The following is a 72089-nucleotide window of genomic DNA, read 5'->3' as shown; positions in this document are numbered from 1 at the left end:
CAGGGCTCTTGAGCGGTTTTGTCTCTCCTGCTGTCGACCAATGGAGTTGGAGGGGGTGGGGGGACAGCTTTACTACCAAAGGAGCACAATACCCAGGTCAACAACGCCCTTGAGTAAGAATTTATTTGCCTTCAAAAGTATGTTATTTTTTAACGTTTTTTTAAATGGTTTTCCTGTACAAAAATATGTATCAAGCTGTCAGAAAACAGAGGTATCATTGTGTCCATTTAACTCCTGATATGTCTATTTTTTTTGTACTGTCTGCTGTAGAAATGAATGAATGGGTGCATTGCATTTATTTAAAGCGCTTTCCATCAGGCCTCCAAGTGCTTTACATTATGTTTTGGGTAACTCACCTTAGCCACCACCAATGAAATGCATACTGTTTAAAATATATAATAATAATAATAATAATAATAATACTTTGATCCCATCTAGTATGGAGAGTTTTTTATGATCCCATATTTTAGGACACGATCTGCTTTTCTTGCTCAGCTTGCAGTGCTAATATTAAACATGTTGGATTTATTTGTCAGTAGCCCAATGGTGCTGAAATAATTGAATGGACACACCTGTATGGGATACAGGGATGTGGGGAGAGCGGCACAAACATATCTCCAGCACCAACATTAAGCACAGTCCACATACCTATCCCTGTACATTAAAGCACAGTCCACATACCTATCCCTGTACATTAAAGCACAGTTTAAAAAATCATGGTGTCTTGGTGTCCTAAAAAAAAATGCCCCCCAATGTTACAAATATTTTCACATGAAAAAAATGGCACACTCTCCCCCCTCATAGAATTAGCTCAAAATAATGTTTATGACCACAAATAACAATAACTACGGATGCCCTGTGTTTTATAAACGCGGATATCGACTTCACAACTTCAGCGTGATTTTTTAAAAACTATTTTATACATTAAAGAATAATAGTGAAGATATCAAAACTCTGAAATAACACATGGAATAATGTAGTAACCAAAAAAGTGTTAAACAAATCTAAATAGTAGCAACCTTTCGCCTTGATAACAGCTTTGCATACTTGGCGTTCTCTCAACCAGCATTATGAGGTTGTCACCTGGAATGCATTTCAATTAACAGGTGTGCCTTAAGTTAACTTGTGGAATTTTTTTCCTTCTTAATGCGTTTGAGCCAATCAGTTGTGTTGTGACAAGGTAGGAGTGGTATACAGAAGATGGCCCTATTTGAAGACATTAAGGTCAATCAATCTGGAAAATTTCAACAACCTTGAAACTTTCTTCAAATGCTGTTGCAAATACCGTTAATCATTATGATGAAACTGACTCTCATGAGGAAAGGAAGACCCACTGCTGCAGAGGATAAGTTCATTAAGAGTAAACTGCACCTCAGATTGCAGCCCAAATAAATGCTTCACAAAGTTCATGGAACAGACACATTTCAACATCAACTGTTCAGAGGAGACTGCATGACTCAGGCCTTCATGGTCAAATTGCTGCAAAGAAACAACTAAAGTGCATCAATAAGATGAAGAGACTTGCTTGGGCCAAGAAACACAAGCAATGGACATTAGACCGGTGGAAATCTGTCCTTTGGTCTGAGTCCAAATTTTAGACTTTTGGTTCCAACCTCCATTTCTTTTTGAGACTCAGAGGTGTGGGGGTTCTTTGCTGGTGACACTGTTAGTGATTTATTTAGAATACAAGGCACATTTAACCAGCCTGGCTACAGCAGCAATACACCATCCCATCTGGTTTGGGTTTAGTGGGACTATCATGACTATCATCAGTAGGTGAATGGATCATCTCTGCATGAGTGGTTCCCACTGTGAAGCATGGAGGAGGTGGTATGATGGTGTGGGGGTGCTTTGCTGGTCACACTGACTGTGATTTATTTAGAATTCAAGGCACACTTAACCAGTATGGCTACCATGGTATTCTGCAGCGATACGCCATCCCATCTGGTTTGCGCTTAGTGGGCCTATCATTTTGTTTTTTTTAACGGGACAATGACCCAACACACCTCCAGGCTGTGTAAGCATTTGACCAAGGAGAGTGATGGAATGCTGCATCAGATGACCTGGCCTCCACAATCACCTGACCTCGACCCAACTGTAATGTTTTGGGATGAGTTGGACCGAAGAGTGAAGAAAAAGCAACCAACAAGTGATCAGCACATTTGGGAACTCCTTCAAGACTGTTGGAAAAGCATTCCTCATGAAGCTGGTTGAGAGAATGCCAAGAGTGTGCTTAGCTGTCAAAGGCGAAGGGTGGCAACATTTTTGGTTACTGCATGATTCCATATTAGTGATTATTATTTCATTGATTTATTCTACAATGTATAAAATAGTTAAAAAATTACGAAAAACCCCTGAATGAGTAGGTGTGTCCAAACATTTGATAGTATGTATGTTCAACTCATAAACTAGTTTATCCAATTACCACTGCATTTAGAAGGATAGCTATTGCCTGAAATGTAGCTGGCTAGCTAGCATTCTGGCTCACACTGGCCATGTAGTAGCCAACTACCTAGCTAGCTAAGTATTTGTGGATACCAAAAGACAACTATAAAGATTTGGGAGCTCATGGGCACACAAGCTACATTAGCCAACTTGTTAGAAATTATTACACCACGGGCAAGAATATCTTGTGACTAGTTCGTTTTCAGACAAATAATAGTTTATCTGCTGACCACCACGTTAAGGATGATAGCTAATTACTGAAAAATAGCTAGCTAGATCACTGGCCAGGCAGTAGCCACCAACTAACGTTAATCGTGGACGCATTAATTTACTCATATCAAGCAAAGCATACAAGACCGTTTGTGGAAAAGTAAACAAATACTCATTTGTGGGCATTTTTTTTAATGATCAAACATATAAACAGAAGTAGATTGTTGCAAGATGGTGATGCTTTAATTTATTTAGTGAATAAGCTGAAGCTGAGTTTTCCAAGTCGTTTGTTCGGCGCTAACTGCTCATGCTAGCCGCACGATCTAGCTAAACAGACGTCTCTGAAGAGCATCGGTGAATATTCATAATGTTGCCCCTGCCCATCCCACTTTTGCATCCAGGGACAGTCTCTGCTGATCACATCTGCCAATCACATTCTCTGCATCTAAGGTCCTCAACACAGCTGGTGACCGCTCGAGAGAGTTCGCCAACCGACAAAACTTCTATCAGGTAGTCATTTTTTAAATTTTGTAAACTATTTAGTTATAGGAACTACCATCAATGCAAGCTGTAAAATGACTCCCAATTTATTCTGAACAAAAATATAAGTGTTGGTTCCATGTTTCACGAACTGAAATAAAAGATCCCAGAAAGTTCTGTCTAATTTTGTGCACTAATGTTTTACATTCCTGTTGGTGGGCATTTCTCCTTTGCCGAGTTGATCCATCCACCTGATAGGTGTGGCATGTCAAGAAGTTGATTAAACAACATGATCATTACACAGGTGCATCTTGTGCTGGGGACAATAAAAGGCCAGTCAAAAATATGCCGTTTTGTCACAGAAGACAGTGCCACAGATTTCTCAAGTTTTGAGGGAGCCTGCAATTGGCAATGTCCACCAGAGCTGTTGCCAGAGAATTGAATGTTAATTTCTATACCATAAGTCACCTCCAACGTCGTTTTAGAGAATTTGGCAGTATGTCCAACCGCCCTCACAACCACAGCCAACAGGTATGGCGTTGTGTGGGCTAGCGGTTTGCTGATGTCAACGTTGTGAACAGAGTGTCGCATGGTGGTGGTGGGGTTATAGTATGGGCAGGCATAAGCTATGGACAACGAACACAATTGCATTTTTTTCGATGCCAATTTGAATGCACAGAGATAAAGTGACGAGATCCTGAGGCCCAATGTTGTGCCATTCATCTGCTGCCAGCACCTCATGATCTCAGCATGTCGCAAGGATCTGTGCAACAATTCTTGGAAGCTGAAAATGTCCCAGTTCTTCTATGGCCTGCATACTTACCAGACATGTCCCTCATTGAGCTTGTTTGGGATATCATGGATCGACGTGTACGACAGCGTGTTTCAATATCCAGCAACGTCGCACAGCCATTGAAGAGGAGTGGGACAACATTCCACAGGCCTCAACAGCATGATCAACTCTATGTGAAGGAGATGTGTTGCGCTGCATGAGGCAAATGGTGATCACACCAGATACAGACGGGTCTGATCCACCTCCCCTGCCTTTTATTTAAGGTATCTGTGACCATCGGATGCATATCTGTATTTCCATGTCATGTGAAATCAATAGATTAAGGCCTAAATTTATTTATTTAAATTGACTGATATCCTTATGAACTGTAACTCAGTAAAGTCTTTGAAATTGTTGCGCGTTTATATTTTTGTTCAGAATACACTTTTCTTGTAAGGGTGTATGTATAACCATATAGGGTTCTTCAGTTTGTCCCCATAGGGGAAAGGCATCCTGATCTCCTTATGGTATTGGTGTTGCCGGTCGGTCACATGCCGCATTTGCCAGTCACCCACCGTCACCTGCCGGTCACCCACCGTCACCTGCCGGTCACCCACCGTTACCTGCCGGTCACCCACCGTCACCTGGGTCCTTCTGTGGCTCAGTTGGTAGAGCATGGCGTTTGTAACGCCAGGGTAGTGGGTTCGATTCCCGGGACCACCCATACGTAGAATGTATGCACACATGACTGTAAGTCGCTTTGGATAAAAGCGTCAGCTAAATGGCATATATTATTATATTATTTTACCTGCCAGTCACCCACAGTCACCTGCAGGTTACCCACCGTCACCTGCCGGTCACCCACCGTCACCTGCAGGTTACCCACCGTCACCTGCCAATCACCCACCGTCACCAGCCAGTCACCCACCGTCACCTGCCAGTCACCCACCGTCACCTGCAGGTTACCCACCGTCACCTGCCAGTCACCCACCGTCACCTGCAGGTTACCCACCGTCACCTGCCGGTCACCCACCGTCACCTGCCGGTCACCCACCGTCACCTGCAGGTTACCCACCGTTACCTGCAGGTTACCCACCGTTACCTGCCAGTCACCCACAGTCACCTGCAGGTTACCCACCGTCACCTGCCGGTCACCCACCGTCACCTGCAGGTGACCCACCGTCACCTGCCAGTCACCCACCGTCACCAGCCAGTCACCCACCGTCACCTGCCAGTCACCCACCGTCACCTGCAGGTTACCCACCGTCACCTGCCAGTCACCCACCGTCACCTGCCGGTTACCCACCGTCACCTGCCAGTCACCCACCGTCACCTGCCGGTTACCCACCGTCACCTGCCAGTCACCCACCGTCACCTGCCAGTCACCCACCGTCACCTGCAGGTTACCCACCGCCACCTGCCAGTCACCCACCGTCACCTGCAGGTTACCCACCGTCACCTGCAGGTTACCCACCGTCACCTGCCAGTCACCCACAGTCACCTGCAGGTTACCCACCGTCACCTGCCAGTCACCCACCGTCACCTGCAGGTTACCCACCGTCACCTGCAGGTTACCCACCGTCACCTGCCAGTCACCCACCGTCACCTGCCAGTCACCCACCGTCACCTGCCGGTCACCAGCCAGAGAATATCTATCTATCCATCTATCCCTTTCATCTTTGACTGTCTTTTCTCGCTTAATTTCATTTCATATTTTCTTTTCCTATCCAACTCCCCTTTTCTTATTTCCTATCCTATATCTGTTTTCTCACTTACTTTTCTCCTTTCACTTCCTCACTTCCATTTAAAACAGTGAAGTGTTGAAGTGTTTATTTCTATGAATTCACTGCTGGTGACTTACCATTTCACAGGCGTTTTTTTGCCCCGTTTATACTTAGTTGTGTTCTTGTCCACATTCAGATTGTGCCCACATATGTAGACAATCAATACTAATTGTGATCTGATTGTGATTAGAGCTTCCTGACCACCTCTGGAGGTAGTCAAAGGTGCATCTCGTACGAATACTGACAACAAAAGCATATACATTTGGCCGACATTATGCTTGTCCTGGACTCTCAAAAACAAATCACACTGACCAATTGAGGTAGTAAGTAATTATAGACAACAATACTTCTACAATTCCTTCAGAATTAAGATCATGGTTCTTCATTAGAAACCAAGTGCCTATTGGCATTGTGGTCGGATGCCACAGTCCAATACTGCGTCCAGCTCTGAATAAAATGGGCAAATAGAAATAAAGATATTTATGAAGAGTTATCATCTAGAATGAGGACAAGGGATTCTCCTGTCAAATGCCAGCGCAAAATCATAACATTGTAGGCTACAGAAAGGCCACAGACTGTAATAGCAGGATTTTAACTGAACTACAAATGTATTGGGGATACATGGGACAGACAATGATTGAGTCGCAGTATAAGGCTGCGGTGCATGACAAGTGTATGGCAAGGTATAATGTGTCGGCCTAATGTTCCCCCTGGTCCTTTTCAGATCTAGCCAGAATGAACGGTGGGCAGTGGGTGAATTGTCGATTTCAGTTGCTGTATCAGATATAAAAAAGAATACAGTGGTATTATAATGCAGTCTTTTTAAATTGTATCATGTTCTGTGAATCTTCAATCATTTTCCACTCATCAAAGTGCAGAAGATGTCCAAACTGATGCAGAAAGGCACATAGCTTCTGTAAGCATGAGCAAGGCCACTGTCAAATATAATGTAGGCTACAATACGAAGCCATCTTTAGGCTACTTTTTGGTTGACACTTTATTTCTTTACAAAGCCATAGTATTTGCTTAACACGTGTGATCCTTTGCACTTTTTTTTTAATCGATTGCCGCTTTTCTACATTTTCATAATTTGACCACGCGTCTTGCTATAGGTGATCATGTTAAAGGTTCCGTTATGACTGATTAATCATTTGGAGGAAACTAAACCATGGTTGTTCTGCCAGCATGTCACTTTTTCCCCCTTTGGTAGTGGTAGTGGTATACTAAAGGTTATTTACAATACGATATTGCAATAATATTAAGACAATATATGTGACGATCAACCCTGTCCAGACCTGTTTGGATAATAACTGATTAGAAAAGATCTGATGTGATTGGTCAAAAGACCAAATTATAGTGGAGAAAAAAAAAAAAAACACTAAGTCTCAAACTCACTCAGGAAACGAACGCACACGGTAAACAATTCAATCTTCTGCAAAGGACCACAGAAAACAGGGACACAATAATGAAATAATAAGACACACCTGAGACAGTTTTTCCAATATCTTCAATATGCGCCTCGGAATTGGATAAGGACACACGCATTTGTGTCTCCGATGTGTCTGTCTTCACTTGTAGCCTTTGAGAAAGTCCAGATCTTGTGATGGTGAGCCATGTGAGTGAGAGGTGCTTAGGAGCACAGAGAAGGAAATTATAATTATTATATTTAGGTCACAACAGCCACTGGCTGCAAATGGCATGGATTTTGTTAGGGTTAATTACAGCCACACAAAGGGGATGCTGCTAGAAAATGTGAGGCATTATCAAGTGCTTGTCAAACTGTGAATGAGAGACGGATGAAGTGTAGAACAACCAAAGTTACATTAATAAGTCTAAATGAATCATATAGGAGTACCTATTTGTTTGTTAACCGTTCAACACAGAATAGTGCACACTTTTATTCAGCTATGCTCAATTGTGTTCTTCATGTTATAAAATGATATAAAATAATGCCCCGGAATTCTAAGCAAATCTTGTTTGCTAAATGAACTAGAGTAGCCCACAGCCATATGGCATAGCCGGATCAGGGTCTAACATAAGGACAACTCAGAGTATGCTATTCTGTTCTTCTGAAATATTTATTCAACTTTTAAAAATGTAGATGTTCCGAAGGTCTGCATCAGTGGCTTGTAGGCTATGTGTGGAAGCCAGGAGATGCTAAATGTACGTTTATTAATAGTCAATTACTGGGGGATCGGTAGTTATAAACTGGACAATCACTGGCTGACAAAATGTCATGACCACCACAGCCCTAGACACATCCAAAGCAAAAAGAAACAGACATCTAGCTTAAAGTGACAGGTTTTTATGGGGATGTTTGTATTATGCGCATTTGATTTCCGCGAGGGGTGTAGACATCGACCTTAGGGGGTTACCAACCATTCCTGGACCTGACTCCGAAAGAGCCAGCCACTCAAGGACAGTACCAAAAGAGATGATTTTGTTGATTCTGTTTCCGAGTGACAGAATCTGCACTATATATCGAGCATTCATTTGGTGGATAGAATTCTATATAATAGTTTAAATTGAAAAGAACAGATTGTTGCCTCAATTGTTGTTTTGAATATCGGTTCATAAACCTGATGCCATGGTCAAATCTGTTCCCAACTATCTTGAATTTTATACGGCACAGTTGTCAACCCTTAAAAATGTAAGTGAAAGTGATATCTTATACTATTTTTACTAGTCATCCCATTAAGGCATGCTTGGTTTTTCATTGGTGGCAGACAAACCAATTCATTCCTTTCTCTTTTGTGTAATAGCCTCTTCCATTTTTTTGTGACAGAGTTGCAATGAATGGGTTACACTTTTGCATTGAGCATACATCTCCATACAACTTTGGTTAATTGCTTGTGTGTCATCATTTTAACCTCCTTATTTTACAAAGCATGATGGGATGCTTAATTAACTAAGGAATCACACCTGTATGGAAGTGCCTTCCTTCAGTGTGCAGTACTTTGTATCCCTTATTTTCTCAAGGATTTCATTTATTTTGACAGTTACCTGTATCCTATTCAACAAAAAATACCTGTTCATCCAGGTTAGTATTTAATACACATAAATGTGCATTTAATGACTATGAACACACTCCGCACTAATTCCGCTTATAGAATCCGGGAAATCGAGGCAACTCTTTTCCTAAAGCAAATATCTTAATTACAAAACCAAGAAAGCAACTTTAAAGCAGGTTAAATATTTATTTCTTTCTAAATGTAATGTTCAAAACTCATAAGATTGACAAATCAACATTTTTAACATTAACTAGCATCGTCATACTCATGTGATACAACATTTGGGTTAGAGGCATTTACAGAACATTTCCATTGTTATTGTTATGCTCCTATATCATTCTTACCTTGAGCCATTGCACAACTAGATATTGACACCCCTTACTAGCACAAGAGTCATGTCCAAACAGAACAAATGTCAATGTTATGAGGGTCATATTTCAGCTTCAAGTTTCTAGGAATACCATGTCCATAATATACAGCCAAAATACTAAGAAAAAAAATCTAAACAATGTAAGCACTTGCGATACAGTAACGGTAAGGCGCTTCCTCTGAAGGTGGGTACAGAGGGGCCTTTGGCAGCAGCACTTAATATGAAACGATCCAAGGACTACACATAACTACACATAACTTATAAAACGCATATCAAGTTCCTTATAGTTTTTAATCCCTGATCATGACTCCCTGATATATCAGTTTTAGCAATTGTTCCCAAACTGCAAACCCCGGATCTTTACTCCAGGTGCACTAGAGAAAAGCGCTCAAAATATTTGAAAGATTTCAAAATAGTATTTCAACCCCAACCCCCCTACCTGACAGAACATACTTAGCTAAGATCAATGAAAGAATGAGATGCAGAAGAGAAAAGAAAGAAGAAAACAATCTTGCATTGTTTGGTGATAGCTGGAGAGATGGCTGTTTTTGGCTTGGGAAGACCGGGTGAGGTAACAACGGCCCAAGTGGGTCAGTTGTTTTTGATCAGAGCCAAGAACTCCTCCCGCGTCTTGGGATCCTCTTGGAAGAGTCCCAGCATGGCGCTTGTCACGGTCTTGCTGTTCATCTTCTGCACACCCCTCATCACCATGCACATATGACTGAAACACACAATACAATGGTCCAAACTCAGTTGTTATAATGAAAACAGATCAACCGGTGCACTCTTGAGAACAACTCTTTGATTCACTGAATGAATTGATCCAAAACACATAAAACCTAGGCGGGCTTAACAACTTCCTGTCAGCCACGACATAATACCTGGCACAGTTTGTGTAGCATAGGTTTGCAATTCATTCGGGCATCGAAATACATGGAGCACTACAATGTAATTCACATGTAATACAAGACATATAGAGTACATCGTAAAAAGACACTCACGCTGCCTCAATGACAACTGCTACGCCTGCAGGCTCTAATGCCTCTGAGATTGCTGTAGCGATCTGCTTGGTCAGGCGTTCCTGCACTGTAGAGGGAACAACAGACATAAAGGGCAGAGGTTAACACTCTAGACGCACTCAAACCTACAGGCTCCCCTCAGCAAGCTGCTCGGTGATAGTGATACCCAAAATGACCAACGGATACTCGCCTTGAAGCCTCCTGCTGAAGATTTCAACAATCCTGAAATGAATGAATCAACAAAAAGGGGGAAGTTAGTGCAGAACGTGTGTGTGTGTTCATGTGTCCACTTGTGTGTGTGCACGTGCGTGCCTGCATGCATATCTTTGGGAAGATGATAGCAACTGAATATGATCACTGACCTTGCCAGCTTGCTCAGACCAACCACTTTATTGTTCGGAAGATATCCAATGTGAACCTTTGGTGTCGAAACAAAGCACATAGTAGCAAATTCAATGATAAACTCAGAGAACGTCTGAACTATTAGATTTGTTAACCATGTACCATTGACATTGGCAGGATTTCAACGACAACAAAGGAAACAAGGGATGTGCCTGAGTGTCAGAATGCGTTATGCGTATCAAATGATCCCAACTGCTGCTGTGTAAGTTCAAATGATACGCACGTATTGCTTCATGGCTTCATTATACATCATGGGTTTTCACCTTGCCAAAGAAGGGCACGAGATGGTGCTCACAGAGAGAGAACATTTCAATGTCCTTCACGATCACCATCTCGTTGTGGTTCTCGTTGAAGATGGCATTGTTCAGGATGTCTGGGGAAGAAGAGGTAAGAGAGACAAGTGGAACAATTGTTTTACCCAACTCCAGATTGCAGCTTTGTATGCATAATCAGTTTTCCCTACTTGCGATCTCAATTTGCAGAGACACTGGGTGCAATGAGGAAAGTGTAAAGTAATGAACCACGCTCTTTGCAGCAAATAGAATATGACCCGATGAACACAATGAAAACTCAAAATGAACAGCTGGTCAAAATCTGAATGACACTTTGTTGCTTCCAATGATGTATGTGTCTATGGCTGTTTCCAGTGATGTTTAAAATAACAATGGAGGTCTGATATCTCCAAAGCTAAATGAATCGTGCACACATATCAACTTGCACTGTAGCTGTGTGGACAGTTTATCAAGACTATGCAGCCTGAGGAATGAGCAACGCTAAATTAGTTTTAAATAGGCTTGTGTAAATATATAAGAACACACATTAAATGCATAATAAAACTGTAAAGAACAGATTGTTCTCCTTGTCGTTTGAACACCACAATCTACCTCATAATCTATCATATATTTTAGATTTAATGAAACACATTTACAACTATTTATGCAGGACGGTCAATGCTCTCACCCTTTACTGTCTCGTGATAACCTTTGGTGAGGAACTGCATTGCTTTGGCTGCCCGTAATGGTGTACGCAGTAGACCCTCACGTTCCACGTCTTCTCCCAGTTCTCGAAGTACGATGCCGTAGGCTCTTTCAATGGCAGATATCTTGCACACATCCTCTGACTCCTTGTGGGACTTCTCCTCCTTGCCCATCAATTCAGCTTTCTTTGCCTCTATGGATTTTTCACTGAACCCGTTGAGATATTCTGTAACAATTTTTCCATTGCAGACGCCGTTAATCTCTGAGGCTTTTTGGTACTCCATTCTAATAAAACTGAAATAACTTGATTCAATGCCCTGTGTATAAAGTCACCGCTTGTTGACTAAGTTGTGGTAAGAGGTGACACTAGACTATTGCTCGTGGCTTGGGTGGTGACTGCAGGCCCTATTTATGGGTGTGCCTCTAACTGTCATGCCCGTTCCAACATTCGTTACGGAGTAGGCACATGCCTTCTCAGGAGAAAGTGTGACTTTTTGGTCTGCAACCACCAGACACGATCATAACGCTGCACTAATTGAGGAAGGCATCTTATCACCTATGCTAAAAATCGATTTTTGTGGAAATCATGAGAACAATAAACCGTTTTATAACTAACTGTAACCCAGCACAAGTGTTGGAAAAGTGTGAGACCGCGTGAGTGGAAGTCCCAAGTAGTCAGGCGTTACTCTCTGAAATGTGGGATACTACAACGTGTCACTGTATGACTAGTAAGGTACAATGTATACACTCACTGTAGGCCTATATGGTTATGAAAGGACAGAATAAATATAAACTCAGCAAAAAAAGAAATGTCCCTTTTTCAGGACCCTGTCTTTCAAAGATAATTCATAAAAATCTAAAATAACCTCACAGCTCTTCATTGTAAAGAGTTTAAACACTGTTTTCCAAGCTTGTTTAAAGAACCATGAACAATTAATGAACATGCACCTGTGGAACGGTTGTTAAGACACTAACAGCTTACAGATGGTAGGCAATTAAGGTCACAATTATGAAAACTTAGGACACTAAAGAGGCCTTTCTACTGACTGTGAAAAACACCAAAAGAAAGTTGCCCAGGGTCCCTGCTCATCTGCGTGAACGTGGCTTAGGCCAGGGCAATACATTGCAATGTCCGTACAGTGAGATGCCTAAGACAGCGCTACAGGGAGACAGGACGGACAGTTGATCATCCTTGCAGTGGCAGATGTAACAACATGTAACAACACCTCCAGAGGATCGGTACGTCCGAACATCACACCTGCGGGACAGGTACAGGATGGCAACAACAACTGCCCGGCATTAAACCAGGAATGCACAGTCCCTCCATCAATGCTCAGACTGTACGCAATAGGCTGAGAGAGGCTGGACTGAGGACTTGTAGGCCTGTTGTAAGACAGGCCCTCACCAGACAAATCACCGGCAATAAAGTCACCTATGGGCACAAACCCACCGTCGCTGGACCAGACAGGACTGGCCAGCATGACAATGCCACCAGCTAGCTATACAGTTAGTTTTGTGCATGATTTCCTGCAAGACAGGAATGTCAGTGTTCTGCCATGGCCAGCAAAGAGCCCGAATCTCAATCCCACTGAGCACGTCTGGGACCAGTTGGAACAGAGGGTGAAGGCTAGGGCTATTCCCCCCAGAAATGTCCAGGAACTTGCAAGTGTTAAGTTTGCTGAAAATAAACGCAGTTGACGGTTCTTTTTTTGCCTAGTTTATTATGTAAAACAGGAAAGACAGACAGGTGTAAATGATAACGGACAGTGACTGGCAAGGGAATGGTAGTTAGGACCAGACCTGGGCCAAATACATACGTCAAATACTATTTGAACTAGGTCTGTCGGGACGGAAAATCAAATCAATGCTTTGTGAACAAAAGGTGTAGACTAACAGTGAAATGCTTACTTAGGGGTCCTTTTCCAACAATGCAGAGTTAAAGATAAAGAATAGAAATAGTGACGCAAGGAATAAATACACAGTGAATAACAAATAACAATAATGAGTAAAAATAACATGGCTAGATACAGGATGTATACAGCACAGGAGGTTGATGGCACCTTAATTGGGGAGGATGGGCTCGTGGTAATGGCTGGAGTGGAGTTAGTGGAATGGTATCAAATACATCAAACACATGATTTGACGCCATTCCATTCACTCTGTTCCAGCAATTCTTGTGAGCCGTCCTCCCCTCAGCAGCCCCCACTGATATACAGGGAGTACCAGTGCCGTGTCAATGTGCAGGGGTATGAGGTAATTGAGGTAGCTACTGTATGTACATATAGGGGTAAAATGACTAGGCAACAGGACAGATAATAGACAGTAGCGGAAGAGTATGTGCTGAGTGTGTGCACGGCGTCAGTATGCATGTGTAAGTGTATGGGTATAGTCCAGTGTGTGTGCAAAAAGTTAAATGCAAAGAAGGGTCAATGCAGGTAACCATTTGATTAGTTATATAGCAGTCTTGTTTATCAGTCTTATGGCTTGTGTGTAGAAGCTGTTCAGGGTCCTGTTGGTCCCAGACTTGGTGCACTGGTACCACTTGACTTTGAAAAAATGTTGTGCCTTCTGCTGACACGCCTGGTGTAAAGGTCCTGGATGGCAGGGAGCTCTGATGTACTGGGCCGTACTCAACAGCTGCCATACCAAGAGGTAATGCAGCCTGTCAAAATGCTCTCAATGGTGCATCTATATAACTTTTGGAGGACCTGAGGGCAAGTATTTTCAGCCTCCTGAGGGGGAAGAAGCACGTTCGTGCCCTCTCACAACTGTGTGGGTGTGTGTGGACCATGTTAATTCCTTAGTGATGTGGACACCGAGGAACTCGAAGCTCTCAACCCACTCCACTACAGCCCCATCGATGTGGATGGGGGTGTGATCGCCCCTCCATTTCATTTAGACCACGATCAGCTCCTTTGTCTTGCTGACGTTAAGGGGGAGGTTGTTGTCCTGCCACCAGACTGCCAAGTCTCTGACCTCCTCCCTCTAGGCTGCCTCATCGTCGCCGGTGATCAGTCCTACCACCGTCGTGCCGTCGGGAAACTTAATGATGCTGGAGTTGTGTGCGGCAACGCAGTCTTGGTTGAACAGGGAGTACAGGTGGCGACAAAGGACACACCCCTGAGGGGTGCCCGTGTTGATGGTCAGTGTGGCAGATGTGTTGTTGCCTAACTTCACCGTCTGGGGGTGGCCCATCAGTAAGTCCAGGATCCAGACAGAGTGCGATGTCTGGCACCCTTTGATCAGAAAGGGTCTCAAAAACAAGGCCAGGAGATGTGGTTCCAGGTATATGCGACATAAGCCGCCACTTAGGGTCCCCGGATGCTTTTTTAGGAACTCAGTCGAGATTTCAACTTACTATTGAGAGTAAGAATAGTACAATTACAAGTCAGGTGCAATTTTGAAATTTGGTTGTGTATGTCAGTCACTGACAGTCACTAAATTAGTCATGTCAACTAATAATTTTTAGATCGGTAGTTTTTGAAAGGGAGCAACCCACGATTCTGTAATGATTAGTCTATTCAGTTATCTAAACCTAACCTCCCGGGGGCCCCCGTTGATTTTGTTAGTCATTCTCACTCGTATATTAACCCTGGCATAAGTTATTGCAAAATGTGTAGATTCGCAGGATATTCGCTTTTTGCCATTTTAAAGCAAGTTTTCCGCATTTCTACACATTTTGCCATGGGGGGGAGACAGGAAATCAACTTGCAGGTTTATCGTAAATTAACTTTCAAATGTTGATTTCTATCCACCATCAAGAGGGAGGCCACTAAAAATTTTTGCCATGAGGTGGGGGGCCCCCAACCAAATCTTGCAAGGTGGCCCCAAAGAGGATAGAGCCGGTCCTGGGTGCCACAGTTCCTAGAACATCCTACTACTGTACTGTGAAGGGTTGTGATTGAGGACCCATTAGGGATGATCAAACAAAGTCTGTTAGGGCCTGGGAGGCAGGGGTAGGCTGGGGAGGAGGCTGGCAGGGCCCCAGTGGAGCGAGCCATGGTGGCAACCCAACAGGAACTGGTGGGGGCTCCTCAGAGGAGGTAGGATAAATGTGAGTATAACTCCACACTCATACCACTAAAATATGTACAGCTGCAAAACCAAGAAAAATATTGTCACTGTATCTGATGTAATCAGTTCTCACGCAATCTTGGTTACCCAGAAATAAAATTCTCATGAAAGTTGTCTCTTGAATCTGTCCAGAAGAGATTAGTTCTCGGTTTATATTCATCCATTGGATTAAAGGGGCAATCTTGGATTGTTACTTCTATTTTGGGACTTTTAAATCAATGATAAAGCTATTGATTCTTGAAGAGCTTATAAATGCCTCATAAGCTTAGTTTCACTGTTTTACACCCTCAAAATAAACTTTTTTTACTCCATTGTTAGTATACAATGTAATTGTAAACATACAAACATAGCTTTAACCATATGCATTTGAAGCTAACATTTTGATCTCAAGGCTGACTATCCGTGAGATCAAAATGATAGCTTTAACCATGCTTTGAAGCTATACAGTGTCTGTTTACCAAAACATTGGCACGGTGAACATTTTGTTTGTTGTTTTTTTGAATCCCAGAATGCCCCTTTAAGACCGGATCTGCTGTTACCTAACATGGTTTTAGGTTCATCGTCGTTGTTTGGCCTCTGTTCATTCATTGAACTCAAATAAAGACAATTCAAAGAAACCATACACACATGATCCATTTGGCACAGCTTTAACAACCACTAGATTAAATCAATCCTTTCAAGCAAATTGCTTTAAAAGAATTACCCTCATATCTGCCTCATGCAGACTTTTCTGTTCTAATTTACCAGTTCATCTGTCAACGTTGAATTTAAACGATTCTGATTTATTTTGATCCACAACCCAGATTGGACATACAGTGCAGTATGTCGTGATGGTGAACCTAGTGAAACCAATATCCTTCCACAAAGGGCAAAATGATACTAGTTAGGAATAATGATACAATCATAATGACCGTTTAAAACACACTATCTTCTGGGTAAATGACGGGAACATCACTGAATCGGGAGTTGAACTATAGTGCGATTGACTTGAACGCTGTTGTGTAGAATTTGGCGTGTCATGTGTTTGGTAACAAGGTTTGACTACCATCAGACTGACTGACTGTCCCGTGTCTAAGGGGAAGTGAATGGCCACGCAGGTCAGGTCTGATACCACTGATCTTCATCAGAATGTCTCGCCTCGCACTTTGATAATGAATATGGAACACCAAAAGAACTACAATGTTCAGGAGTTATGCACGAGACCAAATATTCCATAGGTCTAAGGTTCTGAAAGGGTATGGATTAATTATTTCAACAGAATTTCGAATTCTCCACTTTGTCCGCCCAAATCACTCTTACAGGCAGGTAGCCTAGTGATTTAGAGCATGGGGCCAGTAACTGAAAGGTTGCTGGTTCAAATCGAAGAGTTGGCTCTGTAAAAAATCTGTTGATGTGCACTTGAGCAAGACACTTAACAGTAATTGGCCCTGTAAGTCGATCTGTATAAGAACATCTGCTAAATGTAAAGTGTACACTTTTACGTTGTTAAAGGTAAGACAGCACACTTGAATGTGAGTCCTTGGTTCAAATCACTGTTTGCTTTTTTCCTTACAAATTATCAGAGTTAAGAGTCAGAGGTTAACAAATCCCTCCTCAAAGGACGTCTCCTCTCTGTGGTGGTGGGGGGTTGCAAATGAAAAGCTTTATCTACGCTGAGTGAGTCACATGAGTGTCAGAAGTTGATAGTATAGGCAGTGATCCACCCCACCCCATTTGCTGTCTGTCTCACGTCTCACCAGTGTCCAATAGAGGAACATGCACGCTGTGCCAGCTAGGTCAAATGATATGCTACTGCATCTTTCCTGTTTTTTAAAATATCATTATTTACTTATGATGAAGTTTTAGAAAGCTTTTCTTCTCACTACTTCACTGTGATAGCCAATGTGTGGTGAGCATTGTGGCAAACAAAATGATGCTCTGTGAGTGTAACAGTATAACTTTAGACCGTCCCCTCGCCCATACCCGGGCGCGAACCAGGGACCCTCTGCACCCATCAACAACAGTCACCCACGAAGCACCGTTACCCATCGCTCCACAAAAAACACTACTTCAAGGTCTCAGAGCAAGTGACGTCACCGATTGAAACGCTATTTAGCGTGCACCACCGCTAACTAGCTAGCCGTTTCACATCCGTTACATGAGCAGTCTGCAAAGTGTTGTCCATAGTCAGTTAAGTCACTGGACGCAATGTGAGACTCACACAAAATGAGAAAGAATATAGTGAAGTGATGTGACATATTTATTCATGAATAATGAATGAATAATAGGGACAAAAGGTAGTGGCCAAATACATTAATTTAACTTAGTTAACTTAACAGCCTTGGAGAGCATAATGTGAAGTAAAAAAATGAGATATTTCTACACTATGAGGTTGAAATAACACTGAAATTGTGAAAATTACGATAATGGCCTTTTTTGTGTAAGAGCTGTTTGAAAAACGAATCTTGAATTTCAGCCTGTTCAGTTGGGAGGAACTTTTGGTCAACATCATGAAGTCACAATGTGATCTGATTATAACAGAGTAGACCAATGACTGTTCATCTGGGTGAGGCGGCGGGCTCTAGACGAACCTATCAGTCAACCAAGGCTCTGTATGTAAATATCTTAAAATGTGTTTCCTGAAGGCCCACACAATCAGACTGAGGGCCAAAGGAGGCTCAGGCAAATAAATGATTACAAATGTATTTAGTTATTTTCATTTTGTATATGTATGTGTGTAATTTATGTAATTCGGGGCTTATCTGTAAACAAAACCATGGTCTCAGTAGGAATCCACTGATAAAGTAAATGTTGAATAAATAAATAGAAAATGTCATAAAGACACAGACATAGAGTGATGATTTCAAAATAAAATGACCAAGACTGCACGGAGGCATTAAGAAATGTAGAGAATGAATTTCTCTCATCTACTATTCGCAACATCTCATGATCCATGCAGAACAACAGTGGTATGCTGTTTGATGAGGAAAATCCCAAGAAACCTTCCCTAATAACATACATGATTAACTATTCAAGGATGGACAGTACTTCTTGCTGTGTCTACATTGGTTCTCAGACCTACGAACAGCCTATAATCAGGTTGCTCTAGTCTATTTGACCGGCAAGCAGGCACAGTATCTGTAAAAACCCAAGTGTATATATCGCAAAGTGAAATAAGTACTATTAGAGATTAAATCCACAAAACAATCTCATCTTCAACCCTTTCTTTAACTTTGTTTATGTGTGACCATGTGAATGACTTGCAGGAGGATCGTCTATGTCACATGCTAGCCTGATGTACAACACATTTTCACATACACAACTTATCTTCACATGCACAACAATTTTTGCACAAGTGAGTTCCAAAGCTGATTCACATGTACTTGGTGTGCCTGCCATCCAGTGGCAAAGGGAAATAATGTGGTCCCACTTTAAACAAACTATAACTTATAAAGGCTTTATATAGTATAAATGCTTCCCAGATCATCTGGAAGCTTATGCCAAAATGTATAATGGTGGTTACGAATAAACAAATAAAAGATAGAGGCACTATTCATGGAACGGCCCACATGTCTCATGTTTGTATCATCTCGTGTGTATTGTGTGTATAATGTGATTTTAACAATTTATGAGCAGACATGGTTAAAATCACATGATACATACCAGATGTCATTTGGATACACTTATCATCCTCTATCTTTTTGACTACAAAACACAGAATCGTGCCATTTCACATACACTCCCCTATGTATTTATTTGGACAGGGAAGCTAAAGCTTTCAATTTGGCTCAATACTTCAGCAATGTGGATTTGAACTAAAATGTTTTATATGAGGTGACAGTAGAGAATGTCACCTTTTATTTGAGGGTATTGTTATCCGTTTTATCATTTAGAAATAAATGCACATGATGTATCTTATGACATATTAGAAGGTGTCATACGTATGTGGACAAATTCACTTGTAGTGTATTACATTGTCAAAAGTTTACCATTTGGCCCATATATAGTATGCAATGACGACATCAAGCTTGTGACAAAAAAATTGTTGGATATATTTGCACTTCGTTTTGGATTATGTTGTGCCCAATAGAAATGAATTGGAGTTTGGAGTTTATTAGGAATTAGGAATTTGGAGTTTATTGTAAATAAGAATAGAATATGTTTCTGAACACTTCTACATTCATCTGAATGCCACAATGATTACTGATAATCATGAATGAATTGTGAATAATGAGCACCAACATGTGAAGTTCATAGGAGCATATGAAATTGGGTGTCAAATGAAAGCAAGAGTCTATATTTTTGGGGAATTAGGCATAGATACATTTTCAACCATTTTCCATATTTAAAATGAGGCATAATTAATGGTTTTGATTTCTGGATATGCAGATGGGAAAGGGGTCTTAGAAAACATCTACCAGAAAAAGTCTTAAAAGGTATCACCTGCCAAGTAATGAAAACACTTAATATTTAGTTTTGGAGAAAATGATTACCTTCTGTAAGTTTAATAAATATTGCCTTTTAATTCCGTTAGCAAAAACCCATATATGATAACCCATATATCATGAGGGAGGATAGTGAAGTAACATGAGGGAGTTCACAGAAGTAACAAATAATGGTATACCTACCAATTAGTTATCATGATTTTACTGATACACTAAAAAGTAATTGCCTTACTCTGGGTAGGGCAACTCGCAATGCCCTCCTTTTGAAGGTCCTCAGATACATTTTTTTGTAGGAACGCAGTTGGTTGAGGGTCTCAATTTACTGTTGCGAGTTAGAATAGTAGAACACACAAGGTGCAATTTCGAAATTTGGTTCTGCATCAGCAGTTTCTCCTGTTAAGTCAGTCACTGATAGTCAGTCATTTAGCCCATATCAACGAACCATTTTTAGATTGCTAAATTATTTTATTTGAACTTGTTTTCATGGTCGAATTACCTGCCGCGGGACCCCATTGATTTTGTTAGTCAGTCTGACTCAGATATCATATTAAAAACTGCAAACATTTGTCTCCACCCTATGGCAAAACATGTAGAATTGCAGGAAATTAGCTGTAAAACAGCACATTTTCCTATGGAGACCCATAGCAAAATGATTAGAATTGCATGAAATTAGCTGTACAATTGCAAACTCTTTTCTCCGTCCCATGGCAAAATGTGTAGATTTCAGAAAACTTGCTGTAAAAATTAAACATTTTCTCACTACCCGATTGCAAAATGTGTAGAATTGCACAAAATTAACTCTAAATCTGTGGCCCCCATCAAAGTTGCTCATCTCTAGCCTTACTCATTGAAACAATTGAGTAGTGGTTACTCAAATTATATACAGTGTCTTCAGAAACCCCTTTACTTTTTCAAATTTTGTTACGTTACATCTTTATTCTAAAATTGATCCTTATCAATCTACACACAATAATGACTAAGAAAAAACAGGTTTTTAGACATTTTTGCTAATTTAGAAAAAATAAAAGGGAAATATCACATTTACATAAGTATTCAGACCCTTTACTCAGTACTTTTTATTTTATTTGTATTTTTAATTTTACCCCTTTTTCTCCCCAATTTCATGGTATCCAATTGTTTTAGTAGCTACTATCTTGTCTCATCGCAACAACTCCCGTACGGGCTCGGGAGAGACGAAGGTTGAAAGTCATGCGTCCTCCGATACACAACCCAACCAAGCTGCACTGCTTCTTAACACAGCGCGCATCCAACCCGGAAGCCAGCCGCACCAATGTGTCGGAGGAAACACCGTGCACCTGGCAACCTTGGTTGCGCGATGAGACAAGGACATCCCTACCGGCCAAGCCCTCCCTAACCCGGACGACGCTAGGCCAATTGTGCGTCGCCCCACGGCCCTCCCGGTCGCGGCCGGTTACGACAGAGCCTGGGCGCGAACCCAGAGTCTCTGATGGCACAGAGGGAGACCTCTTACTCAGTACTTTTTTGAAGCACCTTTGGCAGAGATTACAGCATCGAGTCTTCTTGGGTATGACACTACAAGGTTGGCACACCTGTATTTGGGGACTTACTCCCATTCTTCTTTGCAGATCCTCTCAAGCTCTGCCAGGTTGGATGGGGAGCGTTGATACGCAGCTATTTTCAGGTCTCTCCAGAGAACGGGTTCAAGTCCTGGCTCTGGCTGGGCCACTCAAGGACATTGAAACTTGTCCCGAAGCCACTCCTGCTTGTCTTGGCTGTGTGCTTTGGGTCGTTGTCCTGTTGGAAGGTGAACCTTTGCCCCAGTGAGGTCCTGAGCGCTCTGGAGCAGGTTTTCATCAAGGATCTCTCTATACTTTGCTCCGTTCATCTTTCCCTCGATCCTGATTAGTCTCTGTCCCTGCCGATGAAAAACATCCCCACAGCATGATGCTGCCATCACCATGCTATACTGTAGGGATGGTCGCAGGATTCCTCCAGACGTGACGCTTGGCATTCAGGTTCAATCTTGGTTTTATCAGACCAGAGAATCTTGTTTCTCATGGTCTGAGCGTCTTTAGGTGCCTTTTGGCAATATCCAAGCAGGCTGTCATGTGCCTTTTACTGAGGAGTGGCTTCCGTCTGGCCACTCTACCATAAAGATCTGATTGGTGGAGTAATGCAGAGATGGTTGTCCTTCAGGAAGGTTATCATATCTCCACAGGGGAACTCTAGAGCTCTGTCAGAGTGACCATCGGGTTCTTGGTCACCTCGCTGACCAAGGCCCATCTCCCCCGATTGTTCAGTTTGGCTGGGCGGCCAGCTCCAGGAAGAGTCTTGGTGGTTCCTTCCATTTAAGAATGATGGAGGCCACTGTGTTCTTCGGGACCTTCAATGCTGCAGACATTTTTTGGTACCCTTCATCAGATGTGTGACCGTGATATAATCCTCTCTCGAAGCTCTACGGTCAATTCCTTCGACCAGATTTAGGGTTTTTTGCTCTGACATGCACTGACAACTGTGGGACCTTATATAGATAGACAAGTGTGCCTTTCCAACTCATGTCCAATCAGTTGAATTTACCACAGGTGGACTTCAATCACGTTGTAGAAACGTCTCAAGGACGATCAATGGAAACAGGATGCACCTGAGCTCAATTTCGAGTCTCATAGCCAAGGGCCTGAATACTTACGTAAATAAGGTATTTCAGTCTTTTATTTGTAATACATTTTCGAACATTTCTACAAACCTGTTTTCAACTTGTCATTATTATGGGATATTGTGTGTAGATTGCTGAGGATTTTATGGTATTTAATCCATTTTAAATAAGGCTGTAAAGTCAAGGGGTCTGAATACTTTCCAAAGGCGCTGTAAGTAGTACTCACTCAGATGTCAATTAATGTTCTTATCATTTAATGTTTTTGAGTACTGTAAACAAGTATTGGGTTATTGAGTAAATTTTACTTTATTTATCTGTGTTCTGCTAATCTAAAGTTGTTGAGTTTTTACAAGTTATGATTATTTCAGATTTTTAAGTCAATCTAACATTTCTGAAATAAGTTGTACTTACTTGATTTCATTGTTAGTTTAAGTAAAGACGTAAAACAAAGTAGTAGTCAGACACATCCATGTTTGAGTAAAAACACTTTATCTGTGTTGTGCTAATAGAGAGTTATGTTTTTGGAAGTTATACTTAAAATTGTTAGGTGACTGTTTTTAGAGGATTGTGTGTAATTTAACATTTGTAGACTTTATGATACTTTTGCACAATATTGTATGCAAGTTTGAAGAAAGAAAATTATATTTCTGAAACAGTATTAAGCGGTTTGTTGTGCTATGTCGTCTAATTCATCATGATGAATTGGTATGAAAACCGTCAAAGAAATTGACGTTCAATAATGAAACCAGAAATTCCCACCATCAAAGTAATGTGCACCACTCATTGTGACAGATGCTTACAGTGTACTGGAATGTGCATTATGCGCAACAATGCATGTTACGGTGGGTTCAAATCATAAAACTAAATTACCACTGAAATCTACTCATCAGAACAATTTACACGTGTCACCAATGAATAATGGTTTAAGTTGATTGCAAAATAGTTGGGAAGAGAATTTCGATGTAGCGATTCCATGTCACATTGTTTATGAACAGATCCACAAAACGACGCCGGATCCGACACTTGAAATAGTTTTTTCTATTTAAATGATTATACAAAATCGAGCTAATTGACACGAATCAACCGAGGCACCCAAGGCCCACAGCAGCCTTTTTCAGTCTCCACGTTTCCAAGTAGTTGCCAGGCCACTTGATCGTCTACTCTGCTATCATTGGCGATAGGTAGTGTCTGTCATGCTGGGCCACTGGCATGGACATTCCCTATCCGTATCCACTATCTTGAAGCTCACGGTTCTGCTTTACTCATTGGAGTTCCATGTTGCCATTCTCTACCCGTCTGCAATCTACTGAACGCCTCTTCTTTGCTCGGCTTTAACAGGAATGAATACCACGGCCGAAAAGAAGTGTCGGCCAAGAGACATTTTATCATTTTTAACATGTACATTGTCTTAGATTATTTGATTAGGGAGACCATTCGGAATGAAATTGAAAACCGGCCGCATACATTTTTGTGTTTCATCGACACCGTGGAGCTCAAGGGGGGATATGTGCCTGACTTATAGCCATTTTTTTGCAGACAAAGAGAGCTACTGAGTACTGGTTATAAAAGACAAAAGGGTAAGTTGAGAATACTTATAACCACGACGAATTACGAAATACGTGTTAGCTATTTAGCTAGTTTCTATCGCATGATAACAGTACGTCTGTCTGTGTAATTTCTTGTCAGATTCGTTCATGCAAGCTAACTATTTAACTAACGTTCGCTAGCTAGCTAGCTAGCAGACCAAGTCGATGTTGAAGCTCATGTTAGCATCGTGCTAGCTAAATAGCTAGCCACCGTTATTTGGGAAATCCAGCATTTTTTTTGGGGGGGGGGTCCTCTGTGAAGTTTATTTTTGTATAGTAACGTTACAATTGATCTAGCGATGTATATTATCACAACTCCCACCTGTCTAAAACCAATTCGTTTTAGACAGCTCCTTACATGTCATGATGTAACGTTAAGGATAACTATTGTCAATGTCCAGTGGTGGTAGTAGATGGCTAGCTACAGTAACTAGCTAGTTTAGTTAGCTAGCTAGCCAGTGCTGTCTGACCCGAGAATAGGCCTTGATTTGGCACTACTACACCCTTTTAAATGGCTCTCTCGCATGCAATGCTAAAATATTCGTTTGATTGCCTAAATATTAGCTGGTCCAATGCTAATCGCACAATTTAACTAATGAATATTGTCTTGAAAATATTCATCATGTTGGTAGTTGGTTAGTTGCTACGTTACCTCACCAATGGATGTTCCAATTTATAGTAACGTTATAGCTAATATCGTTCTGTGCATGCACCATACTCTAATGCTATTATGAAGTATTTCACTTCGTCCTTATATAATAACAATGAATGGAATCAATCCAAGAATAACGGCTTTGCTAATTGTTTCCTTATGTGTCCCAGGTATGTCTTCCACCATTGTCATGCAGCACCCTTAAACGTGATTTATTGTAGGGCTAGCCTATCCCAAGGCTATACTGGCATATTATTTAAGATAAGTCAACTTTATTGTCCATTAAGTGTGCACAGAATGGGAATGTCTTTGCCTCTCAGGCCTACAGTTAAACGATAAAACGAACATTAAAAATGTACATGTCAGTTAATCAGTCTTGTATAGGATTGTCACTGCAGAGGGGATAAAATATTTTATATGTCCATTCTTCCTTGCGAGTGGCAACTTTTTAGTCTCCGGCCTGACAGCAGCATTGCAAAGGATGCCTGCAGTAGGTGGGTGGTGGTGTTGAGCACCTGGAGTGCTTTCCTGGCGATGTTCTGTGTGTACACTTATTGGAATTGTGTTTCCTGCCGACTGTTTTACTGACTTGATTGATGACTTGTGCAAGTTTACTCCTCTTCCTGACTGAGAAGTTCCCATACCAGCAGGAGGAGATGTTGAAAGTGAGAACACACTCGATCAGGGATTTGTAAACCATAGTCAGTGTTTGTTTTGCTTTCTTTAACGTTTTAGCTGCCTAAGTAGGAAGACACTGCGTTTTTAAAAATAAATTAGGTAATTGTTTTCCTGGAGGTTGTTCGTGGTCTAAAATTGTTCCCAAGTATTTAAAATGTGTTACCTGTTCCACATCCTACTCCCCAGCTTACCTCCAAGGCACAATTATTTAGTCTTGGTGACATTAAGGTCAATGAAGCTATTGTCAATCCATGTCACAAGATAGTCAAGGAACTGGGAGTAGCTTGAGCTAGACAAGCAACCAGTGCCATATCGTCCGCATATTTGCCACTCTGGTCATTTAAAAAACAAAAAAAACAACATTTTTTGTCAAGCGGGACACAGCCAGTGGTCGGGGATGAGTTGATAGGGAAGTTAGAATGGGAGGTCTCCAGAGATGGTCTGGAGTAGGGGGTGGGGTTGAGTGGCCAGACATCACTAGTTTCAGAATTTAATCTGGAGAAAGGGGTGAAGGCGTAGGGTAGTTCTGTGAGAGTGGGACCAGTGGACTAAATTGGCTGAGAATGGGATAATAAAATCACAACTCGCAGATGTGCTCATACTTGATTTTTTTTCTTCAGTTTGCACACATCTATTTTTAGGTGCAAATGCAAGTAAAATGGTTGCACTGAATAGCCCTGGACTAAGGTGCCTTAAACAGTGACCCTCTGGGGTTGATCCCTCAGGAACTTTTGGACCCACAGCACCAGGCCCGAGTTGACATTTAGGTCACAAAGTTGTTTTAAGTAGAAAGTGTGGTTGCACTATATTAAAGGCTGTGGAGAAGTTCATGAATAAGATTTTGGTGTGTTGGCTTAGTCAACGCTAATTTGTTTTCATAATTAAAATGTATGAAACATATAGGCTTGTGCTTTAGTGTAATGCAGGGGTGACCAATCTTCCTCAGAATGGAGAGTTACTGGGTGTTCAGGCTTTGCTCCAACCCTACTATACTCAGGAAAAAAAATAAACGTCCTCTCACTGTCAACTGTTTATTTTCAGCAAACTTAACGTGTGTAAATATTTGTATGAACATAAGAGTCAACAACTGAGACATAAACTGAACAAGTTCCACAGACGCGTGACTAACAGAAATGGAATAATGTGTCCATGAAAAAAAGGGGGAGGTAGTAACAGTCAGTCAGTATCTGGTGTGGCCACCAGCTGCATTAAGTACTGCACTGCATCTCCTCATGGACTGCACCAGATTTGCCAGTTCTTGCTGTGAGATGTTACCCCACTCTTCCACCAAGGCACTTGCAAGTTCCTGGACATTTCTGGGGGGAATGGCCCTAGCCCTCACCCTCCGTTCCAACTGGTCTCAGACGTGCTCAATGGGATTGAGATCCGGTCTCTTTGCTGGCCATGGCAGAACACTGACATTCCTGTCTTGCAGGAAATCACGCACAGAAAGAGCAGTATGGCTGGTGGCATTGTCATGCTGGAGGGTCATGTCAGGATGAGCCTGCAGGAAGGGTACCACATGAGGGAGGAGGATGTCTTCCCTGTAACGAACAACATTGATTGCCTGCAATGACAACAAGCTCAGACCGATGATGCTGTGACACACTGCCCCAGACCATGACAGACCCTCCACCTCGATCCCGTTCCAGAGGACAGGCCTCGGTGTAACGCCCATTGCTTTGACTATAAACGTGAATCCGACCATCACCCATGATGAGGCAAAACCGCGACTCGTCAGTGAAGATCACTTTTGGCCAGTCCTGTCTGGTCCAGCGACGGTGGGTTTGTACCCATAGGTGACGTTGTTGCCGGTGATTTGTCTGGTGAGGACCTGCCTTACAATAGGCCTACAAGTCCTCAGTCCAGCCTCTCTCAGCCTATTGCGGACAAGTCTGAGCATTGATGGCGGGATTGTGCGTTCCTGGTGTAACTTTTGCAGTTGTTGTTGCCATCCTGTACCTGTCCCGCAGGTGTGATGTTCGGATATACCGATCCTGTGCAGGTGTTGTTACATGTGTTCCGCCACTGCGAGGACGATCAGCTCTCCGTCCTGTCTCCCTGTTGCGCTGTCGTAGGTGTCTCACAGTATGGACATTGCAATTTATTGCCCTGGCCACATCTGCAGTTCTTAATGCGAGTGTCTTGAACAGAACAGACCCTCCATGGCTCTCGGCCATCCCAAACACCTTTCTTTTTGCTACGCAACTTCAAATATCTAATTTACTCTGGTCTGGGTAGAGTGAAGGCTTCCTCCCTTAATCTTGTCTGCTCTCCAACTCCCTCTTAGATCACTAGGATCCCCAGAGAATGGGTGTGTTAGGCTGTTGAGAAGCAGAAGTAGCCCAGTCCTGTGTTAACGCAGCCAGAGTTTTCTATGGGCTAGAGTTGCACTTATTGTCTGTCTAGGCTAGTTGATGATGCATATAGTATCTAGATCAGCACTGTGCTTCTGTAGCAAGTGGGGCCTAATAGATGCTATACACACTTTGACTGGTATTAATGTTCACTCTATAGCCCACATACACTAATTGTAGCACAGGTCTAGATGAGTCAGACTTCACTAAAAGCCACGTTATTGGCACATTATTCATGAAAAAAATGTATTTCACCATTGTTTAACCAGGTAGGCTTGTTGAGAACAAGTTCTCATTTACAACTGAGACATGGCCAAGATAAAGCAAAGCAGTGCGACACAAACAACACAGTTACACATGGAAAAAACAAACATACAGTCAATAACACAAATGGAAAAAAAGTGTGTGTGTGTGTGTATATATATCAGTGTGTGCAAATGGCGTGATGAGGTAAGGCAATAAATAGGCCATGGTAGCGATGCAAATTAACACGAGTGATGTGCAAGTAGCAATACTGGTGTGCAAAAAAAGCAAATTAAAAACAATATGGGGATAAGGTAGGTAGATTGGATGGGCTATTTACAGATGGGCTGTGTACAGCTGCAGCGATCGGTTAGCTGCTCAGATAGCTGATGTTCAACCTCATTAGGGTACGCTAGTGTCCCACCTGGCCAACATCCAGTGAAATTGCAGAGCGCCAAATTCAAAAACAAAGTACTCATTATAAAACGTAATAAAACACAAGTGTTATACATCGGTTTAAAGATTAACTTCTTGTTAATCCAACCACTGTGTCAGATTTCAAAAAGGCTTCACGGCGAAAGCATACCATGCGACTATCTGAGAACAGCGCCCAGCAGACAAATCATTACAAACAGTAACCAGACAAGTAGAGGAGTTACACAAGTCAGTCACTTACCTTTGATGATCTTCATATGGTTGCACTCAGAAGACCTTAATTTACTCAATAAATGTTAGTTTTGTTCGATAAAGTCCCTCTTTATATCCAAAACTTTCGTTTTGTTCAGTAATCCACAGGCTCAAACGCAGTCACAACAGGCAGACGAAAAATCCAAATAGTATCCGTAAAGTTTGTAGAAACATGTCAAACGATGTTTATAATCAATCCTCAGGTTGTTTTTAGCCTAAATAATCGATAATATTTAAACCGGACAAGAACGTTGTCAATATAAAAGGTAAACAAGAAAAGCGTATTCTCGGTCGTGCGCATGAAAAACCTCGACTCATTCAGTGGTCTTACTCTCATTTTTCAGAATACAAGCCTGAAACAATTTCTAAAGACTGAAATCTAGTGGAAGCCATAGGAAGTGGAATTTGAGTCCTAAGTCAATGGATACTGTAATGGCATTCAATAGAAAACTACAAACATAAAATAAATCCCACTTCCTGAATGGATTTTTCTCAGGTTTTTGCCTGCCAAATCAGTTCTGTTATATACACAGACATTATTTAAAAGTTTTGGAACGTTTTCTATCCACTTATATGCATATCCTAGCTTTTTGGCCGGAGTAGCAGGCAGTTTACCTTGGGCACGCTTTTCACCCGGAGGTGAAAATAGTGCCCCCTAGTGAAGGTGAATGGTGGGTAGTGTATGCGACTTTGGTGACAACGGATGACACTGTGATAGACTGCATCCAGTTTGCTGAGTAGAGTGTTGGAGGCTATTTTGTAAATGACATGGCCAAAGTCGAGGATCGGTAGGATGGTATGTTTGGCGACGTGTTAAGGAAGCTTTGTTGCGAAATAGGAAGACGATTCTAGATTTAAGTTTGGATTGGAGCTGTTTAATGAGTCTGGAAGGAGAGTTTATAGTTTAGCCAGACACCTAGGTATTTGTAGTTTTTTATGCCTGTTTACTGCTAAACTAAGAAAAAAAAGAAACGTCCTCGCTGTAAACTGCGTTTATTTTCAGCAAACTTAATGTGTAAATATTTACATGAACATAACAAGTTTCAAGAACTGAGACAAACTGAACAAGTTCCACAGATGTGACTAACAGAAATTAAATGTGTCCCTGAACAAAGTGGGGGTCAAAATCAAAAGTTTTTAAGCATTGCGTACTGCAGTGCATCTCTTCCTCATTGACTGCACCAGATTTGCCAGTTCTTCCTGTGAGCTGTTACCCCACTCTTCCACCAAGGCACCTGCTAGTTCCCGGACATTTCTGGGGGGATGGCCCAAGCCCTCACCCTCTGATCTAACAGATCCCAGACGTGCTCAATGGGATTGAGATCTGGGCTCTTTGCTGGCCATGGCTGAACACTGACATTCCTGTCTTGCAGGAAATCACGCACAGAATGAACGGTATGGCTGGTGGCATTGTCATGCTGGAGGGTCATGTCAGGATGAGCCTGCAGGGAGGGTACCACATGAGGGAGGAGGATGTCTTCCCTGTAACGCACAGCATTGATTGCCTGCAATGACGACAAGCTCAGTCCGATGATGCTGTGACACACCGCCCCAGACCATGACAGACCCTCCACCTCCAAATCGATCCTGCTCCATAGTACAGGCCTCGGTGTAATGCTCATTCCTTCGACGATAACCGCAAATCCGACCATCACCCCTGGTGAGACACAACCGCGACTCTTCAGTGAAAAGCACTTTTTGCGACGGTGGGTTTGTGCCCATAGGTGACGTTGTTGCCGGTGATTTGTCTGGTGAGGACCTGCCTTTACAACGGCCTACAAGCCCTCAGTCCAGCCTATTGCGGACAGTCTGAGCATTGATGGAGGGATGCGTTCCTGGTGTAACTCGGGCAGTTGTTGTTGTTGCCATCCTGTACCTGTTCTGCAGGTGTGATGTTCCAATCCTTTGCAGGTGTTGTTACATGTGGTCTGCCACTGCAAGGATGATCAGCTGTCCGTCCTGTCTCCCTGTAGCGCTGTCTTAGGCATCTCACAGTACGGGCATTGCAATGTATTGCCCTTGCCACATCTGCAGTCCTCATGCCTCCTTGCAGCATGCCTAAGTCATGTTCACTCGATGAGCAGGGACCCTGGGCATCTTTCTTTTGGTGTTTTTCAGAGTGTAGAAAGGCCTCTTTTTTTTGTGTGTGTCCTAAGTTTTCATTACATTTACATTTAAGTCATTTAGCAGACGCTCTTATCCAGAGCGACTTACAAATTGGTGCATTCACCTTATGACATCCAGTGGAACAGCCACTTTACAATAGTACATCTACATCTTTTAAAACCTGTTAGAACTCTAGGGGCAGTATTTCATTTTTGGATAAAAAGACGTGCCCGTTTTTAGCGCGATATTTTGTCACGAAAAGATGCTCGACTATGCTTGGAATTGATAGTTTTGGAAAGAAGACACTCTGACGTTTCCAGAACTGCAAAGATTTTCACTGTGAGTGCCATAGAACAATATCTACAGGCAAAACCAAGATGTTTGAGTGACCAGGAAATCAACAGGATTTTTGAAGGCACGTTTTCCATGATCTCCTTATATGGCTGTGAATGCCACAGGAATGAACGGACACTTCCTATCGTTTCCCCAGGTGTCTGCAGCATTGTGACGTATTTGTAGGCATATCATTGGAAGATTGGCCATAAGAGCCTACAATTACCAAGTGTCCCGCATGGTGTCTGCGTGGAAATTGGTGCGCAAAAGTCAGGTCCCAGGATTTTTCCATCCGAATCAGAGAAGAATGCACGCTTCTAGGACTGGCATTTCAATGAAGAGATATATGACAAAACACCTTGAGGATTGATTCAAACAACGTTTTCCATGTTTCAGTCGATATTATGGAGTTAATTCGGAAAAAGTTCGACGTTTAGGTGACTGAATTTTCGGTTAGTTTCGGTAGCCAAATGCATAGTAACAAAACGGAACGTTGTGTCCTACACAAGCATCTTTCAGGAAAAACTGGACATCTGCTATGTAACTGAGAGTCTCCTCATTGAAACATCTGAAGTTCTTCAAAGGTAAATTATTTTATTTGATCCCTTTGCTGGTTTTTGTGAATGTTGCGTGCTAAATGCTAACGCTAAATGCTAAGCTAGCTATCACCACTCTTACACAAATTATTGATTTTCTCTGGTTCTAAAGCATATTTTGAAAATCTGAGACGACAGGATTGTTAAGAAAAGGATAAGCTTGAGGACAGGCATATTTATTTCATTTATTTTGCAATTTTCAGAAATCGCTAATGTTGCGTTATGGTAATGAGCTTGAGGCTGTAGTCACAATCCCGGATCCGGGATGGGGGCGGCCTAACAGGTTAAGGGGGAGAGAGAGAAAGGATTACTTATCCTATCCTAGGTATTCCTTAAAGAGGTGGGGTTTCAGGTGTCTCCGGAAGGTGGTGATTGACTCTGGCGTCGTGAGGGAGTTTGTTCCACCATTGGGGGGCCAGAGCAGCGAACAGTTTTGACTGGGCTGAGCGGGAACTGTACTTCCTCAGTGGTAGGGAGGCGAGCAGGCCAGAGGTAGATGAACGCAGTGCCCTTGTTTGTGTGTAGGGCCTGATCAGAGCCTGGAGGTACTGAGGTGCCGTTCCCCTCACAGCTCCGTAGGCAAGCACCATGGTCTTGTAGCGGATGCGAGCTTCAACTGGAAGCCAGTGGAGAGAGCGGAGGAGCGGGGTGACGTGAGAGAACTTGGGAAGGTTGAACACCAGACGGGCTGCGGCGTTCTGGATGAGTTGTAGGGGTTTAATGGCACAGGCAGGGAGCCCAGCCAACAGCGAGTTGCAGTAATCCAGACGGGAGATGACAAGTGCCTGGATTAGGACCTGCGCCGCTTCCTGTGTGAGGCAGGGTCGTACTCTGCGGATGTTGTAGAGCATGAACCTACAGGAACGGGCCACCGCCTTGATGTTAGTTGAGAACGACAGGGTGTTGTCCAGGATCACGCCAAGGTTCTTAGCGCTCTGGGAGGAGGACACAATGGAGTTGTCAACCGTGATGGCGAGATCATGGAACGGGCAGTCCTTCCCCGGGAGGAAGAGCAGCTCCGTCTTGCCGAGGTTCAGCTTGAGGTGGTGATCCGTCATCCACACTGATATGTCTGCCAGACATGCAGAGATGCGATTCGCCACCTGGTCATCAGAAGGGGGAAAGGAGAAGATGAATTGTGTGTCGTCTGCATAGCAATGATAGGAGAGACCATGTGAGGTTATGACAGAGCCAAGTGACTTGGTGTATAGCGAGAATAGGAGAGGGCCTAGAACAGAGCCCTGGGGACACCAGTGGTGAGAGCGCGTGGTGAGGAGACAGATTCTCGCCACGCCGCCTGATAGGAGCGACCTGTCAGGTAGGACGCAATCCAAGCGTGGGCCGCGCCGGAGATGCCCAACTCAGAGAGGGTGGAGAGGAGGATCTGATGGTTCACAGTATCGAAGGCAGCCGATAGGTCTAGAAGGATGAGAGCAGAGGAGAGAGAGTTAGCTTTAGCAGTGCGGAGCGCCTCCGTGATACAGAGAAGAGCAGTCTCAGTTGAATGACTAGTCTTGAAACCTGACTGATTTGGATCAAGAAGGTCATTCTGAGAGCGATAGCGGGAGAGCTGGCCAAGGACGGCACGTTCAAGAGTTTTGGAGAGAAAAGAAAGGGATACTGGTCTGTAGTTGTTGACATCGGAGGGATCGAGTGTAGGTTTTTTCAGAAGGGGTGCAACTCTCGCTCTCTTGAAGACTGAAGGGACGTAGCCAGCAGTCAGGGATGAGTTGATGAGCGAGGTGAGGTAAGGGAGAAGGTCTCCGGAAATGGTCTGGAGAAGAGAGAGGAGGGGATGGGGTCAAGCGGGCAGGTTGTTGGGTGGCCGGCCGTCACAAGACGCGAGATTTCATCTGGAGAGAGAGGGGAGAAAGAGGTCAGAGCACAGGGTAGGGCAGTGTGAGCAGAACCAGCGGTGTCGTTTGACTTAGCAAACGAGGATCGGATGTCGTCGACCTTCTTTTCAAAATGGTTGACAAAGTCATCTGTAGAGAGTGGGGGGGATTCAGGAGGGAGGAGAAGGTGGCAAAGAGCTTCCTAGGGTTAGAGGCAGATGCTTGGAATTTAGTGGTAGAAAGTGGCTTTAGCAGCAGAGACAGAGGAGGAAAATGTAGAGAGGAGGGAGTGAAAGGATGCCAGGTCCGCAGGGAGGCGAGTTTTCCTCCATTTCCGCTCGGCTGCCCGGAGCCCTGTTCTGTGAGCTCGCAATGAGTCGTCGAGCCACGGAGCGGGAGGGGAGGACCGAGCCGGCCTGGAGGATAGGGGACATAGAGAGTCAAAGGATGCAGAAAGGGAGGAGAGGAGGGTTGAGGAGGCAGAATCAGGAGATGGGTTGGAGAAGGTTTGAGCAGAGGGAAGAGATGATAGGATGGAAGAGGAGAGAGTAGCGGGGGAGAGAGAGCGAAGGTTGGGACGGCGCGATACCATCCGAGTAGGGGCAGTGTGGGAAGTGTTGGATGAGAGGGAAAAGGATACAAGGTAGTGGTCGGAGACTTGGAGGGGAGTTGCAATGAGGTTAGTGGAAGAACAGCATCTAGTAAAGATGAGGTCGAGCGTATTGCCTGCCTTGTGAGTAGGAGGGAAGGTGAGAGGGTGAGGTCAAAAGAGGAGAGGAGTGGAAAGAAGGAGGCAGAGAGGAATGAGTCAAAGGTAGACGTGGGGAGGTTAAAGTCGCCCAGAACTGTGAGAGGTGAGCCGTCCTCAGGAAAGGAGCTTATCAAGGCATCAAGCTCATTGATGAACTCTCCGAGGGGACCTGGAGGGCGATAAATGATAAGGATGTTAAGCTTGAAAGGGCTGGTAACTGTGACAGCATGAAATTCAAAGGAGGCGATAGACATGACTGTGACCTTAATTGCCTACCTTCTGTTAGTGTCTTAACTACCGTTCCACAGGTGCATGTTCATGAATTATGGTTCATTGAACAAGCATGGGAAACAGTTTAAACCCTTTACAATGATCTGATTTTAAAAAAATTAAAAAAAATGTTTTAATGATTTATCTTTTGAAAGACGGGGTACCGAAAAAGGGACCTTTTTTTTGCTGAGTTTATATCTGAAGTAATACGTTCCATCCATAATGGTCTTATATGGGCTGTTGGTGTGTATTATGTGATATTGGGTTGCTCAGTGTCATTTGGCAAAGCAGGAATTTAAGATGGCTGCCGTTTTAGTTGTGGTAAGAGGGTGTTTGTTGTGTTGTCAGTTTGTCGTCGCCTCAATAGGTGGATCTCTGCAACCCCCTCTCACTTTCATAGGCTAGGCCTACGTCGTATTAGTTTTGCATTGAATGCACTGAGATGCTGAACAGGCATGCTGGACAGAGGTTTGCATATAGTGCATTAAAAAGTATTCAGACTCCTTGACTTTTTCCACATTTTGTTACGTTACAGCCATATTCTGAAATGGATTCAATAACTTTTTCCCCCTCATCAATCTACACACAATACCCCATAATTACAGTGAAAACAGGTTTTTAGATTTTTTTTTGCAAATTATATATTTTTTAAAAATAGAAAAACTTATTTACATAAGTATTCACACCCTTTGCAATGAGACTTAATTGACATCAGGTGCATCCTGCTTCCATTGATCATCCTTTTAGGTCCTTCTACAACTTGACTGGAGTCCACCTGTGGTAAATTCAATTGATTGGACATGATTTGGAAAGGCACACCTTTCTATGTAAGGTCCCACAGTTGACAGTCCATGTCAGAGCATAACCAAGCCGTGATTGTCCGTAGCGCTCCGAGACAGGATTGTGTCGAGGCACAGAGTTGGGAAGGGTACCAAAACATTCCTGCTGCATTGAAGGCCCAAGAACACAGTGGCCTCCATCATTCTTAAATGGGAAAACGTTTGGATCCACAAAGTTTATTCCTGGAGCTGGCCAAACGGAGCAATCGGGGGAGAAGGGCCTTGGTCAGGGTGGTCACTCTGACAGAGCTCCAGAGTTCCTCTGGAGATGGCAGAACCTTCCAGAAGGACAACCATCTCTGCAGCACTCCACCAATCAGATCTTTATGGTACAGTGGCCAGACGGAAGCCACACCTCAGTAAAAGGCACATGACAGCCTGCTTGGAGTTTGCCAAAAGGCAGCTAAAGATTCTCAGAACGTGATCAAGCAAGATGCTCTGCTCTGATGAAACCAAGATTGAACTCTTTGGCCTGAATGGAAAGCATCACTTCTGGAGAGAACCTGGTGCCATCCCTATGGTGAAGTGTGTTGGTTGCAGTGTTGGTTGCATCATTCTGTCGGGATGTTTTTCAGGGACGGGGAGACTAGTCAGGATCGAGGGGACAAATAGATGGAGCAAAGTAGAGAGATCCTTGATGAAAACCTGCTCCAGATTGCTCAGGATTTAGGGCGAATGTTCACCTTCCAACAGGAGAACGACTATAAGCACACAGCCAAGACGACGCAGGAATGGCTTCAGGACAAGTCTCAATGGTCTTGAGTGGCCCAGCCAGAGGCAGGACTTTGAACCTGATTGAACATCTCTGGAGAGACTTGAAAATAGTTGTGCACCGACGCTCCCCATCCATCCTGACTGAGCTTTTGAGGATCTGCAGTGAAGAATGGGTGTGTCTCTCCAAACATAGGTGTGCCAAGTGTGTATCTTCATACCCAAGACAACTCAAAGCTGTAATCGCTGCCAAAGATGCTTCAGCAAAGTACTGAGTAAATGGTCTGATTACTTATGTAAATGTGATATTTCTTATCTTATTATTAGTATTATTGATGTATTTTTCTTCTACAATCCTGTTTTTGCTTTGTCATTGGGTATTGTGTGTAGATCGAGAGGAAAATAATTAAATCCAATTTAGAATAAGGCTGGAACAAAAAGTTGGAGGGGTCTGAATACTTTCCGAATGCACTGTAGGCCTACTACTTGTCTGCTAGTGATCTTTTTTATACCAGTCTCCCATCTGCATTATCATTTTGGGTGCTGCGTTTGGAACGCTCACTCAAGTCTTTTTGATGCCTAATCAGAATGCCGCCATGCTAATGTGGACACAGGATGGACAGCCTAACCACAGTATCTTATAGGCTACCCTGTGTAGGAGCCGTAAGTAGATGAGGGCCTCCCTACTCTTAGACCTGGAAAACTATTCGACCACATTACAGTATTGTGGCAGTGCATTTAGCCTATGCTTACATCACATTTTAGTGTCCACCACCGCCTTATCATTCTGAAACACTGAAACATTACATGATACACCTCTATGTTACATGAGCGGATGGGCTATTGTCCTTCTGATGTTTTGGAAAACAGCCTACATTTGATTGAGAATTAAAGGCTATGTGCCAGGCATTGCGTGCGGGCACTCGCCAAAATTCAGATTCGTCACCGGCCTAACAACCACTGTTAATGTTGCACAATGACAATATTTATTTCTGTGTGAAACAACACATGGTTTAGCTATTCTTGGGCACAATTTTAAAGATGGTTTTGGAAAGTAAATCCTCCAATGCTTCTTGTCTTGTAAACTAACTTTTCTTTGTTTGTTTTCGTGGACGTGATTAGCTTTCGTCGGGATAAATTCCACCAACCCACATGGAAAAACATGGCCCCCTTTAAGATGGTTTTGATATTGCTTCATATTACCAACCAGTCCATCGGGAGGGAAATGTGTGAACAAACGAAAATAGCAAACAGCTTTATGCTAGTTCTCATGCACTTTTCTCCTATTAAGTGCGTTTGCTGAAAGCTGCATTGTCCAGTGGACTCAAGTTCTTTATTTCTGTGTGTGTGTGTGTGTGTGTGTGTGTGTGTGTGTGTGTGTGTGTGTGAAGCCTAATTCAGAAAACTGTTCCCAGTCAGTCTCTGTGTATAGAATTGAACTATACATGCAAGCAGAGTACTCTGCATAGATTAGCTCACACGAAAGGTTACCCATGCGTGTACAGTATGTTCATAGTTAGTCTTGCTGTGAGTGGGATGAAGCTTGCCTTGGTTGGTCGCTGTTATATTGGAAGTAATCAAGGCCACCCCAAGTCTGAAATTATTTTGGGGGAATTTCTGTGCATATCAGAACCTAGTGTATATGTGAATGACCTTGCTGTTTGAATTGGATTGGCCTAAATCCTTATATTAACTCTACACATTTTATGGGATAGTGTTTATTTTATTTTTTCCCCATGAGGCTCATGACAACTGATGGATAGGTTAATGCAATTGAAAATGCCTTATAACCAGACCCGCACGGAATATGCGCTTGCCGAATTCCGCCGAAAATCTGTGGAATTTCAAATAGAATGCATACGATTCCAAATCTAAAAATACGCTGCCAACTGATGGCGAAGTTAAATAAAATGTACCTGTTGTATAATTTACACTTTGTTTTCACTGATGTATTTGAATGACTGTAAAGTGTAGCCAGACGTGTAGCTCCTCCCCGGTGTGAGAGGTGCATACAGCACGGTGAGTGAATGACAGCTGTCTGAGGAGAGAAGTATCTAGCAAACAAATGTCATCAAACAGCGGTGGATCACGTGAGGTCACTACGACACAAGAAGAAGAGGGGCTAGTGGAACAGGTAAGCATTCTGATGCTTCAGCTAGCTATTAGTTTTGCTCTAGCTAGCTAATATCTGTTCTTGACAATTTACATTCTCAACCGAAACAGTTTGGCAAAGTTTGTGGATATATTGTCAATTTGTGACGTTTTGGAGATCCTTTAGGGTTTTGTCAGCGGTTCGGGCGTGCACTTAAATTATTTAAATGTTGTTACGGGTTCTAGCCGACGTTTGGGAGCCAAAGTCTACGCCCCTTCATCGATGATTGGTCAACTGTAGGAGTGAAGTGAGTTTTTGCTTCTTGTCGATTCGAGACGAAACTTGGTTTGAATTCAACATGGCGAACGACAACTTTGAGCATCGATTGACCGAGGAGCTACAAAAGTACCTACACCAGTACAATTCTAGCCATACATTATATAAAGACCAGCATGTAAATTACAATTCATGGAGGGAGATTGCAGAGACACTGGGGTCCGACCCGAACCCTTGTTCGATAAAGTGGGTTAGGGTTCAGGACAAGTTCGTCAAGGCAAAGAAAATAAACCACAGTGGAAAAGTCGGTGGGAACTCCACAAATTTTACTGCTGGCTTGTTCGGCATGGGAAGACTGAAAGCAGCATGGCATCTACACCAAAGGATGGGGCCTGTTGTATTTTCTATTGCCGCCATTGAAAAGAGCAGCCATGTTTTGCTAACAATAGCTAACCAGTTGGCTTAGGCTACTTGCAGCATAATCGTGCAGGGAAAACAAGCCAACCAACCTAACTTAAGATCTTTACTACTTTTGAGCAAACAATTTTGTCATAGAAAGAAATTCATAAGCTTCCCACACTGGTAACACAAGGTTTGGTAGCAAGGTCCAGCTAGTTGAGTAGCTAGGCCAGGCTTTCTCTACTCAAATGTTTGCAACATTATAGTCTATTGTAGTCTCGGTTAATGATATTGGATGTTCATTAATGTTTTGGATATATGTACTAAATAGCCCTCTACTTTATTTTCAAGACGCAAACACCATTGAATGAAAACAGCATCTGGTTTTGTTCTCTGCGCCCCAGCACTGCATGTTCACCGGCCCCAAGCACTACCTCTTCCCCCAGTACTGACTGGTGATCAGCCCTTAACTCATCTCCTGCAATGAGTTGCTGTGCAGAATTAGAAACAATGTCCATGCTGGACCTGCAAAGCTCTATCCTGGGCCCACCTCCAAGACCTACTCCACTGGCTTGTTCCTCACTGATACCACAGAGCAGCAGGGGTGTGAGAAGGGAAAAAAGAGCTGCAGTCCTTGACACATCACTCTCAAAGGCATTGTAAATGTTTGAAGACATATTTCAAGATTTGAAGAACGTCATGCACCGAGCCACCAGCTTCTCCCAGAGGTAAATAAATCATTTCAGACTTTGCTCTGATCCCCTTTCCGCTGTTTCCTCATCTCCGCACCACACACACACACACACACACACACACACACACGTATCTCCAGACACTCCTGATTTCCCTTCTCTTCTCATCCTCTCCACAGGGTCCTGGCACCTATAGTTGATTTCATCGATGAACTCCTGTCAAAACTCCGGGATGGATTTGATCACCGGCTGCATGAGTTGGTGCATGACTTCAAGAAGAGGGACATGTACCGAACGACTGGGAACACAGTGAAATTAACAACCTGTTCTGTTGTTCAGACATCTCAGGAGTCAGACACTAATAAACCCTTTCATTTTATTCCATTGACACTTTTGTTATTTACATGTCTGTTCATAAGACTTTCTTTTATTATTTTTATTTTTGACTATTGTTCCAATATATATATACATACATACAAAAGTATGTGGACACCCCTGCAAATTAGTAGATTCAGCTATTTCAGTCACACCCATTGCTGACAGGTGTGTAAAATCAGGCACACAACCTCTGTAGACAAACAACATTGGCAGTAGAAAGTCCTTAATGAAGAGCTCAGCTACTTTCAACTTGGCACTGTCATAGGATGTCACCTTTCCAACAAGTCAGTTCATCAAATTTCTGCTCTACTAAAGTTGTACTGGTCAACTGGGCTCCCAAGTTCTGCAGCGGTCTAAGGCACTGCATCTCAGTGCTAGAGGCGTCACTACAGACCTTGGTTCGATTCCAGGCTGTATCACAACCGGCCGTGATTGGGAGTCACACAGAGCGGCACACAATTGGCCCAGCGTTGTTAGTTTGGCCGGGGTAGGCCGTCATTGTGAATATGAATTTGTTCTTACCTGACTTGCCTAGTTAAATAAATAAACAATGTGCTGTTATTGTGAAGTGGAAACGTCTAGGAGCAGCAACGGCTCAGCCACAAAGTGGTAGGCCACAGAAGCTCATATAATGGTACCGCTGAAGCGCATAGCGCGTAAAAATTCTGTCCTCGGTTGCAACACTCACCACCATGTTCCAAACTGCCTCTGGAAGCAGTCGGCACAAGAACTGTTCATCGGGAACTTTACTAAATGGGTTTCCATGGCTGAGCCCCCGCACACAAGAGTAAGATCACCATGCACATTGGCTGGAGTGGTGTGAAGCTTGCTGCCATTGGACTCTGGAGCACTTGAAACGTGTTGTCTGGCGTGATGAATCGCGCTTCAACATCTGACAGTCCGACAGACAAATCTGGGTTTGGCGAATGCCAGGAGAATGCTACCTGCCCCAATGCGTAGTGCCAACTATAAAGTTTGGTGGAGGAGGAGTAATGGTCTGGGGCTGTTTTTCATGGTTCCGATTAGGCCCCTTATTTCCAGTGAAGGGAAATCTTAACGCTACAGCACACAGTGACATTCTCAGCGATTCTGTGCCTCCAACTTTGTGGCAACAGTTTGGGGAAGGCCCTTTCCTGTTTCAGCATGATAATGCTCCCGTGCTCAAATTAAGGTCCATAAAGAAATGGTTTGTCAAGATCGGTGTGGAAGAACTTGACTGGCCTGCACAGAGCCCTGACCTCAACCCCATCGAACACATTTGGGATGAATTGGAATGCCGATTGTGAGCCAGACCTAATCGCCCAACATCAGCGCCTGACCAAACTAATTCTAGTGGCTGAATGGAAGCAAGTCCCCGCAGCAATGTTCCAACATCTAGTGGAAAGCCTTCCCAGAAGAGTGGGGGCTGTTATAGTAGCAAAGGGGGACCACCTCCATATTAATGCCCATGATTTTGGAATGAGATTTTCGACGAGCACTTTTCGACTATTGGTCATGTAGTGTATTTACATTGCTTATAAATATGTATCTACACATATTTGACCTTCCCCCCCTCTTTTTTTATTTTATTTTTAGATGCCTGTTCATAGCAGACACTGTTGTACAGTTTGTCAGAAATATTTGTAACACTTCTATTTTATTCCATACACTGCTTTACGTGTCTGTTCTCGGCAAACAATTTCGTGTTGCGTTTTACTTTCAGAAGCAAGAATAAAGGTTTGCGTGCTGAAAAAGCTCTGTTGGCATTTATTCTCAATACAAGGTGTTTCAACGCATTCTATTTGAAGCTGACAAAGTACAGAAGAGCTCTGTGCCACAGAGTTTCTTCTACTTGTGGTGTAGCTCAATCTAATCTAAATTACTGCACGCTGAGAAGTCCCAGAATCAGGTTTCATTTTTATCAAGGTTAAAACTACTGGTTCACCGTGCATACGAAGAACTGAGTATTTGTGTCCTAGATTCCTTATCCTTGAAGCCGAATGCATTCTATGACTCTCGGACAATGAGAGTAGTGTTAGTTCCAGGTACGCCCAGGTTTATTGAGATGGACACCTGTGAATGAGAGGTAACGGGTGTCAGATATATACTGTACAAAATTTTAAAAGACATTTGCAAGAATTTTTAAGATTTTACTGAGTTACAGTTCATATAAGGAAATCGATCAATGGAAATCAATTCACTAGGCCCTAATCTATGGATTACATGTCTGCAGGGATGCTTCTATGAGTGGGCCTTGGACGGAATGGGCACACCCACTGGGGAGCCAGGCCCAGCCAATCAGAATGAGTTTTCCCCCACAAAAGGGCTTTATTACAGACAGAAATACTCATCAGCATGAGATTTTGTTTTTAGTTGTGCAGTGGCAAAAATATATACTGTATATATTTGCGCCCATCTGAGTGAACTAATCCATTGCCGAAGCATAGGCTAGAAGCAAAATCGGGCTCTGTACCGCATCGCCATGCCCCTCCCAAATGTAACGATCCGGAGGGCTCTAGAGCTCCGCATTGACATGCTTGGTGAGGGCACGTCGGGGCGAAACATTCTGTATAATCACAAACTCACTTTCTTGAAAACTTCCTTCACAACAGCTCTGTACTGTTCTCCACAAAATGCAAGAAGTGTGAATGCCCTGACTTCTGCAGAGGCCGTATCTCCGTAAATGCTGCATGGCCAATGCAGACGTCGGAATGCCCATGCAGTGCCCAGATGCACAATGCACTTCTCTCTCCAGAATGTTCTCTCTCCCGCCAGTTTGTGCACATTAATTTTTTCATAACTTCAGTGTGTGCGTTTGATTGTTAGTGTATATCAATTCCCCATTACATACATTGCCTTCGGAAAGTATCCAGACCCCTTGACCTTTTCCACATTTCGTTAGGTTACAGCCTTATTCAGATTTATTAAAATGTGTGTGTGTGTGTGTGTGTGTGTGTGTGTATGTATGTATATATATATATATATATATATATATATAAAATCCCTCATCAATCTACACACACAATACCCCATAATGACAATGCAAAAATGGGTATTAAAAATGTTTGCCAAAAAAAAAGTATTAAGACCTTTTTACTTGGTACTTTATTGAAGCACCTCTGTTAGTGATTACAGGCTTGAGTTGTCTTTGTTATGAAGCTACAAGCTTGGCACACCTGTATTTTGGGAGATTCACCCATTCTTCTCTGCAGATCCTCTCAAGCTCTGTCAGGTTGGATGGGGAATATTGATGCACAGCTCTTTGCAAGTCTCTTCAGAGACTTTGATCGGGTTCGGGCTCTGGCTGGGCCACTCAAGGACATTGCGACTTGTCCCAAAGTCACTCCTGCGCTGTTTTGGCTGTGTGCTTAGGGTTGCGGTCTTGTTGGTAGGTGAACCTTCACCCAGTCTGAGGTCCTGAGCACTCGGGAGCAACCTTTCATTAAGGATCTCTCTACTTTGCTCCGTTCATTTTTGCTTCGATCCTGAGTAGTCTCCCAGTCCCTGCTGCTGTAAAACATCCCCACAGCATGATGCTGCCACCACCATGCTTAACCCTATGGATGTTGCCAGGTTTCCTCCCGACATGACGCTTGGCATTCAGGCCAAAGAGTTTTAATCTTGGTTTCCTCATTGTCTGAGGAGTCTTTTTAGGTACCTTTTTGCTAAACTCCAAGTGGGCTGTCGTGAGCATTTTACTGAGGAGTAGCTTCTGTCTGGCCCCTCTACCATAAAGGCCTGGTTGATGGTGATGGTTGTCCTTCTGGAAGGTTATCCCATCTCCACAGAGGAGCTCAGACAGAGCGACCATCAGGCTCTTTTCTCCCCCGATTGCTCAGTTTGGCCGGGCGGACAGCTGTAGGAAGGGTCTTGGTGGTTCCATTCCATTTAAGAATGATTGAAGCAAGGAAGCAACTTTGTTCTTGGGGACCTTCAATGCTGCAGAAATGTTTTGGTACCCTTACCTGGATCTGTGCCTCGACACAATCCTGTCTCAGAGCTCTACGGACAATTCCTTCCACCTCATGGCTAAGTTTTTGCTCTGACATGCACTGTCAACTGTAGAACCTTATATAAACAGGTGTGCCTTTCCAAATCATGTCCAATCAATTGAATTTACGACAGGTGGACTACAATGAAGTTGTAGAAACTTTTTCAAAGATGATCAATGGAAACAGAATACACCTGAACTCAATTTAGAGCAAAGGGTCTGAATACGTAGTTTAGGTATTTTATTTTTTTGTGTTATTATATACATTTAATGAAATATGGATTTCACTTTGTCATTATGGGTATTGTGTGTAGATTGCCTGCTGAAATGTTTTTATTTAGCCTGTTTTTAGATTAAGACTATTAAAACGTGGAAAAAGGTCCAGGGGTCTGAATATTTTCCGAAGGCACTGTTTATCACCAGTAGAACATTTTACTGTTAATTCCTTTAATTTCTGATCTATTTTTTTGGTTACGGTTATTTCTGTTAATGAATTCAATATTTTTTTTTCTTTTACAGTTTTCATTTTCGGACTGGACACATTGTTTGTATGGCACATAACCTATGCAACACTTGTGAGAAACAAGTTTTGGTTCATTTAATTATATTTAGTTCTGTCAATTCAATTTAGTCATTGTTTTGTTTGGAGTGCTCCTGTCAATGTTGAGTAAGGCTGCACACCTGATTACACTTAGAAGTAGTCCTATAGGCTACCTGGCCTGCACGCAAATATAAATTTGCCCCTTTGGGGATCTGATAGTATTTCTGATTGGCTTAACTTACCAACACTAATGAGCTGTGGGAGCTTTTCAAAATAATGTTTTCTTCACCTCAAACAGTAAGCAAACAGTCTGTTTTTACATCAATTGAGTGACTACAGCTCTCTCCCTTTCGATAACCACTCAACGTGAAAGGGAAAAATGTCATGCTTGGATCCAGTGGAAATGTCATAAAATAGGCCTACCTGATTACTTCTTACCCGTGCTTGACTTGGATTTAAATAGGTTTCGGTGCTCATTTTAGGTACTGGTACTGTTTTTATATTTAGGTGCAATAGGTCCACAATGCTTTTGAGCTAGTATTCTATAAGAGGAACAGGAGTACAAGCGCTATAAAATTTGAGGTGTCTGTACTCTGGTCCAGTGAGCTCCTGCCCAAGTCAAGCACTGCTTCTTATCCCTTGCACAAATAGCCTGTGTCTGTCCAGAGCTCACTGGGGTGGGAAACTCTTGAGGAACCAGAATATTTTATACAATGTTGCAAGTTCGCTTGCTCAAGGTTCTGGCTGGACCAAAGTTAATAGTTGATCAAATGTTTCAAGTTCGTTGCAGACATGCCATGATGCTTAGTCAGTGATTTTATTGGATATTTATTTTTATCAGGATATTTTCTACCTACAGGCTACAATGTTTTTTTTTTTAGGTATTTTTACATAGTTGCAATGGCAATAAAGTTACTTTTTGGGTTTGTATTATCTTCATTTAGATTTGGATAGCATTTTGATTAACCATATGACAAAGATTGAGATATGAAGACATTTATAATAATAATGTTCCAACATCTAGTGGAAAGCCTTCCCATAAGAGTGAAGCTGTTACAGCAGTAAAGGGGAGACCAACTCCCTTTTTAATGCCCATGATTTTGGAGTGAGATGTTCGACAAGCAGGGAGCATGCGAGCACACTCGATCGCTTAGGCTAGCCGAACTGAAGCATGCTGACGCCTTTAGCCTACCATGAGCAACCTTATGAGTTATGCTAAGTTTAGATCAGGGGTTCCCAAACTTTTTAGCTTCGTGACCCACCAGTTGAGGTGTCTGAGTCGTGACCAGCATAAGGGTTGAGCGGTGAAAAAACATAGACCAAAGAATAAGTAAAAAAGTATCTTTACAGCGGAGAGAATTATTTTATTTTTTTTCGTTTTCAAAGCTAATCTGCAATTCCACACATCCTACCAGGGAGCTGAAAAACAATTGTGGCGTTTTTAAGCAAATTTCCTGTATTTCTACGCATTTTGACATGGCTAATGCCGTGTTCTTATGCTCAATTTTTTATAACAATCAATGGGGCCTGATTTTCTAGCTTTTATTTTGTTGATTTAAAATTCTGAAATATTGAAAAATGTGTAGGTTTGTTATCTTTTCTAAATGCATTCAATTTGGTTTGTTTACGTTTTTTTGGCAATGTCGTCCCGCGACCTACAGTTTGGGAACCACTGGTTTGGATGGTACGAGTTAGACAGCAAACCGGGTGTCATTGTTTACAATGAGCACACGACGGTAAATGCTGTTGAGGCTGGCGGTGAATGCAGTCAACCTAAAGTATTTCAACTGCCGTAGCTTTGAAGTTCAACCGGATTTTGATTTGCACTGTTTGTTTACTGAAATCACCATAGCAACGCATACATCGTGCTTTTGTCGTTACGGTTGCCATCTTTCTTTCTTGGCCCGCTATGCCAACTGGTACGACTGTGTTTGCGTCCCTCGTCTAAATGCAAAATTAGGCCTATGCTCATTACACACTGTCCACTGTTGGCTCTCTCCCCACTCGGATGTGGGTGTGTTGAATGTTTTTGTTTTGTTGAATGCAACAATTATTTTGGCATTAAGAGGGATATAGCGATCAACGTCCTAATAATGTATTAAGGATACCGGTATTTGTGCCCACCACTTCTATCACGTGCATATATCACGAGAGTGATGTTCACTACATTTTCTACCAAACGTGGCATATTAGTCATATCTTGTGCCTCTGTCTTTAGAATAGTGACGGTATGCAGTCATTTTGTCATGCCCACGCGACTTGGGTGCTTGTGTTCCATCTTGGTCAGTTGGTTATTGTAAGAGAGAATGTGTTCTCAATGACTAGCCTGGTTAAATAAAGTTACAATTTTAAAGAAAGTCCTTGGTTTAAAAAAAAAAAAAAATGATAAGAGAATTCCTCTGATTCTGGCTTGGTCTGAATGTCATGAGTTGTGTTAGTCAGTCATTGGCTGCTCTAGGTCAGGGGTGAATGGGCCTTGGTTAATCATAGTAATCAGTCATTTGCTGAGAAGTCTGGCTCTGATTCGTCGGGCATCTTAATATTCATTATCTCCAGCAGCATACAAGTGGCTACATACACTGAGTGTACAAAACATTAGTAACTTCTTCCTAATATTGAGTTGCACCCCCCTTTTTCCATCAGAACAGAGTCAGTTCATCGGCCGGTGGACTCTACAAGGTGTCAAGCTTTCCACAGGGATGCTGGCCCACGTTGACTAATGTTTCCCACAGTTGTCAAGTTGGCTGGATGTCCTTTGGGTGGTGGACCATTCTTGATACACAGGGAAACTGTTGAGCGTGAAAAACCCAGCAGCGTTGCAGTTCTTGACGCACTCAAATTGGTGCATCTGGCACCTACTACCATACCCCGTTCAAAGGCACCTAAATATTTTGTCTTGCCTTTACACCCTCTGAATGGCGCACACACGCAATCGATGTCTCAACTTGTCTCCCCTTCATCTACACTGATTTGAAGTGGATTTAACAGGTGACATCAAGGGATCATAGAAAGAGCAAGTGTTCCTAATGTTTTGTTTAAGGTTAAAAGATGAGGGCCTAAAAATTATTCTGACATCACAAGGTAGGATTAAAAGAAAGAAAAACAGGGATTAAAAACGGGTTTAAAAATTTATTTCATTGGGTAGAACCATTTTAATGTTTTTTTCTTTCTACAAAATATAGGAATGCGCCGTTTTCACATACAGTGGGGAAAACAAGTATTTGATACACTGCCGACTTTGCAGGTTTTCCTACTTACAAAGCATGTAGATGTCTGTAATTTTTATCACAGGTACACTTCAACTGTGAGAGACGGAATCTAAAACAAAAATCCAAAAAATCACATTGTATGATTTTAAAGTAATTCATTTGCATTTTATTGCATGACATAAGTATTTGATTACCTACCAACCATTAAGAATTCCGTCTCTCACAGACCTGTTAGTTTTTCTTGAAGAAAAACCTGTTCGCCACTCATTGCCTGTATGAACTGCACCTGTATGAACTCGTTACCTGTATAAAAGACACCTGTCCACACACTCAATCAAACAGCCTCCAACCTCTCCACAATGGCCAAGACCAGAGAGCTGTGTAAGGACATCAGGGATAAAATTGAAGACCTGCACAAGGCTGGGATGGGCTACAGGACAATAGGCAACAACTGTTGGCGCAATTATTAGAAAATGGAAGAAGTTAAAGATGACGGTCAATCACCCTCGGTCTGGGGCTCCATGCAAGATCTCACCTCGTGAGATCAATGATCATGAGGAAGGTTAGGGATCAGCCCAGAACTACACTGCAGGACCTGGTCAATGACCTGAAGAGAGCTGGGACCACAGTCTCAAAGAAAACCGTAAGTAACACACTACGCCGTCATGGATTAAAATCCTGCAGCGCACGCAAGGTCCCCCTGCTCAAGCCAGCGCATGTCCAGGCCCGTCAGAAGTTTGCCAATGACCATCTGGATGATCCAGAGGAGGAATGGGAGAAGGTCATGTGGTCTGATGAGACAAAAATAGAGCTTTTTGGTCTAAACTCCACTCGCCATGTTTGGAGGAAGGATGAGTACAACCCCAAGAACACCACCCCAACCGTGAAGCATGGAGGTGGAAACATCATTCTTTTTGGATGCTTTTCTGCAAAGGGGACAGGACGACTGCACCGTATTGAGGGGAGGATGGATGGGGCCATGTATCGCGAGATCTTGGCCAACAACCTCCTTCCCTCAGTAAGAGCATTGAAGATGGGTCGTGGCTGGGTTTTCCAGCATGACAATGACCCAAAACGCACAGCCAGGGCAACTAAGGAGTGGCTCCGTAAGAAGCATCTCAAGGTCCTGGAGTGGCCTAGCCAGTCTCCAGACCTGAACCCAATAGAAAGTCTTTGGAGGGAGCTGAAAGTCCGTATTGCCCAGCGACAGCCCCAAAACCTGAAGGATCTGGAGGTCTGTATGGAGGAGTGGGCCAAAATCCCTGCTGCGGTGTGTGCAAACCTGGTCAAGAACTGCAGGAAACGTATGATCTCTGTAATTGCAAACAACGGTTTCTGTACCAAATATTAAGTTCTGCTTTCTGATGTATCAAATACTTATGTCATGCAATAAAATGCAAATTAATAACTTAAAAATCATACAGGATGATTTTCTGGATTTTTGTTTTAGATTCCGTCTCATACAGTTGAAGTGTACCTATGATAAAAGTAACGGACCTCTACATACTTTGTAAGTAGGAAACCTGCAAAATTGGCAGTGTTATCAAATACTTGTTCTCCCCACTGTATGTAGACAATGGCATTGTGCTGGAGATTAAATGAAAACAAGGTTGAAAAGTGGTATAGTTGCCCTTTAACTCAGTTGCAGCTGACTGTGCAAAAGTTTGTCTATTGAAACAGGTTCCACTCTGCCTATGTATATCACTGTTGTATCCAGCAATGCCTAGTTATTGATGCTAGTACAGACTGTAGAGCCTGCTCTGCTTGGCTCATTTAACTGGGCCAACTATGTTATGTAACTGGGGCAACTATGTTATCTGTGCCAATGCGGGCGGGAGGGAGCCAGGGAGTACAACATGGCAGTTTGGAGAGCAAATGAGATCTCTCACTACTAGAGGTTTGAAGTCAATCAATGGGTTCAGTTGGAAGGAAATGCAGTGTTAAACAGATCCATTACCTTTGGTAAGGAGGGGAGAGAGCTGCCTGCCACAAGTTGAGTCTATTAGCCTTAACATGATCTTGGAGAAGCAAACTATTTTGAAGGCAGTTTAGGGTCACTGCTCTCAAGAACCTAGTATAACTCACACAAACCAATTAATCAGTGTGCATATGTGGGCTGGCTCTCTGTCTGCTGTCTACACTGTTGTGACAGGGAAAGTTCTTGGTCAGGTCCAGACTGGCTCTGTAATACAGTACATACCAGCAGATCAGCTGGGAGAAGGCAGATCCCTGGGTTCATTTATAGCCATGGCCTTGTCTCTGTATGTCTGCCTGGCAACTCCTCACTCACCGTAACACTCCAATTACACCCCCTCAAATCACTCACTCGCTCTCACTCACACAAGAATCACCCAATTTCCCCCCACACCCAGCTTTTGTCTATAGCAGTGGTTCCCAAACTTTTTATATTCCCGTACCCCTTCAAACATTCAACGTATCCCCTCTAGCATCAGGGTCAGCTCACTCTCAAATGTTTTTTTTTTTTTTTACCATCATTGTAAGCCTGCCACACACTATACAATACATGTATTAAACATAAGAATGAGTGAGTTTTTGTCACAACCCAGCTCCTGGGAAGTGACAGAGCAATTATAGGACCAGGGCACAAATAATAATCAATCATTTTGCTCATTATTTACAGTGCCTTGCAAAAGTATTCGGCCCCCTTGAACTTTGCGACCTTTTGCCACATTTCAGGCTTCAAACATAAAGATATAAAACTGTATTTTTTTGTGAAGAATCAACAAGTGGGACACAATCATGAAGTGGAACGACATTTATTGGATATTTCAAACTTTTTTAACAAATCAAAAACTGAAAAATTGGGCGTGCAAAATTATTCAGCCCCTTTACTTTCAGTGCAGCAAACGCTCTCCGGAAGTTCAGTGAGGATCTCTGAATGATCCAATGTTGACCTAAATGACTAATGATGATAAATACAATCCACCTGTGTAATCAAGTCTCCGTATAAATGCACCTGCACTGTGATAGTCTCAGAGGTCCGTTAAAAGCGCAGAGAGCATCATGAAGAACAAGGAACACACCAGGCAGGTCCGAGATACTGTTGTGAAGATTTGGATACAAAAAGATTTCCCAAGCTTTAAACATCCCAATGAGCACTGTGCAAGCGATAATATTGAAATGGAAGGAGTATCAGACCACTGCAGATCTACCAAGACCTGGTCGTCCCTCTAAACTTTCAGCTCATACAAGGAGAAGACTGATCAGAGATGCAGCCAAGAGGTCCATGATCACTCTGGATGAACTGCAGAGATCTACAGCTGAGGTGGGAGACTCTGTCCATAGGACAACAATCAGTCGTATATTGCACAAATCTGGCCTTTATGGAAGAGTGGCAAGAAAGCCATTTCTTAAAGATATCCATAAAAAGTGTCGTTTAAAGTTTGCCACAAGCCACCTGGGAGACACACCAAACATGTGGAAGAAGGTGCTCTGGTCAGATGAAACCAAAATTGAACTTTTTGGCAACACATGCAAAACGTTATGTTTGTCATAAAAGCAACACAGCTCATCACCCTGAACACATCATCCCCACTGTCAAACATGGTGGTGGCAGCATCATGGTTTGGGCCTGCTTTTCTTCAGCAGGGACAGGGTAGATGGTTAAAATTGATGGGAAGATGGATGGAGCTAAATACAGGACCATTCTGGAAGAAAACGTGATGGAGTCTGCAAAAGACCTGAGACTGGGACGGAGATTTATCTTCCAACAAGACAATGATCCGAAACAAAGCAAAATCTACAATGGAATGGTTCAAAAATAAACATATCCAGGTGTTAGAATGGCCATGTCAAAGTCCAGACCTGAATCCAATCGAGAATCTGTGGAAAGAACTGAAAACTGCTGTTCACAAATGCTCTCCATCCAACCTCACTGAGCTCGAGCTGTTTTGCAAGGAGGAATGGGCAAAAAATTCAGTCTCTCGATGTGCAAAACTGATAGACATACCCCAAGCGACTTACAGCTGTAATCGCAGCAAAAGGTGGCGCTACAAAGTATTAACTTAAGGGGGCTGAATAATTTTGCATGCCCAATTTTTCAGTTTTTGATTTGTTAAAAAAGTTTGAAATATCCAATAAATGTCGTTCCACTTCATGATTGTGTCCCACTTGTTGTTGATTCTTCACAAAAAAATACAGTTTTATATCTTTATGTTTGAAGCCTGAAATGTGGCAAAAGGTTGCAAAATTCAAGGGGGGCGAATACTTTCGCAAGGCACTGTAACCATCTTATATATAAAACCTTATTTGTTAATTGAAAATTGTGAATAACTCATCACAAGTAAATGAGAAGGGTGTGCTTGAAAGGATGCAGACAACAAATCATTTTCCACACACAGTGTTTGCCTGTATTTAGTTTTCATGCAAGTGAGGGCTGATAATCCACTCTCACATAGGTACGTGGTTGCAAAGGCATCAACTTCTTAAGAACGCGATTTGTCAAGGCAAGATACTCTGAGCGCAGCCCAATCCAGAAATCTGGCAGTGGCTTTGATTTTAAATGCAATTTTCACAGAACCACTTGTTGCAATTTTGATGAAGCTCTCTTGTTGACTGGAGGCAAGGCATTGAGGGGATAATGAATCCAGTTGTTTGTGTCATCCGGTTCGGGAAAGTACCTGCGTAATTGCACACCCAACTCACTCAGGTGCTTCGCTGTATCACATTTGACATTGTCCGTAAGCTTGAGTTCATTTGCGCACACACAAAATCATACAATGGTGGAAAGACCTGTGTGTTGTCCTTGTTAATGCAGACAGAGAAGAACTCCAACTTCTTAATCATAGCCTCAATTTTGTCCTGCACATTGAATATAGTTGAGTCCCTGTAATCCTAGATTTAGATCATTCAGGAGAGAAAAAACATCACCCAGATAGGCCAGTCGTGTGAGAAACTCATCATGCAAGCTGTCAGACAAGTGAAATTTATGGTCCGTAAAGAGAACTTTAAGCTCGTCTCTCAATATATTTTCTTTCATTTTTATACTTTGTCCCTTGATAACCAGTATGTTATAAAAGTGTTACATATCATTGCATAGTCCAAAAAATACACAAGATTACAGGGGCTTTGCTTTAACAAAGTTAACAATTTTCTAGGTAGTGTCCAAAACATATTTCAAGCTGTCAGGCATTCCCTCGGCAGCAAGAGCCTCTCTGTGGATGCTGCAGTGTACCCAAGTGTTGTCGGGAGCAACTGCTTGCACGCGTTACCACTCCACTATGTCTCCCTGTCATAGTTTTTGCACCATCGGTACAGATGCCAACATGAGCAGCAGCTACGTTTGGCTAGTGGAATTCCCGCGAGAGAGTAACGGTTAATGTGATTGGATGGTAATTATTTGACTAGGCTACCTGTATTTGACATTGTGTTGTTATTTCGCTGAACACTAGATGGTTTAACCTACTCAGGCAAGAAAAAAACCTCACCCAAATGTATACCCCTGTTTTTAAATATAAATGGACTGTTTGAAAACATTTTTATTTGGCATACCCCAGACGGCATTGCAGGGGTATGCACAATGATCAATAGGATCACTACCATTTTGAATTTGCAGAATTGCTACATTGTCTAGGCCTAACAAAATGTTAAGGGGTTTCATGCAATTGTTAATGTAGGTCATGTATTGTTTAGTGATGTAGGTCATGTAATGTAGGTCATGCATTGTTTAGTGATGTAGGTCATGTATTGTTTAGTAATGTAGGTCATGTATTGTGAGATTCCTGTACCCTACGATTCGTCTAATCTGATATGTGTTCATGTCTGGCAGGGCTTGGTCACTATCCATGGAAAAAGTGGGCAAGATGTGGAGCAACCTGAGGAATCGATGCCAGACCCTCTTCCACAGTGACGGTGCGGGACCCAGTACAGAGAACAGCGTGGTGGAAGAGGATGGTATGCACTGTGTGGCGGACCTGGGACGGGGAGAAACTTCAGGAGAGGCCCAGGCATTTCGGGCCTCCATCCTTTCCCGAAGCCTCTTGCCGCTTCCCGGGGTTACTGGAGGGCGACGTCACAACTGTGTGTCGGACATCCCTCAGATGGTAGAGAGAACCACAGACAGAAAAGACAATGAGGAAGCGAGGGGGGCTCCTTGGGGAGTCCCTATGGGCCGGAGAGACTCGTACTCGCGCCATGCACCTTGGGGGGGCAAGAAAAAACACTCATGTTCCACTAAGACCCAGAGCTCCATGGATACAGACAGGCGGTCTGGACGCGCACGCGGTGCTGCTGGGCGAAGGGAGCGTCGCTACGGGGTCAACTCCATCCAGGAGATGGATGACTCTGGAGACAGGGGGCGTAGTCTGAGCACCCGCTCCCTGCGCCAGCGGCTTAGCGACACAGTGGGCCTGTGTCTCCCCCTTCCCCCCCGCCGCCGCTCCCTCTCCTCCTCCCCCCAAACCCCCACCATCTCCAAGCGGAAGATCCACCTGACAGAGCTGATGCTGGAGACCTGTCCCTTCCCCCAGGGCTCGGACCTGGCCAACAAGTGGCACCTGATCAAGCAGCACACAGCGCCTGTCAGCCCGCATTCCTCCACGGCTCTGCTAGACGCCTTTGACCCAGCCCACCCCTCCCCCGAGGACGAGGAGGAGCGTCTGCGCGAACGCCGCAGGCTCAGCATTGAAGAGGGAGTGGACCCCCCACCCAACGCCCAGATTCACACCCTGGAGGCCTTGGCGCAGTGCTCCTCTCTGTACAAACTGGGACCAAAGATGGCCCCTGGCATTGCAGAGGCCTCTGGGGAGGGCACCATGGCCAGCTGCTCAGGAGGAGCGGCTGGGTCGTCGGGCTCGTCGTTACAGGTGCTCGGAGGGGCTACAGCCCAGCTGGCTGACTGCGACTCGGAGGAGGACTCCACCACCCTTTGCCTGCAGGCCCTGAGGCCTAAGCTACGCCACACGTCCGGGGATGGCCATCTGAGTCGGAACCAGTCTGGGCCCTGGAAGGTGCACACCCAGATCGACTACATCCACTGCCTGGTGCCGGACCTGCTTCAGATCACTGCGCTGCCCTGCTACTGGGGCGTGATGGACCGCTACGAGGCAGAGGCTCTGCTGGATGGCCGGCCTGAGGGCACCTTCCTGTTACGCGACTCGGCCCAGGAGGACTACCTGTTCTCGGTCAGCTTCCGTCGCTACAACCGATCGCTGCACGCCCGCATCGAGCAGTGGAACCACAACTTCAGCTTCGACGCCCACGACCCCTGCGTGTTCCACTCGTCCACCGTCACGGGCCTACTGGAGCACTACAAGGACCCCAGCGCCTGCATGTTCTTTGAGCCGCTGCTCACGGCGCCTCTCCACCGGACCTTCCCCTCCGTCTTGCAGCACCTGGCCCGCGCCGCCATCTGCCGCCGGACCACATACGACGGCATCGGCGCCCTGCCGCTGCCCCCGGCCCTGCAGGACTTCCTCAAGGAGTATCACTACAAACAGAAAGTGCGTGTGCGCTGGCTGGAGAGGGAGCCGCCACTCAAGGTCAAATAGGGGAGCGGTATCTGGCGGCCTGTGCGCCGCGGACGGAGTTGAAACAGAAAAATCCCTGCCAATCAGGAGAGGCCATACTGAATGAACAAAGCACTACTCAGTCAGGCAAGGAGGGGTAACAGGAGAAACAAGGAGTTAGGTGAAGTGAGCTATCCAACATTCATTCTAATCTCGTTATTGTTTTAGTTATCATTTACATCACTTGGGATACATATGTATCATTATATTCAGTACAATGCTGTCTGGCAAGCACACATGGTTTTAAATGTTGAACAGGTTCTGAAAGGGAGAGCACAAGCCTTCAAGCTTTGTGTCCCTCTCACCTCTTTCATTCTGTCAAGTGTCTGCCTGATCCCACAGCATGAGCTGCCTGCATGCCCTCTCACCCCCCCCGTCTCTATCTAGGCCCACGTGGTTAGCTAGCTATGTTGTACAGTTCACTTGTGCTTTCTATCTTTCCTTTTCCATTTTCTTGATCAAGTGACTATACTGCCTGGCGGGCATTGTTAGGCCTCAGGTGTAATGTTAATCATCGCTCTCCTGGGAGGGGAGGGGGGGTTGTCCTACAGACAGGCACCCCGACATCATGCATCAATGGTCTATCAAAGGTCTATGTGTAAAAAAATAAAAAATAAAAATATTTGAAGGTGCTGTTTAGAGGTTCTGTCCTGTAGGTCTTCACCCAAGGGCAGCGTGGAACGTGGCCACGTCCAAGGGTGCTGCTGCTACATCCTGCCTCCGTACACCTATAGGGAGCAGGGCATACACAGGAGTGGGTGTGTGGTTACAGCGACTCCTGGGCTTTTTGATATCCTCACTGTGATTTCTCTAAGCATGAATCATTGTCTCCCACTGCTACTGTGTTGCCACAGAAGTGCGGCTCTTATAATGGAACAATACTAACGATATTTGTCCTGGTTGTTTTCTCACGTCTGTCAGTGGCTCAAACTGGCAACAGAGCAGGCACTTTAACTTGGTCTGGTTTGTTTCTGGTCCTGCGTTCTGCCTTCATGGTGTCACACTGTGCCATCCTCAGGGTTTACTTGTTATAATTCAGGCCCATTGTTAGGTCAACGATTGAGCCCAATGATAGTGTGTAAATATGTTATCAAGGCAACGGGTGAAAAGTATAAAATGTATTTAGATTTGGTGACTACATGTTGGCGACAGCCGTGCGGCCCAAGTAGGCAACGGCATGGGGATTTTGTCTTCAGTCTCAAAAACCTGTTTGGGACAGCTAAATTGTGGCCAAAATTGTGTAGTGTACACCCAGCTTGACCTAACTAAACTGACCAAGACGTTACTCAAACAACATACTCTTACATAATTCTACCCAAAAACAATGACAATTTCTCTCACCCAGTGGAGTATGGGCTATTTAGGTATACCGCTGATGCCACCCATTGATAGGCAGTAGGCCTACCCAGTTTATCAAAGGCAGGAGGCGCAAAATATTGTCCTTGCCCAGCGCGCTTCACCGGTGCAGTACTCCACCAATGTTCAGTCAAAAGATTATCCAACATAAATCATGTAGCCTACCGTAGAAAGTGGCGTTTGCTGTAGCCTCCATGCTGGAGATAAAATGTATGTCAATGTCGTGAGACGGACACTTTACTTTATGCAGGTTTCTCCGATCAAATAGCCAAACCTAAATTGCGCACAATCGCATGAAGAACGCTCGTCGACGTATGACATGTTAACAAACAACATTTACAAAAACGGGACGAGTCAAAGTCAAATGGACAATATCTGGAAAGGTAAATCAAGCTACTCACAGCTAATGTTCAGGGAGTTTCACCCCTTAGGCTAAAATGACATGATAATCAGCGATTTTCAAGTTTGTATTCGTCCGGTTTTTTTTTCTGCCACGAGCTGCATCATAGCGGGGAAATAAAGACTTCTGCATTTCCAGCTGTGTGAACACATGGATTCTCCTTGTAAATAGGCTGAGGATAACTCCTGATGATGTTGGGGTAGCTTATTCAGAGCTTAAATAGCCCAAATGATTAGTCACAGGAATCAGGACTAATAATGGCAATGCAACTGCCTGTTTTACAAACGGTAGGCCAACCACATGGATGGACATTCATAAAATTCCATTGCGGGCCGACATAAGGGAGGGCGCAATTTCTTTTTTGGTCTCATCTAGGGCAGCATAATGGCCAGGAAAGGGCCTGCTTCGCGTTGTCACTGCTAGCCATGTCCTATAATAACCAGCATATTGTGAGAGCTGGCATCAGGAGGACAAATACAACAAAGCGTAACCTATGTGCCTTTCATTAGAGCCTCCTGTTTGAATCCATACTTTTTAGGGTCTTTTTTTAATCTAATTTGAACTCTTGAGCCTGGCGCATGGAATACTCCAGCAGCACTTCCCATTCATGTAGCCCTTTAAATGGGGACGAGGAGGAAAACGAATGATGAACGGGATGACGCGTGAGCTCCGAGCTTGCTCTCTAATGTTCATTGGTGCACATTTTGATTTAAAAAAAATATATATATTTTTTTCAATTGAACTTAATGAAGAACATTTTGTCAATCCGTTAGAATAATTAGCGGGCTTCACTTATAAAACTCATTGGGTTTAATAGGTGTGACAAGATGTGTGGGGCAAGGCAGCGTCAGGTCCCGGAGGACTTGGACACTGAACAAGCTTTAGAACTGTTCACCTATAGAGGCGCACATAGCCACGGGGTCTATCAAATCTAAGAAAATTAGGAAGCCTACAGCTTACATGTTTATGGAAATATTATCTGACAATGTATACTAATATAGCTCTTAACGAATTATCGTTGCGATATCAGTGATCCTTTTTTATTCTGGTCAGAAAGGCAACTCTCAAATCCCTTCTCTCTGATTTGCAGGGAAGATGTTTGTTTTAACTACCCGACACAAATCAGGTGTGTGTGGAGGGTTATCAGAGAGGAAGGACTGAATGATCAAATGTGGAATGAATGCGTAGGATTAGCTTATTCATGAGCATCTGTGTCTGTGACCAAAGCGCTGTTATTCAACGGTGATGCACACAACCTGTATTGTTGTCTAGGGCTCTTTTTAAAATGACAATACAGACTTGTATTTCAAAACTTAACAAACGTTTCAATGGCAGCCAATCAAAGCTTGGGATGGATACAGCAATTCCATGGTAACAGAATTAAGATGAGACTCAATATTTTTCACTATTAAAATCTATACGAAACAAAAACTTTGATTTCAAAGTTTAGTAAACCATATATCTCTCTGCACAAGGACTACTTTTAACAATTTCCACAGAAAATGTTTTGTAGGAAGAACTGCGCAGATGCAAAGTTTGGTAACAGAATAAAAACTGAGGGAGATAATACCATAACTATGTTACCTAACTTTATCTGCAGTTTTTCCAGTAAATATATATATATCGTCTTTTTCTTATGTTCAATTCTTCAAAGTAGTCATTGTGCATAGAGTTGTATTGGTTTGTTAAATCGATGGTTTTTGTTTGGCATACATTTTAAAGTGAGTCTCAGCATAATTCAGTTACCGTGGAATTGCCCATATCCCGATAATGCCTGATTGGCTGAAGTCTACAGGACATGCGCTGTTACCAGGTAGAAACAGAGACGAGCCCCCAACGCCTCACACCTCAGTCTTGGAACTGCTTTTAATGACTAACTCATTGTTCTATAATAACAGTGTACTAATGAAAGGTAATGTGTTGTGTGTTATGGTTTGGAGGCAGAAGGGCAGGAAAGTGTTTAATTGTTAAGGGTCGATTAGTATAATGATCAAATCAACAATGTTTTTAAAAATATATATATACAGTATATACAGTGGGGCAAAAAAGTATTTAGTCAGCCACCAATTGTGCAGGTTCTCCCACTTAAAAAGATGAGAGGCCTGTAATTTTCATCATAGGTACACTTCAACTATGACAGACAAAATTAGGGAAAAAATCCAGAAAATCACATTATAGGATTTTTAATGAATTTATTTGCAAATTATGGTGGAAAATAAGTATTTGGTCAATAACAAGTTTCAATACTTTGTTATATACCCTTTTGTTGGCAATGACAAGAGGTCAAAAGTTTTCTGTAAGTTTTCACAAGGTTTTCACACACTTGCTGGTATTTTGGCCCATTCCTCCATGCAGATCTCCTCTAGAGCAGTAATGTTTTGGGGCTGTTGCTGGGCAACACAGACTTTCAACTCCCTCCAAAGATTTTCTATGGGGTTGAGATCTGGAGACTGGCTAGGCCACTCCAGGACCTTGAAATGCTTCTTACGAAGCCACTCCTTCGTTGCCCGGGCGGTGTGTTTGGGATCATTGTCATGCTGAAAGACCCAGCCACGTTTCATCTTCAATGCCCTTGCTGATGGAAGGAGGTTTTCACTCAAAATCTCACGATACATGGTCCCATTCATTCTTTCCTTTACACGGATCAGTCGTCCTGGTCCCTTTGCAGGAAAACAGCCCCAAAGCATGATGTTTCCACCCCCATGCTTCATAGTAGGTATGGTGTTCTTTGGATGCAACTCAGCATTCTTTGTCCTCCAAACACGACGAGTTGGTTTCATCTGACCATATGACATTCTCCCAATCTTCTTCTGGATCATCCAAATGCTCTCTAGCAAACTTCAGACGGGCCTGGACATGTACTGGCTTAAGCAGGGGGACACGTCTGGCACTGCAGGATTTGAGTCCTTGGCGGCGTAGTGTGTTACTGATGGTAGGCTTTGTTACTTTGGTCCCAGCACTCTGCAGGTCATTCACTAGGTGTGGTTCTGGGATTTTTGCTCACCGTTCTTGTGATCATTTTGAACCCACGGGGTGAGATCTTGCGTGGAGCCCCAGATCGAGGGAGATTATCAGTGGTATTTTATGTCTTCCATTTCCTAATAATTGCTCCCACAGTTGATTTCTTCAAACCAAGCTGCTTACCTATTGCAGATTCAGTCTTCCCAGCCTGGTGCAGGTCTACAATTTTGTTTCTGGTGTCCTTTGACAGCTCTTTGGTCTTGGCCATAGTGGAGTTTGGAGTGTGACTGGTGTCTTTTATACTGATAACAAGTTCAAACAGGTGCCATTAATATAGGTAACAAGTGGAGGACAGAGGAGCCTCTTAAATAAGGTCTGTGAGAGCCAGAAATCCTGCTAGTTTGTAGGTGACCAAATACTTATTTTCCACCATCATTTGCAAACAAATTCATTAAAAATCCTACAAAGTGATATTCTGGATTTTTTTTCCTTCTCACTTTGTCATTCATAGTTGACGTGTACCTATGATGAAAATTACAGGCCTCATCTTTTTAAGCGGGAGAACTTGCACAATTGGTGGCTGACTAAATACTTTTTTGCCCCACTGTGTGTGTGTGTGTAATATATATATATATATATACTGCTCAAAAAAATAAAGGGAACTCTAAAGAAACACATCCTAGATCTGAATGAATACTTTTTTCTTTACATAGTTGAGTGTGCTGACAACAAAATCACACATTATCAATGGAAAACAAATTTATCAACCCATGGAGGTCTGGATTTTGAGTCACACTCAAATTTAAAGTGGAAAACCACACTACAGGCTGATCCAACTTTGATGTAATGTCCTTAAAACAAGTCAAAATGAGGCTCAGTAGTGTGTGTGGCCTCCACGTGCCTGTATGACTCCCTACAACGCCTGGGCATGCTCCTGATGAGGTGGCGGATGGTCTCCTGAGGGATCTCCTCCCAGACCTGGAATAAAGCATCCGCCAACTCCTGGACAGTCTGTGGTGCAACGTGGCATTGGTGGATGGAGCGAGACATGATGTCCCAGATGTGCTCAATTGGTTTCAGGTCTGGGGAACAGGGGCCAGTCCAAAGCATCAATGCCTTCCTCTTGCAGGAACTGCTGACACACTCCAGCCACATGAGGTCTAGCATTGTCTTGCATTAGGAGGAACCCAGGGCCAACCGCACCAGCATATGGTCTCACAAGGGGTCTGAGGATCTCATCTCGGTACCTAATGGCAGTCAGGCTACCTCTGGTGAGAACATGGAGGGCTGTGCGGCCCCCCCAAAGAAATGCCACCCCACACCATGACCGACCCTTTGCCAAACCGGTCATGCTGGAGGATATTGCAGGCAGCAGAACGTTCTCCACGGCATCAGACTCTGTCACGTCTGTCACATGTTCTCAGTGTGAACCTGCTTTCATCTGTGAAGAGCACGGGGCGCCAGTGGCGAATTTGCCAATCTTGGTGTTCTCTGGCAAATGCCAAACCTGTCCTGCACGGTGTTGGGCTGTAAGCACAACCCCCACCTGTGGACGTCGGGCCCTCATACCACCCTCATGGAGTCTGTACCTGACCGTTTGAGCAGACACATGCACATTTGTGGCCTGCTGGAGGTCATTTTGCAGGGCTCTGGCAGTGCTCCTCCTGCTCCTCCTTGCACAAAGGCAGAGGTAGCGGTCCTGCTGCTGGGTTGTTGCCCTCCTACGGCCTCCTCCACGTCTCCTGATGTACTGGCCTGTCTCCTGGTAGCGCCTCCATGCTCTGGACACTACGCTGACAGACACAGCAAACCTTCTTGCCACAGCTCGCATTGATGTGCCATCCTGGATGAGCTGCACTACCTGAGCCACTTGTGTGGGTTGTAAACTCTGTCTCATGCTACCACTAGAGTGAAAGCACTGCCAGCATTCAAAAGTGACCAAAACATCAGCCAGGAAGCATAGGAACTGAGAAGTGGTCTGTGGTCACCACCTGCAGAACCACTCCTTTATTGGTGGTGTCTTGCTAATTGCCTATAATTTCTACCTGTTGTCTATTCCATTTGCACAACAGCATGTGAATTGTATTGTCAATCAGTGTTGCTTCCTAAGTGGACAGTTTGATTTCACAGAAGTGTGATTGACTTGGAGTTACATTGTGTTGTTTAAGTGTTCCCTTTATTTTTTTGAACAGAGTATATCCCTACCCGCTCTCGTCTCCTAAACCTGGTCTCCTAAAACAAATCTGACAAGTTACTGCAGTGAGTCAGCAACATTTCCCCCCGCACTTTTTCAAAAAGCTTGAAGATTGCATGTTATTATGGTCCATTTGTAAGATCTATGACCATTACTTATGGGCTGTGGGGGACTGTTTGAAAGAAACACGTTGGCATATAAGTCACTTGCATGTGCACTTTTATGTTCTATGTCCACATCGTCTCTCGATAGCCCATACAATACATCAGGGTTATCTGTTAACTCACTGTCCTGCCCACATGCGCTCGCACACACCTACTCTTTACCACCTACCATGCTACGGCCTACTGGCACCCGTGGGCGTTAAATTTATCTTGCCGGGATCTAAATGTCCTGGGTGCTAAAATGGCCATTGTTTCCTAATGGGTGCTGTGTGACTCTTCGTCAGGGAGACAGTTTTCTCCCCCCCCGCCTCTCTTTCTGAGACCACATCCTCAACATCACCCTGCTAATGCTGCTGGGATAATGTGGAGTGGACTTGGGGCCTGTTGAAGCAGACTGCCCTTTCACATGCTACTCCAGCCCTGTTTGGGAGCCAGGCTAAAGTTGCCATTAAAAGAGTAGCGCCTCAGTCACACAACCTACCATTTGAATGCCCAGTTTCCTGCTGTGCTAATGGGGTGGGGGGTTTACGGATTTGTTGAAGTAATGGCACTTTAATTGTGTGTGCGTTTTGTGTTTATTCGTTCGTGGTGAGGTTGTGTGAATGTGGGTGTGCCGGGAGAAGATGGTGGTCCTGGAGTATTTCATTTGTGTTCGTACATTATAAGCAATGTTGGAGGACATGCAGATTTATGTTCTGTTGACCTGCAGACTCACAGGTGTGTGTGGACAGAGCCACATAGAGGGTTCCGGTGGAGTCTGCTGTGAGGGGTGAACACCTATGAACAATGGTTCTTTCCCCACTTATTCTCAGGCAGGCCCGCTGTCAGGCTAGTTCCAGGATCTATTCTCCACCCCCGTTTTCCCCATGGGAAATATCTGTGACCGTTACACTACTAGCACGTTTGCCATATGGCCTGTAGAAGAAACACCCTTGGATAATTAAGAATAAATTTAAGATTTTTTTTTTTAACCTGTGGTGCATAAAATGTCTGGAACACATGCACTAATTTTCATGTACACACACACACATTGAAATACACACTTGCCTAATACCAGGGATGTCTAAAGAAGGACCACATTTTGCCAGCACCACCTGTCTGTGGCCCCAGAAATGGGAAAACAAAGAAAGGTGTTTACATGTATATTCTGTATGTAAAAAAATATATATATATAAATATCATTCAAAAAAAGATGCCGTGAATTTACTATTTTGAAAAACTATATCAGTGGTAGAAAGACACTATTAGCTGCACTATAAAATGTTTGTGGAAAGAAACCACTGGGTCTTGTTATAAATCTGAGACAGGCAGGTCATATCACCAGCTGTCCCTGTTTGACCACGTCATGACCCCTGGCTTGGATCTAGTACTGGATGTCCCTGGTACGGCTCAACCTTTCAGCTCTTAGAGGAAAAATGCAGTTTTAGTCTCATCTTACCCCCTATTTTTTTAGGAAAGCTGGGTAAAAATGCTATATGCAAATGGTAAAAAAAAAAAGATGTATGACTAAAGTTTTATTATTTTTCATCCTATTATGCAATGGAGTGTACTGTAACAATGGTTGCAATCCTCTGTCACTTTAATGCTGTATGTGCACATTGGTTGCTGTGTGGATGTGGGTGCCATGGCGATGGTGACTAATGGTTGTCATTCTAAAGCACCATTGTGTTCTCAGACTGCCTTATTCATTCTGACCAATCACAAGAGTCCTCTGAAATCTGGGGCTACCACCACAGGCTTACCAAACTTGGGTCAGATGAATATCGCCGTTCCATTTTCTCTTTTTTCTTTTTCTCTCTTTATAATTTTTTTTTTTTTTTAAACTGCTGTCAGGAAGGATTTTGAGAGTGTATATTACGTAATCATGTTCACATTTCAGTCTTTGTTGTTCTGTGTATCTGCTTCACCATTCAGACAGTTGTTTATTTCCAGTATAACCTGTTCATTTTTAAAGAACCATATGATGTGACACTTGTAGCTGTCACTCTTGGTGCTTGGCTTATGCTTCATTGTCTTAATATTCCAAATTAAACTGTTAAGTGTAATCCACATTGGGCTTTGGTCTCTTGTTCTTTTTATCTCGTTCTCACTGTGCTGCATTTTCTTACCTCTCACCATTCGATCTACCTTAAAAGGGATAATTCACAATTAGACAACTAATTGAACATTACCTTGAAACTTAAATGAGGTTATGCAGGATTTGGTTTGCTGAGTCTATTGGAGCCAGCCTACTCTGTTTAGCTGGAGAGCACTGCATGTACCGCCCCCTTCTCTATATTCAATCCCTGCTCCCACCTCTTCCTTCCCCGGGACTAGCTGCTGCTCTTTTCTGGTCCGACCCACCCAGGGCTAGCCTGAGCCTACCCACCAGGGCCTACCAGTAGCTGGCTGGAGACGCAAGCATGGCCCGAACGTTAAGTATTTGTTCCTTGAAATAAAGTATAAATAGCATGTGGGTTATCGGTTTCCAGTTATCTACCCGACCTATAAATAATTGAAGCTCGCCCAAAGGGAGAGAGGGTGAGCAAGCAAGTATGGGAAGCATTCTGTAGGCTTGCAGGGTGTGACTTAAAAGCTTGAACTTGTTGCAGACCTCTACATAATACCTACTTCAACAGACCTCTACATAATACCTGAACATGCACAAAGCTCCCACAAATCCTTCTCCAACCACATGTTTGATGTTATTGCCCTGTGCGAGGTGCTGCACAGATTTGCTTATCTTGATCACATAATGAGTGGTTGTTTGGCATGTAAGGTGAATTCTAGATCAGTGATTCAGGCAGGTCCCCATCAAATGTGCTCCTGAAACTCAAGCTCTGCTTTTATAACAATACCAATGCCAACATCAAGTTCACTTGTAAACCTGCCTCAGGCCCTTAAAAGCTTCAGTCTTCAGCCACAAATACCCCAAGGCGCTCTGGGAATTACCAATAAGTTGTGCAATCCTGAGCTGGACCAGGACTACTGGAATGAGGTAGTGCGTAACGGCAGTCATGACAATAGTTACTGCAAAACTCAATTTTTTTAAATTGTATTTTTATTTTACCCCATTCTGTGGTATCCAATTGTTAGTAGTTACTATCTTGTCTCATCGCTACAACTCCTGTACGGGCTCGGGAGAGACGAATGTTGAAAGCCATGCATCCTCCGAAACAACCCAACCAAGCCGCACTGCTTCTTAACACAGCGCCCATCCAACCCGGAAGCACCAATGTGTCAGAGTAAACACTGTGCACCTGGCGACCTGGTTAGCGTGCACTGCGCACCTGGCGACCTGGTTAGCGTGCACTGCGCCCGGCCTGCCACAGGAGTTGCAAGTGCGGGATGAGACAAGGATTTCCCCACCGGCCTAACCCGGACGACGCTAGGCCAATTGTGCGTCTCCCCACGGACCTCCCGGTCGCGGCCGGCTGCGGCAGAGCCTGGGCTCGAACCCAGCGTCTCTGGTGGCACAGCGCCCTAGACCACTGCGCCACCCGGGAGGCCCGAAACTCCATATTTTGATGAGTACTGAGAGTACTTTGAATTGAAGGATCCTTGGCATCAGAGGGCATCCTTAAGCCCAGGTACTGGTTCAGGGCACAAATAAATATTGCATGCTGGCATTAGCTATCTCATGTCTGACGACACCAGTGTGCTAACTAGCAGCAACAAACCCAACCCATGGCCATAGAAAAACATGTCAGTTGGTTGAATAGTGTAACGGTATCACCCAACTTGGTCTCTGAGAATTGCGTATTATTCTGTATGTAAGTCCGAGACACTCCATGTAGTATATGTTACATATGGTATGTATTAATTTGTAGATGTCCATCACCCATTTGGTATGATATGTTACGAATTACAATTTGTGTTATGTTTACAAATTTGCTAAACTTAGATGTTAGCCACCTACCTAGAATTCGTTAACTTTAGGGTTAAGTTTAGGTTAGGTTTACGGATCTCCAAAAATCATTTCGTTCACTTGCTATGTTCACAACTTGTCAGGCAGGAGCTCCGAATAAAGGTGTGCCATGTGACTTAAGTACCCTAGTGACACCTCTGTTGTTGCCAGACTTCTGTGAAAAGGACTCGCCATCGTGAGGCCTCTGATAGTGACTCGAGTTACAGCCCTGATGACACAGACGGCTTCATCAACAACAACAACAGGTAATGTGCGTTATCTGAAAAGTTGTATTCCGAACTCCCCGGCTTGATAAACTAGTAGGCTAATTCCCCAGCCAAGCAGATACAACTAGTAGTCAAATTTGGTTGTGAAGTGCAATAGCGAAAAGCTTTCTCCTTTCTTTAGAACAAAATGCAATTTACCACTTGGCTGTCTTATTATATCACCCTGTCACAGACCCTCCCATTCAGTACCACCTCAAGATTGCCTGCTGCAGTTGTTCGAGAGCTGTCCAGTTAGCAGCCGAACATGCAGCATAGGAGAAGACCAGCAAGGGGGCCCTCATCAGCACCGTGCAGACACCCTCTCTGTGAGCGTTTCTATGAATGGAACAGTAGCCACATGTTGGCAAGTATCCAGCCAGCAACCTTCACCTGTCAGCGGCTCATCATTTGTACAAATACAGAAGGTAACCCACTTCATGACTTTGGTAACCCAATTGTGAAACAAAATGTATGTACACTGACATTATTTGGTGCTTATTTTCTACTACTTAGATGCATATTTTATTTGTATTTTATTTCACCTTTATTTAACCAGGTAGGCTAGTTGAGAACAAGTTGTCAACAAGTTGTCGTTTACAACTGCGACCTGGATATACAGTGCCCTCCACTAAGATGTTAACAATCGGCCTGGAAGAGGACGTGTGTCTATATTGACCCCACGCACAGTGAGGAGGATGGTTTGTGACCACAAAATCTCCAAGGATCACAGCTGGAGAATTGCAGACGTTAGTTGGGACTTGGGGTCAGAAAGTCTTCAAAACTACGATCACACAACCACAAGTTGTTTGGGAGGGTTGCCATAAGCCTTTGGTGTCATTAAACAACTAACTCAAGCACCTACAGTTTGCCAAAATGTTACTGGAACTTTCAATGGGACCGGGTTCAATGGTCAGATGAGACCAACATATAGCTTTTGTAGCCATGCAGAAAAGTACCTCATCCCCTTTGTGAAGTATGGCGGTGGATCTTCGATGTCGTGGTGCTTTTTGTCTTCCAAAGGCCCTGGACAACTTGTTAGGATACATGGTATCATGGACTTACCAGCAGATATTGAGTCAAAACCTGAATGCCTCTGCTAGGAAGCTTAAACTGGGCCTGGGTTGGATCTTCCAGCAGGACAATGATCCAAAGCACACCTCAAAATCAACACAAAAATGATTCACTGACCACAGAATCCAGGTTTTTGCCATGGCCATCCAAGTCCCCTGACCTGAACCCCATAGAAAACCTGTGGGATGAGCTGAAGAGGAGAGAGAGTCCACAAGCATGGACCTCGGAGTCTGAAGGATCTGGAGAGATTCTGGTTGGAGGAATGGTCTCGGTTCCCTTGCCATGTGTTCTCCAACCTCATTATGCATTATAGGAGAAGTTAAATCAAATAAAATACATTTTGATTTGTCACATGCGCTGAATACAATAGGTGTAAACCTTACAGTGAAATGTATACTTACAAGCCCTTAACCAACAATGCAGTTTTAAGAAAATACCTACAAAAAAAAGTGAGGGAAGAATAACAAATCATTAAAGAGCAGCAGTTAATAACAATAGGGGCTACATACAGGGGTACCGGTACAGAGTCAATCTGCGGGGGCACCGGTGTCAAGCTAATTGAGGTAATATGTAAATGTAAATATGTAAATGTAATATGTAAATGTAGGTAGAGTTATTAAAGTGACTATGCATAGATAATAACAGAGGAGGGGGGGCAATGCAAATAGTGCAAATAGTCAGGGTAGCCATTTGATTGGCTGTTCAGGAGTCTTATGGCTTGGGCGTAGAAGCTGTTTAGAAGAAGCCTCTTGGACCTAGACTTGGCGCTCCGGTACCGCTTGCCGTGCGGAGGCAGAGAGAACACTCTATGACTAGGGTGGCTGGAGTCTTTGACAATTTGTAGGGCCTTCCTCTGACACCGTCTGGTATAGAGGTCCTGGATGGCAGGAAGCTTGGCCCCGGTGATACACTGGGCCGTACTGATAATAATGATAATAACATGGACAGTGATGGAGACTGTAGTCAGATAGGAGTAGAGGCAGTTCCATAGAGATGGATAGAGGACTCATCTGTAAAGGTATACTCAGTTTATATGACTATAGCCTAGGTGCCAGTATGTTTACCTAACATTTGACTCCTTATACTCTTTGACATTGCCAAACAATTGTGTAGCTCGATTAGATTAGAAGCTTATGTCACAACATTGTTTGTAAATGACATGGAGTACAGGGAGTGGACTGTTACCTAAACAGACTGGTACCCACCCAGGCTAGTTAAACAGACTGGTGCCCAGGCTAATATGACTAGCTGTATGTCTCTAAATTGCTCTCCCTGGCCTTTCATGACCTAAAAACTATGTGCCCTGGTGTGACTATCTCTATCATATATTTTTGGTACTCTAGCCAGTCTAGCGTCTTTGAGAACACATTCCTATCAACTTTATAGAATGGCGCTGAGGTCTCTGCTTCTGAAAGATGAACTTATGCTTCCATTAATGCCAATTAACCTTAATGATGAATCACCCTTATGTTGCTCCGACTCCTCACTCGCTCCCGAACCACTTACGTTTTCAATTTCCTTCTCAAGCTCAAAGCTAAACGTTTCTCCCTGCCAGAGTGCTAAGTCCAGCGCTCAACACAGATACACACCAAACGGCTCTCGCATATGTCATCTGCATGCAACCAGGACTGACAGTACTAGGAAGGAGAGAACGGTAGGGAGAAGGGAGAGAGCTGCTGCTGCATCTCCAGCATTGGACTGCCGCCAAGTCTGTGGCGGCGAAGTGAGCTGACCTCCCGCTCACCTCATCCAGGCAGGCACACACACGCACACACACACACACACGCTGCCATCCATTTCATACCAGAAATACTGTATCTCCGCAGACAACATTTTACACCCGCTCCAGAGATCACCTCCTCCCAGTGGCTGTGCTGAGAGGGCCGGCCCAGAAGCTGCGCCTCTCCTCTCTAAGCCAAACTGAAGCCCCGGCCTGAGCCAAGAACAACTGGCCTATCGAATCACACTGTCATCTCGAGAAAGAAGACAGTGCAGGGACTACAGGGAAAGTAGCCTATCCATCCAAATTCAATTTCAAAATCTGTTCGTGGCAAAAGTTATTCAACAACTTTGTCTTTCTTTGGGTCCGAGACTAGTGTCTTGATTTTCCGCTAGTTGAATCCTAATGCTCTTAATTTTTTAACCATGATTTAGTAAGTCAAGTTACTGTATTTAATAACTTACACTATATATACAAAAGTATGTGGACACCCCTTCAAATTAGCGGGTTCAGCTATTTCAGCCACACCCTTTGCTGACAGGTGTATAAAATCGAGCACACAGCAATGCAATCTCTAAAGACAAACATTTGGCAGTACAATAGCCTTAATGAAGAGCTCAGTGACTTTCATTGTCATAAGATGCCACCTTTCCAACAAGTCAGTTTGTCAAATTTCTGCCCTGCTAGAGCAACCTGGTCAACTGTAAGTGCTGTTATTGTGAATAGGAAAAGTCTAGGAGCAACAACTCAGCCGGGAAGTGGTAAGCTACCCAAGCTCACAGAACGGTACCGTAGAGTGCTGAAACGTGTAAAAATGGTCTGTCCTCGGTTGAAACACTCACTACCGAGTTCCAAACTGCCTCTGGAAGCAGTCAGCACAAGAATCGTGTGTCGGGAGCTTCATGAAATACAGTTTACATACACCTTAGCCAAATACATTTAAACTCAGTTTTTCACAATTCCTGACATTTAATTCCCTGTCTTAGGTCAGTTAGGATCGCCACTTTATTTTAAGAATGTGAAATGTCAGAATAATAGTAGAGAGAGTGATTTATTTCATTTATATCACATTCTCAGTGGGTCAGAAGTTTACATACAATACATTAGTATTTGGTAGCATTGCCTTTAAATGATTTAACTTGGGTCAAACGTTTCAAGTAGCCTTCCACGAGCTTCCTATAATAAGTTGGGTGAATTTTGGCCCATTCCTCCTGACAGAGCTGGTGTAACTGAGTCAGGTTTGTAGGCCTCCTTGCTCGCACACGCTTTTTTAATTCTGCCCACAAATGTTCTATAGGATTGAGGTCAGGGCTTTGTGATGGCCACTCCAATACCTTGACTTTGTTGTCCTTAAGCCATTTCACCACAACTTTGGAAGTATGCTTGGGGTCATTGTCCATTTGGAAGACCCATTTGTGACCAAGCTTTAACTTCCTGACTGATGTCTTGAGATGTTGCTTCAATATATCCACACACTTTTCCTGCCTCATGAAGCCATCTATTTTGTGAAGTGCACCAGTCCTTCCTGCAGAAAAGCACTTATTCGACTTGCAAGCCTCCCCGTTTTTCCTCCAAACATAACGATGGTCATTATGGCCAAACAGTTATATTTTTGTTTCATCAGACCAGAGGACATTTCTCCAAAAACTATGATCTTTGTCCCCATGTGCAGTTGCAAACCGTAGTCTGGCTTTTTTATGGCGGTTTTGGAGCAGTGGCTTCTTCCTTGCTGAGCGGCCTATCAGGTTATGTCTATATAGGCCTTGTTTTACTGTGGATATAGACACTTTTGTACCTGTTTCCTCCAGCATCTTCACAAAGGTCCTTTGCTGTTGTTCTGGGATTGATTTACACTTTTCGCACCAAAGTATGTTCATCTCTAGGATACAGAGCGCGTCGCCTTCCTGAACAGTATGACGTCTTTGTCGTCACATGGTGTTCATACTTGCATACTGTTGTTTGTATAGATGAACGTGGTACCTTCAGGCGTTTGGAAATTTCTCCCAAGGATGAACTTGACTTGTAGAGGTCTACAACTTTTTTTTTCTGAGGTCTTGGCTTTCTTTTGATTTTCCCATGATGCCAAGCAAAGAGGCACTGAGTTTGAAGGTAGGCCTTGAAATACATTCACAGGTACACCTCTAATTGACTCAAATGATGTCAATTAGCCTATCAGAAGCTTCTAAATCCATGACACCATTTTCTGGAATTTTCCAATCTGTTTAAGGCACAGTCATCTTAGTGTATGTAAACTTCTGTCTGTGATACAGCCTGTATCAAAGTCTGTGATACAGTGAAGTCTGTAAACAATTGTTGGAAAAATTACTTGTGTCATGCACAAAGAAGATGTCCTAAGAAACTTGCCGAAACTATAGTTTGGTAACAAGAAATTTGTGAGTGGTTGAAAAATGAGTTTGAATGACTCCAACCTAAGTGTATTTAAACGTCCGACTTCAACTGTAGGTTTCCATGGCCCAGCAGCTGCACGCAAGACTAAGATCACCATGCGCCATGCCAAGCATTGCCTGGAGTAGTGTAAAGCTCGCCGCCATTGGACTCTGGTTCAGTGAAAATGCATTCTCTGGAGTGATGAATCCCGTTTCACCATCTGGCAGTCAAACGGACAAATCTGGGTTTGGCAGATGCCAGGAGAACACTACCTGCGCCAATGAGTAGTGCCAACTGTAATGTTTGGTGGAGGAGGAATAATGACCTGGGGCTGTTTTTCATGGTTCGGGCTA

At 43.5% G+C, this 72089-nt stretch overlaps 3 protein-coding genes across 3 annotated transcripts in view; 2 read left to right on the top strand and 1 right to left on the bottom strand.

The window, feature by feature from the left end:
• Nucleotides 1-528, top strand: part of LOC118401389 (rho-related GTP-binding protein RhoQ) — a 13097-nt gene extending 12569 nt beyond the window's left edge. Inside the window, exon 5 of the mRNA XM_035798856.2 lies at nt 1-528. This exon is cut by the window's left edge and continues 420 nt beyond it. The gene's annotated coding sequence lies outside the window, so the exon portion shown is untranslated.
• An 8346-nt stretch (nt 529-8874) lies between these two features.
• Nucleotides 8875-11850, bottom strand: LOC118361916 (GTP cyclohydrolase 1-like). The gene is made up of 6 exons (XM_035742149.2): nt 11454-11850; nt 10757-10866; nt 10454-10509; nt 10282-10313; nt 10074-10158; nt 8875-9793 (listed from the first exon to the last, which is right to left on the bottom strand). The coding sequence occupies exons 1-6, from the start codon at nt 11752-11754 to the stop codon at nt 9664-9666; spliced, it is 714 nt and encodes a 237-aa protein (XP_035598042.1). The 5' UTR covers nt 11755-11850; the 3' UTR covers nt 8875-9663.
• An 11688-nt stretch (nt 11851-23538) lies between these two features.
• LOC118401377 (suppressor of cytokine signaling 5-like) lies at nt 23539-64454 on the top strand. The gene is made up of 2 exons (XM_035798840.2): nt 23539-24180; nt 53593-64454. Exon 2 carries the CDS (start codon nt 53609-53611, stop codon nt 55310-55312), a length of 1704 nt encoding a protein of 567 aa, XP_035654733.1. The 5' UTR covers nt 23539-24180; nt 53593-53608; the 3' UTR covers nt 55313-64454.
• The last annotated feature ends 7635 nt before the right edge of the window (nt 64455-72089 follow it).

This window comes from Oncorhynchus keta, chromosome 2 (assembly GCF_023373465.1).
Source record: "Oncorhynchus keta strain PuntledgeMale-10-30-2019 chromosome 2, Oket_V2, whole genome shotgun sequence".
Taxonomy (NCBI): Eukaryota; Metazoa; Chordata; class Actinopteri; order Salmoniformes; family Salmonidae; genus Oncorhynchus; species Oncorhynchus keta.
Note: the sequence above shows the minus strand (reverse complement) of the source record. Positions and strands in the feature narration are given on the sequence as shown.

What these genes read in the sequence shown, in the direction of transcription:
- LOC118361916 (XM_035742149.2), bottom strand. Translation starts at nt 11,754, where the DNA reads ATGGAGTACCAAAAAGCCTCAGAGATTAACGGCGTCTGCAATGGAAAA. An exon ending in GGTCTGAGCAAGCTGGCAAG is followed by an intron (nt 10,314 to 10,453) that starts GTCAGTGATCAT and finishes CATTCATTTCAG; the next exon opens with GATTGTTGAAATCTTCAGCA. An exon ending in GCAGTTGTCATTGAGGCAGC is followed by an intron (nt 9,794 to 10,073) that starts GTGAGTGTCTTT and finishes TGTGTGTTTCAG; the next exon opens with TCATATGTGCATGGTGATGA.
- LOC118401377 (XM_035798840.2), top strand. Translation starts at nt 53,609, where the DNA reads ATGGAAAAAGTGGGCAAGATGTGGAGCAACCTGAGGAATCGATGCCAG.